We start from the raw sequence: 69465 nt of genomic DNA on the forward strand, positions 1-69465 counted from the left end.
CAATATCATTTACAGTCACTCCAAAGAAAATGAAATACTTAGGTATAAACTTTAACAGAACATGTACAGGATCTGTATGCTGAAAATTACAAAATGCTGAGAAAGAAATCAAAGATCTTAATAAATGCAGAGACATACCATGTTCACGGATTGAAAGACTCAACATAGTAAAGATGCCAATTTTCCCCAAATTGATTTATAGTTTTAATGCAATTCCTATCAAAATCCAACAAAGGATATTTGTGGACACAGACAAGTTTATTCTAAAATTTATCTGGAAGGACATGGACCCCAGAATAGTTAGAACAGTCATGAAAAAGAGTAAAGTGGGAGGAATCATCTAACCTGATATTATGGCTTGCTGTAAAGCTACCGCGGTGAAGACTGTGCTGTTGGCAGAGGGATAAGCATGGTGATCAACGGAACGGTGCAGAGATCCCAGAAACAGCCAACAAGCAGTCAACTGATTTGACAAATGTACAAAAGCAAGTTAATGGAGGAAGAATAGACTTTTCAATAAACAGTGCTGGAACAATTTGGTACCAGTAGACGAAAAAGAAAGAAAAATATCTTCATCTAAACCTCATGCCCTATGCCAACAATTTTCTTTCTAAAGATTGAAAAAAAATACATATATATATATATATATATATATACACACACACATATATAAATAAACATTGCTACGGCTCCAAGGCAGGAGTCACTTTTGCATTTGTACCTGAAAGACAAGGACTAGCGCGGTAGAAGGTTAGGTGCTCAGGGGCCAAGGCCAGGGGCCAGCGCCACCTCCGAGCCACACGGACCCAGCCCCCGCCCCGGGTGCTTACTAGCCACGCCCCCAACACAGTAGGGGCGGGGCCAGGACGCCCATACACTGACAGCTGGGGCGGGGCGGGGGCGGGGACCAGAGCTTAGGCACGCCACTTCCGCCGGAAGCTCAATTGCCCGGCTTCCTGTTGGAGTTGGTCCGGCAGGTCCGGGAGCTGCGTTTCTGACAAGGGAAAGAGCCCCAAACTCACTCTTTCAAATCGGCCTCGGGCCAATTGTGAGTGGGCTGGGTCTCGACACTGCAGCTGGAGCAGTCCCGCCCCGAGGGCGGCTGCTGGCTAGCAGAAGAGGACCTTATCTCTTCCGGAACGGAGGCTGCGCGCACTGGCTGTTTCCGGGGGGCCGGACTCCGTCGCCGCGCCGCGCTCCGCCTCGCGCGGGGCCACGTCTCCGCCTGAGCGGCCGGGCGGGGCGTTTGCAGCGGCTTCCTCAGCGCCGGGGTGAGGGTCGCGGGGTGGCTCCTGGGCAGGGCCTCCGGCCGGGGAGGGCGTGGGGAGCTAGGGAACCGCGGCGCGGTCGGAGTGGGGGCCGGGCGAAGGGCGGCGGTACCGGGGCGGACGCGGAGGGCCGGCTGCGGCTCCGCCTAGAGCGACAACGCCCCGCGCTAGTCCGGCTTCTCACCGTTGGTAGCCTCCGGGCCTGGAAGCCGGCCTGTGTAGCTGTTAGGGAACTGGCTTCATAAATATACATACATTCGAGCCCTTCCGGAGCGCTGTCTACCCGTGCCGGGGAGTGATCTGTTCAGAGGTGCCCACAACTGCTGTTGGTCTTGTTCTTTTGCAGAACTTCTGTCAGGATGACATGTGTGACATGGTGTCGGGTGGTTAGTGTGAAGCCTGGTTTAAAGAGCCCATGTGCTCTCAGCCTCTCAGTCCACCTCGATTCCATCTCGATTCTGGGTGCTTAGAGGCGTTTCACTGGTGCAGTGATACCTTCCAGAGGCAGTGGGGTCAGGCGTAGTCACTAGTCTGCAGGTGATGCAGGTGAACAGCTCGGCCTTCATTCAGCAACTGTTTGTTGAGTGTCGGTCGTGTGAGCGGCACTGTTCATTGTAGGTGCTGGGATCCAGAGCCGAAGTCGTGTCAGGGTCCCTGCCCTCACTGAGCTCACGCTGTCGTGGAGGGATGCGGAGGATAAATGAGGTCATTGCTGAGAGAGTATTGGGCGGTGCTTGGGGTGGGTCTGTAGGAGACCCCGTCGGCGGAGGTGACTTTTGAGCCAAGGCCTCTGTGACAAGAAACTAGCCATGCAAAACTGTGGGATAAGAGTGTTTCGGGCAGAATGAAGAGCAAGTGTGATGACCCTGAGGGAGGAGTACGTTTGGTGTTTTGAGGTAGAGAAGTATGGCAAGTATGTAATGAAAAAGGAAGAAAATGATAGGGAACAAGGATGCAATGTAGGGAGGGGTCAGATGGTATGCAGCATCCTAGTTCGTGGTGAGAGGCTTAGATTTGATTGTCAGTGTGATTGAAAACCACTGGGACGTTGTAAGCCATTTACAGGTGACTCGTGGATTTTTCTTTTTTTTACATTTTAAATTGTCCCTAAAATATTGCAAATACAACTTTTTATTGGAGTGATAGCCTTCAGTTCCAGTGGACCTTGAATGGCAAGAAAAGGAAATAAAAGTCATCTGACATTACTCAGATTCAAAAGTAACCTTTTTTTTCTTTTTAGCCAGTTGCCTTAAGCAGCAGTATAATTTTTAAATTTAACTAAACTTACAATATTATGTTAGTTTCAGGAGTATAACATAGTAATTTGATGGGTTGTTTTTTGGTTTTTTGGCCATGCCGTGCAGCATGCGGGATCCTAATTCCCCAACCAGGGATCGAACCCATGCCCCCTGCAGTGGGAGCACAGAGTCTTAATTACTGGACTGCCAGGGAAGGCCCTGATGTTTTTATAAATTAGACTCCATACAAAGTTATTATAAAATATTGGTTATATTCTTTGTGCTGTACATTGCATCCTTGTAACTTATTTATTTTATACCTAGTAGTTTGTACCTCTTAATCCCCTTCACCTACTTTGCCCCTCTCCCTTCCCTTCACCTCTCTGGTAACCACTAGTTTGTTCTCTGTATCTGTGAGTCTGTTTCTGTTTTGTTATATTTGTTCATTTGCTTTCTTTTTAGATTCCACAGTGATAACATACAGTATTTATCTTCCTCTGTCTGACTTATTTCACTAAGCATAATGCCTTCCAGGTCTATCCATGTTGTCGCAAGTGGCAAAATTTTGTTCTTTTTTTATGACTGAGTAATTTTCTGGCGTGTGTGTGTGTACCATATCTTCTTTATCAAAGCAGCATACTTTCTTTTTTCTTTTCTTTTTTTTTTTTTTTTTTGCAGTAAGCGGGCCTCTCACTGCTATGGCCTCTTCCGTTGCGGAGCACAGGCTCCAGACGCGCAGGCTCAGCGGCCATGGCTCGCGGGCCCAGCCGCTCCGCGGCATGTGGGATCTTCCCGGACCGGGGCACGAACCCGTGTTCCCTGCATCGACAGGTGGACTCTCAACCACTGCGCCACCAGGGAAGCCCAGTATACTTTCTTGAATGAGAATATATTCAGTTGGCTTTTACCTATTGATTTTGACAAAAAGCAATTGAAGGGAAAATAACACTAATAATAATAGCTGCTATTTATTGAGCTCATGGGACGTGTGCAGTTAATCCTGGCACAGATTTTTTATTCTTTTTCTCATCATCTTACTGATGAGATCGCCAGCTAAGAGTGGTTAAGAAATCTGCCCATGATCTCACAGGTGAGGGTCGGGGAGTCAGGACCTGCAGCCACGATGTCTGATACCTGAGTCTGTCCTTTACATTACACTGCTATATGGTGACATTAGGCTTTCCGGGTTTTCACTTTGGCCATGCTCTGTTGTTTTTCTTTTCTTTTTGGCTGCCCCACGTGGCTTGCAGGATCTTAGTTCCCCCACCAGGGGTCGAACCCATGCCATCGGCAGTGCATGTGCTGGTGGTCCAGAGTCCTAACCACTGGACCACCAGGGAATTCCCATGCTCTGTTGTTTCTGATTGCTGATAGGGACATCTTAAAGAAGATGGGGTAGATGGAGCTGTTAATGTGCATATACCAAATCCATGTAATCTTCTGTCTGGGGGAAGCTGGAAGTCACATAGGTGCCTGAGATGGTAATTTCTTGATCTGAAGTCTCTTGATGTCAGACAGTGATGAACCTAGAGTTACACGCACTTCGCAAAGTTCTAAGTGACGGTTTGCCTCATCTCTTCCCTCTGGGAAACAGCAGAATGCACGTGGTCAAAAACAGTACTGTGATTAGGCTGATCTCTGCTTTTTAATCACAAAATGGAGTGTGCATGTTACTACTAACAGCTTCCTTGTGATGTGCTCCCAGCTGTCTGACCCTCCTTGCCCTGTGTTCGTCAGCCGTCTGAGATAATGAGGCCCTGGACAACTGAATCATGCTAAGTAAAATTCACAGGAGGCTGAGGATACATGGAGAATGCCAGGGTATTATGGACAGGGAGAAGTGTCCCTTCACCAGGGGCTGCTTCTGGTGGTCTGTGAATTCCATCTCTTGTCTGGCTTCAGGAAGAGCTGCATGTGAACAGGAGCCACCTTCATAAGTTACCAGAACAAGTCACAGTCACAGGGTCTCGAACTCTCGGCGGCTGCACCATCCATCTCTGGAGGGGGTAGGGCTCCTTGGGAATCAGAAGGCTTCTTGTTTAGTAAGAAATCCAAATAAAGGGAAGCCAGTGAGCGGAGTGTGTGTTGGCACTGGGCTCAGACGGCCTGATTCATTTGTCTTTGGCCTGCCTTCCTCAGTGGACGTGAACATCTAGGCCAGTGTTCCTCTTTCCCGCACAGTGTCAGGGTCAGGTGTGGTCACCGCTTGCCTCGGTGGCGCATTCTCTGTGGCTCCTTGGCCGCCCCTGTGCCCTCCCTCCTTTGGTTGGCATGTTCCGTCTTCCGTAGGTAAGTCCAGTCCCACTGGCTGTCGCGCTCTTCCTGGTCACTGTCACTGCTTATCTGCCTGTGACCATTCACGTACAGCTCTCCCAGTTTATACCTCCCAGGGTGTTCTTTGCCCTCACTAGAACTGCGGCTCCCACCTGCGTTTAGTAGAAACAGACTTACTCTGTATTTGACAAGGCATTGTGGATGACCAAGGATGCAAATACTGTCATCGTTTTGTTTTGGAACCACTAGCTTGGTTGTTAAGGGGTGGAACTTGGTGAGGCAGAGATTTAAGTCAGTAGCCTGTGCTGAGCACTGCTCTGTGCAGGGGATGTTCCAGGGGGTAGGGGCAGACTTGGAGTCGTGATTTCTGCATCCAGGATCTTACAGCGTGATGGAAGAGATAGGCACACACACACTGCGATGTGATATGCTTGCAGGGGGTATCGTGATGGCAGAAGCGAGTGGGCCACGTGCTTTGCCTGAGGCCCAGGAGGGACTTGAGAGCAGTGCCTGATGGTAGACATGGAAGGGTCCATGGGTATTTGCCTGGAGTCAAGGAGAGAAGGGCATTGGCAACAGTTACCCATGTTTTCACACATTTCTATCCGTGGTCCTCTCAAGTACAAACCCTTAGAACTAGCTCTACACTTAATAGTAGACATAGGGAATCCCCTGCTTGTCCAGCGGTTAGGACTGCGCCTTCCCTGCCGAGGGCCCAGGAACTAAGATCCTGCAAGCCGAGAGGTGTGGCCACAAAAAAAAAAAATTGGCCATAGCCTTTTTATATTCGTAACAGCACTGTTATTGATCCATGGTATCGCTGGCCTGTCGGGCGCCGGGTTGCAGAGGGGAACGTGTGGATGATGGGAGCTGTGGGCCAAACACCACTGGGTTCCCGTCGCTGGGCCTCACCACGGGGTAGACCAGGTTGTGCCAGCCCCAGGCTGTGTGTTCGTGGGTGACAGGGTGACAGAGGACTGTGGAGAAGCAGGCGCACCTGCCTGTCCAGTGAGAGTCGGCTCCTGCTTAGGCTCTTCAGAAATGTCTATGTGGGATTTGTAAGCTGGGGAGGAAAGTCATGTAAATTTTTGTCCTGAAACCTGCGATAGTATCCTCATTACACGTCAGATGTGATAACCAGTTGCCAGACTTCGGGCAAAGTTTTGCCACCTTAAACTCAGCCTGGCAGGATGGGCTGAAAGATAGCAGATCCTGCGAGAAATGAAGGATGCATTGGTTACCTGCTGTGACATGCTGTCTCTGCCCCCATCCCGGGACGGCTACTTCCCTCTGTCCTCACCCCCTGTGCTTTCCTCCAACAGTGTCCAGTTTACCATGTCCCACGCCATCGCGTCTTCCATGTTGCCCTCTGGATCTGAGCTGTGGCCTGGGCACTGACATGCCAGGTCTCCTGGGGCAGGGGCTTGCCCTTTGAGCCCTGGGAGCTCTTGGGCCTGTGTGTCCAGTACAGAAGCCACTGGCCACATGTTGCTATTTACACACAAATTAGTTAAATTTAAATAAATACAGACTCAGCTCGTCAGTCACCCAAGGCCCACCCCCAGCTCCGTGGCCACCTCTGCCGATTCTAGCGCCGACTGTGGAGCTTCTCACCCTGGCGGGACGGTCTTTAGCCGGCGCCAGTGCAGGCGCCCTGTAGGGATGGGCCCAGGTGGAGCTGGTTCAGCATTTTATCCTCAAAATCTAGGATGTTGTAGGTGCTCAAGGATTATTTGTTGAATGAATAAATCTATATTTGTTTATTATACAGATGCAAATTGGGAACCAAATGTTAGTCTTGGAATTGTTACTTCAAGTCTGGCAAACGAAGTTTCATGATACCTTTTTTCTCTTTTTTCTCCTGTCAGGTATCATGATATTACTTGGTTTGATTTCAGGCCATTTGTGAGACTTTAAATCTTCCGAAAATGGCAGCCCTGGTGCGGCCCATCCCAGGAGCTCTCGGCCATTGCTGATGGCAGAAACCAAGCTCGCTCGCAGTTCACTTGCAGCCCCTGACTGTCAGCCCAGCCCGTGTCACCCTAGCCATGGACGGTGCAGCGGCCGTACAGGAAGGCCTGCTGGAGGACAGACCCGGCAGTGGGATCTCAGCTTGCCCCGAGGCCCCCCCAGAGCCCACTGGCTCCCTGACATCACTGGACCAGTGGGATGAAGCCCAGTGTAAGTCACCAGTTACTCTGTGTGCTGCTGACTTTCTGCCTTCAAACAGGAGAACGTGGGTCAGCGTGCATTTTGGAGGAAGCCTGTGGTGTCTAAGACCGTAATGAACTTTTTAATTCATTCAGAGTGTGTTTTTAGTAATCAGATGAGGGTTTGGTTTTGTTTTTTAGTTGATGCCAACCTTGAATCAAGCACCACGCATGTTAAATAGAACGGGAACTTTGTGGAACTTTCTGCTCCAGCAGGACAGAGCAGCATGGTTACCGTTAAGGCTTCTGTAGGTCTTCACTGACACATCATTGTGCCCTAACATTCTACCTTTTTGGTTGGTTGCCAGAATTTTACTAACTGGGATCCAGAAATGGTCCACTAGTGATCTGAGGATTATTGGATCACATTTGCATGTTAGCTGATGTGTTATTTGTGCATCGGAAGTACAGGGTGAATTACCCACTCCATTCCATGCCCCTTCCTGGTCGGTGTGTGCTTGAAAATCGTTACCATGTGTATTTACTGATTTACTAGCAGAAACTGCATTCCTGTTCTTGTAAAACAGTGCTCAAGCACCTGAAACGGCTTTGCTGGTCACTGCTCCTTATACGCCGGGTGAGGCCAGTGTGGCTCGGCCCGAGACCAAGAGCTCTACAGTGGGACGGCTCCCAGGTCTGCCACTAACAGCAAGGAGCCCTCAAGCAAGATCCTTGATTTATCTCAGTCTCACTCTCCTCTTGAGAAAACGGAAAGATGAATGGTACCTGCATCTCGGGATGGTCGTGAGGGCCCATGTGAAATGCAAGCACCTGGGAAGCACCCAGGAAGTGGTGCTGGCCGTGTGTGTGTCGTCATCGTTATTTGTTTATCCATAATTAGCCTTGTGTTTGGAAACAATCAAGTCTTATTATTTATTGGGCCTTCTTTTAGCTTTCTTTTAAAGTGCAATATGATGCTCAAAAAATGACTTTGTTTTGTAAACAGGAAGGTTTAGAGACTCTCCTAGATCCGTAAGTAAGCCTGTCAGAAAGCAGAACTGACCCGATTAACTTGGATCTGAGATGCAGGATTCCTCCCCCGACCCCGACCCTGACCCCAGCAGGAGACTGAAGGGCTGTTTGTGTAAAACAACAGATGGTTGTTTCAGGGTGGTGGTGGGTCTCCCCGCTCTGCTTTGTGTCTGGGGTGCCCCGTTTATATTCTGGTTTTCCTTTCAGAGAGGCATGACAGTAGCTATGTTAGTTGGGAGTCACATTTCAAGTGACAGAAACCCATTTTAAATTTGCCTGGGCACAGAGAGAACTTCCTGGATGCATACTGGGTACGTCATGAGAGCCAAGTGATGCTGACCCTGTGCGAGGCTGGGGCATTGCAGTGCTGGGGCCCTGGCACCTGCCTGGAAGCCCCTCCACACGTCTCCCTGGCTCTTTGGCTGCCAACTGGCCGGTCTGTCACGGGGAGAGTGCTTTCTTTCTAGTTTCCTTTTGGCACAGAAATAGGTTTCAGTTAGAGCATAAACAAGTCTACTCGTAACAGTGTTAGTGGAGGAGAGTGAGCTTGGTAGCCGTGTATAGTCACCACTGGTCAACTTGGCTTTGTATCCGTCAGGTGTTTGTCAGCCATGAGCACGGACTCTGGGTTCTGCGCTCAGCTTTGCCATAATCGTTCTCAGCAGCTGTTCTGACTGCCTTTGATTTCTCATTTGGAATCAGCCCGTTGAAAACGTTAGGCTGTGACACGGGCTAGCACTGCTGTTAACAACGCCTGTTAGAAACATCGTCAACTGGGTTTTAAGCATGTGTAAGGTTTTTTTTGCTATTTTTTAAAAAACAGACTTTCGTAAGATTTCTTGTTGGTCTTGTTTAAATGCAAAGGCAACATTACTACTTAAATTCCACAGCCGTAGCGCGGAGGGTGAGGAGGGCGTCCTGCAGGTGAGTGTGTCAGGCTCTGCGAGGTCGAGTGACTTGTCCCACCTCACCGCCCACAGGAGGGGACGATCCTGCTGTCCTCTCAGAGTGAACAGATCCATGGCATGTGGAGATTGCTCACGTATCTAGATCCCCTCTTGTCCTGCTTGAGTTGTTAAAACCGTGATGGCCCAGCACACCCTCTTTTCCAGGTGCCGGTGTCGAGGTAGACAGAGCTTCAGATGAAGGAGGAAGCCAAGGGGACACCTGTCTGAATGGGCCGGCGCCACAGTTCCCAGACCCTCCGCTGTCAGTGGGTCCTGAAGCCTCTCCAGGTGTGGCTGATTTCCATGACAACCTAAGGAAGTCTCAGGGGACTAGTGCTGAGGGCAGTGTTAGAAAAGAAGCTTTGCAGTCCCTCAGACTCAGTCTTCCTATGCAAGAAACGCAACTGTGTAAGCATCTTCCCACTGGGCTCTTCCCCCCTCTCCCCCCACCCCCGGGCCCTTGTCACCCACCATCCTTCAGAGGCACAGGCCCTGCACCCCCCTTCCATTTGCTGTTTTATCACTGTGGTGGGTCGTACATTTAACAGTTAGCTCCATTTCAGAGACAAGATACACTTCATCATGGCCTGATGGTGACTTGGGCTTGAGGCCCAAGTTTAAAGGGCCTGTGCATGCGTGTCGTTTGTCACCCTGGGTGGTGAGCAAGCAGCCAGTGGGGTTTTGATCTTGACAGTTACACTTTTTTTTTTTTTTTTTTTTTGCGGTACGCGGGCCTCTCACTGCTGTGGCCTCTCCTGTTGCGCAGCACAGGCTCCGGACGCGCAGGCTCAGCGGCCATGGCTCACGGGCCCAGCCGCTCCGCGGCCACGGCATATGGGATCTTCCCGGACCGGGGCACGAACCCGCGTCCCCTGCATCGGCAGGCGGACTCTCAACCACTGCGCCACCAGGGAAGCCCGACAGTTACACTTTGAAGGCTTTCTTTTATGAGTTACTTTAATCAGTGTACATTTTGTGCAATCCCTGGGGATTCATGGGTGAACAAGTTGCAAACTGGCAGCCTCTGAGCCCTAGAAACCTCCAGGCCTTTTTCTAACATGTGGGTTTTCATACACAGACTTGTGTGATTTTACTTAATGGGATCATTTCACACGTGCTGTTTTCAAGCCTCATCCTCCCTTTAGTACCTCCTCCCCTCCCCTCCCGTCCAGGTCAGCCACATTCTCACATAGCCCTTTACAGGCGTCTGGAAACAGCCAGGTTTGGGGGTCGTTGTTTTTTAAAATGGGGTTAATGTCCCTCACATTATTGTGTGCTTTCCTCACCTAGCTTTATCACATGGATATTGCCCCACATCAGCTGATCAGCTGATGCAACTCCGTATCTATTCTCTTAAGGCTGGTAGGAGCCCCGCGTGTGGCCGGTAAGAGCCACGTGACCAGTACTGCAGTGAGCATCTCCCCATGCATGTTTGCAGCATTGGTGCTTTCGTTTCTGTGGGCTCCACCCTAGAAGCAGAATTCATGGTCAGAAGCAACAGCTGTGTTTACCTCCATCATGTGTGGTCACATTGCCAGGGCGCTGATGCCCTGTGAGAGGACACAGAGGCTGTTTCCTCTGAGTCTACCAGTCTGATGGGTGTGCTGTGATGCTGCCTTGATAGTTTCACTTGCAGCTCCCACTTACCTGGTTACTAGAGGGTTCTTCACAGGCATTATTTTGTTAGGGCCACAGCGTACTTTAAACATCTCTGTAAACTAACTGTTAGCATGTCAGCGAAGATGTTGTGTGAAATCCTGGGTCCTGACCTGAGGGGTATGTTAGCTCTGGCCCGAGGTACCCACCCGGCTCGCCTGCCCCCAGCCCAGCCCCGAGGCCATGTCTCTGGTGCTGCGCTTGCTGATTTGGGTTCCCTGCCTGAGGCCACAGCTCCTAGGTCTCTGCTGTCTGGACCACTCAGCGTTGTGAAAAGTATGAGAGACCTCTCGAGTGATGAGTGCACAGTTAGTGACAACACTGCTGAATTCCTAGTGAAATTCAGCAGCAGCTACGTACCTCCTAGGATCCACAGTTGAAGATGCTTCCGCCCATAAAGGGGCTCAGTTACGGCGTTTCTCTGCTCCCGTCAGCCTGCTGTCTGACCCCCCTGGGGAGACCTGGGGCTCTCCTCCCTTTCACTCGCTGTTCGGCCCTTTTCTTACCCAAAGTGAAAGGTTTGGATTTTAGATATTTAAAATTTTGTTATTAGCCAGAAAGTTGTCAGAGTAGTTCCCCTCCTGTCCTTGAGCAGAGACCCTGGACTGGAGTCGCCTCAGGCAGGAAACTGAGGTGAGGGGCCCAGACATAACTGCATGAAGAAGGCGAGTTCAGCGGCCGTTGTCCAGTCAGGATTGCTTCTCACGTTCCTCTGTACTGTCAGGGAGCGGACTTGGAGCTTGGTGAGAACCTCAGAACACTCACACTGGCACCAATTTCAAGTTCAGTTCTTTTGTTACTAAAAGGCACAGGTTGCCCGTGTCCTGTTTTATTTATTTTTTTTTAAATTTCAGGCTAAATATATATTAATTAATTTTATTTATTTTTGCTGTGTTGGGTCTTCGTTTCTGTGCGAGGCAAGTGGGGGCCACTCTTCATCGTGGTGCACGGGCCTCTCACTATCGCGGCCTCTCTTGTTGCGGAGCACAGGCTCCAGACGCGCAGGCTCAGTAGTTGTGGCTCACGGGCCTAGCTGCTCCGCGGCATGTGGGATCCTCCCAGACCAGGGCTCGAACCCTTGTTCCCTGCATTAGCAGGCAGATTCTCAACCACTGCACCACCAGGAAAGCCCCGCGCGTGTCCTGTTTTACCAGCCGGGTGCCCATAGGGGGCGATGCACTCGTGGCACGAGCACGGCCCCTGTGCTTGGCCAGTGTGTCTGCCACCAGGTGGGTCCTCTCTGTGGACAGTGTCCAAGGCTCGCAGTTTTCTCTCCATCTGCAAACACTTCTTTCAAACTAGACAGCCGTGTGTCGTTCAAAGCTAAATCGTATCGGTAATAAAACACAAAACAGCCAGGCTGCCGTTCTGATTGGTCCTCTGTACCCTGGTGCATTGTGAGTTTCTAAATGGCCATTTCCCCACCTCAGGCTCAACAGAGGCTCCAGTGCCCCTGGAGAAGGAACAGCAGGTCCGACTGCAGGCTCGGAAGCAGCTGGAAGAGCAGCTCAGACAGTACAGGGCGAAGCGCCAGCAGGAAAGAGTGAGTCTCCCTCTCTCGGACGAGCTAGTGGAAAACCTCACGTGTGAAAAACAGCAATTGGTCAGACATAATTCCAGGATCTGCTGTTTATTTCTCTCTCGGGGGGGGGTGGGCTTCTGTGCTTCTCTGCAAGGATCATTTTTGTCACGTAGTTCCCACCCTTTGGTTCCCACCCCGTCTGGTCCTTCTTCCCTCTAAGGCTGCCTTTAGAAAAGCAGGGGCAACAAATACTTGGGCAGAACTGCTGTCTGTGCTTGAGCGGCCAGTCCTGGGTTTGGCTTGTTTACTGTCTAAGTGGCACAGTTTCTACTGAACTTTGCTGTGCAGTGTTAGAATATGTGCCACGCCCCACACATATGATAAGTATGTCCATATGCTTTGCTAAAATCAGTTGTGTTCAGGTATGAAACTCTCGTTAGGATACCAATGAAAGCAGTCTTTTTAATCACATCGAGTGACTCTAAGAAAGGGGGGTATGAAGGTTCATTTCACTCTTCATCCAAGTTTTCTGTGGACTTGAAAAATGTCAAATTAAAGGAATTTAAAACTAAACAAACTTAAAAAACGCTTTTGGGGATTGATTTAGTAGTGACGGGTCCTCATCAAGGTTGGCCATTTGTTTTCCCAAGAGAGAACCTTGGCTTTTCGAGCGTCGGGGCTCTGAAGCCAATGTAAACGGACTGGAAGGGACAGCACCAGGCTCTGCACTGACAGAGGCTCCCACCCGGTCAGGGGCTTCTAGGGATCTGTCCAGATGGCCTGCCAGAAAACATTACAATGATGGTCAATAGTCAGTAGTAATTACGTGTGCTAGGCACTGTGTTAAATTCCCCACGGACTTCATAGTGAGGCTCGGACAGGTAAGGAACTTGCGGTAAAGTAGCAGAGCCAAGATACAGACCAGAGAGTGTCTGTGTGCCGAGCTTGTCCACAGCTTGCCTCCCAGGGGTTTGCACCACAAGTCAAGCTCTGCCTGGGTCATCCAACGTTAGGCAATGTGTCAGGAGTTCAGTGTGAAGTTTCACATCATTTCCCATCTTTAAAAATTATATGCATGCATATATGTGTATAAAACCTTAGCCTCAGTAAGATAACTTCTGTCCAGCTGCTGGGCTCATCACACACTGGTCTGAGCAACCTGACAGGCCCACTTGCTTGGTCACTCCGCCTTCCCCGCCCCACGCCGCACTAAGGAAGGCAGGCAGCAAGATGCCGGCTACTTTGGCCCCAACCTGTCCCCAGCTCTGGAGACCCTCGGGGCAGGGCCGGCTGAGGAGAGTGCAGCCTGGCAGGTGCCGTCCTCATGCAAATCGGCATCTGGGTGGGTTCTCCCCATGACCCAGGGGAGCTCAGAGCTGAAGTGACCGCCAGTGCCCCCGGCTGAGCTGGGACTTGAACCTGCCTATCTGAGCACAGAGCTGTGCTCTCCACTGCTGTGCTTGTGACCCATCAGCATGGCCTGTCGGTTCATGGAGTAGCATAAACCGAGTGAGGTTTTCTTTAAGAGTACAGGTTAGTTCAAAATGGGAGAATCTGTTGATAGAACTCATCATAATGGTCGTTCCATGTGGCAAGACTTAATGACCATCTCAGTAGGTGCTGAAAAGGTATTTGATAAAACTCAGAATTCTCGATTCAAAAAATGCAAAACAGGCAAGCAAAAACAAACTAGGAGTAGAAAGATACTTATTTAGGAATGTAGTTCAAACCTCATGTTTAAATGGTAGACATGATGGATGAAAGTCCTCCCCTGTTTGAGAGCATCTCCACGCATGTGCCTTCACGTAGAGGTGGTGATAATTTTTATGCGGGGGAGCCCCCTCTCTGCACTGCTCTTCACACGACCTTTCTCACTCCCCTGTCCTTCGCTCCTTCTCCATCAACACAGTGGAGGCCCTCCTCATCCTTCGTGACCATGTGTATGTACCAGCATTGCATTAACCAACCCATAGTGATTGACTTTAGGTGGTTTCTAATTTTTTGAAATTGCAAACAATGTTGCAGGGAATGTTTTGTGTCTTGGTATACTTTTGTGGGTAAATCCTTAACTGTCAAATTATTGGGTAAAAGGCTTTATGTTAGTTGATATATATTGCCCTCCACGTAGGATGGACTGGTTTACATTCCGGTTAGCAGTCTGTGAGATCCTTGGTAGCATTAGAAATAATGAAAATTGAATGTTCGTCCTCTGATAGGTGAAAAAACCCAGTACTTCCTAACAGTCAGCGCCTCTTTGCGTGTTGGCTGTTTGGGTGTCTTTGTCGGTCTTTGTCTGTTTTTCTGTTGGTTGTCTTTTTGTTATGTTGGTACTGTATATGAGGAAGTTATCCCCTTCTAGTATTTTTGCAAACAATTTTTTCTTAGTTCGCCGTGACTTCTTTTCTGGCATACTTTTTGCTGCACATCAGTTTTTTTGTTTGTTTGTTTGTTTTTGGCTGTGTCGCGCAGCTTGCAGGATCTTAGTTCCCTGACCAGGGATCGAACCCGTGCCCACTGCAGTAGAAGCACAGTCTTTTTTTTTTTAAATTCAATTTAAAAAATATTTATTTATTTGGCTGTGCCAGGTCTTAGTTGCGGCACATGGGGTCTTCATTGCTGAGTGCAGGCTCTTCGTTGTGGCATGCGGGATCTTTAGTTGCCAAACGCGGGCTCTTCAGTTGTGGCATGTGGGCTCTGAGTTGCAGCATGCAGGACCTAGTTCCCTGACCAGGGATTGAACCCGGGCCCCCTCCATTGGGAGTGCGGAGTCTCAACCACTGGACCCCCAGGGAAGTCCTGGAAGTGCAGTTTTAACCACTGGACCGCCAGGGAATTCCCTGCACATCAGATTTGAATGTTTACAGTCAGAACTTTCAGTATTTGCTGTTACTTCTTTTGGGGTTCATGTCATATTTGAGAGGATCTCCCCGTTTGAAGGATATAAGTAAATTCACCTCTGTTTTCTTCTTATGCTATAAGTAAGAGATGGTATAAAAAGTATTAAAAAGTTGTGGTTTTTTTCTGTGTAAATCTAATCCACTTGCAATGTTTTGGATGGAGGTGAGAGGTGGGAGTGAGCCTCTTTGTGGACAGCTGGCCAGTTATCTCAAATTGCTTATTTTGTAGTCTCTCTTTTCCCCACTGGTTGGAATGCTACCTTATTGTGGTGCTTCTTAAATATCTATAGACCCCACCTATGCTTGGACCAGTTCCTGGGCTGTGTTCTGTGTCATCAGCCCACCTACTCTTTTCTCATTCTCAGTGGATCTAATCATGGCAGCTTTATAGTGTGTGTTACCATCTGGGAGGCCTGGCATGTCCAACGCACCACGCCCCTAACTCTTCCTTGCTGCTCTGGCTCATTTATCCTTCCTCTTGTATCCCAGCATCGTTTTGAGATGCTCCTCGCCCACCTTGTTCCTTGCCACTTTGGGATTGCACTAACTTTGTAGAGTAACATAGAATATTAATCGTAAGAGAAAGTCATGTTGATTCAGCGCCAAGGAATGGTGTCTCCCCTCATCTCCAGCCTCATTCAAGGCCACTTGGGAAGTTCTAGCTAACATGAAGATATGAGAAAAAGAAGTAAGAGATATAAATATTGAAAAAATAGGAGAAATGTTATTTGCAGGTGTTGGTAACACCTTGGAAAAATGCTGGAGAATCAACTGAAAAATTACTATCATTATAAATTTATAAAAATATAAAATTATTAAAATAATTGGGGTTTAGAAATTGTCAGTTTCAAATACAAATAAGAAAAATCAAGTTGTCCTAGTATCACCAGTTATGAAATTAGTGGGAAAAGATAATATTTATAATATCAACAAAATAACAAAATATCTAAGTATTAAATTTAAATGACAACAAAAATGGTTTAGACTCTAAAACACTACATAACTTCCTCTGCTGAGGGTCAGGCAACAGATATAAATAAATGGGGGGAAGTGGCTCATTATCCCCTCAGTAATTATAAATTTAAGGTAGTTCTAATTCAACAGGACTTTTTTCTTAACTTGAAGAAAAATTTCAAGGTTTATGTAAAAGAATTATCATGGGAGGATAGCCAGGAATATTGTGTGAAGCAGATGTGAGGAGGAAGGACGTGCTCTGGTGGGTGTTTGGAAACGCCGTCGGGTCAGAGTCAGGCGTGCGCTTGGCTCTCACCCGGGGCCCCGTGGAGGCAGCGAGTCACAGAGCACGGGACGCCCGTGCCGCGGCCGCGTGCAGGGAGCCCTCGTTGCGTAATCGGCGTGGCCTCTCTGGATGGCGATTTCTGAATGCTGCTTGTCAATTTTAAACATAATTTTTGTACTTTCTTTTCCTTCTCAGTCAAGTCAACCTGTAACTAAAACGAGACTTTTTAGCACACTTGATCCTGAACTCATGTTGAACCCAGAAACCTTACCGAGGGCCAGTGCCGTGGCTATGACCAAAGAATATTCCTTCCTGCGCACCAGCGTCCCTCGGGGGCCGAAGGTGGGCAGCTTAGGGCTCCTGGCACATCCTAAGGAGAAAAAAAGTTTCAAATCAAGCAAAATTCGGTCTCTGGCTGATTACAGAACTGAAGATTCAGACGCTCGGAATTCTGGTGGAAATGTTCCGGCTCCGGACTCTGCCAGGGCCTCCCTGGAGCAGAACCGAGGCAGTGGGACGTCAGTGGTGTCTGAGCTCAGCCTGTGTCCCGAGGCCGATGACCGCCTGGAGGATGTGTCCCTGACGGGGGACAATGTGTCCGAGGCTGACGGGACCGAGAGTGACAGCTCCTCCTATAGCAGCGTCTCTGCCCGAGGGACGGCCGGCCTTCCAGTGAACACGGGGGGCGTGCGCCAGGCCCCCTGTGGGGTCAGCAGCCAGGAGATCGCCGCCAGCGCCCTGGGCCAGCTGCCCTCCATCTCGGATGTCCTCCAGGCCGCAGCCGCCGAGCGCCAAGAGCAGAGGCAGAAGGTCAATGGGGAGACGCGGCGCCGGGCTGACAGCATCTGCAGCAGGTGGGTGACGCCGGGCCTGCGAGGCACTGCCTTCCTCTCCGAGTCCCCCCTTGGTCTTTAATGCTTCATTTATATGCACTCTGTCTCTTTGTAAGAAGTGGAATTGGGTCGAATGAGTAATCACCTGCAGTGTTAAGATATTCTGCCTTCCAGGATCTGTGTAGACCTGTCTCTAAAACTGCACAGATGTGATGGGGGCTCATGTCTCCATGAGGACATTCTGGCCATGTGGTGGCTGAAAAGGCCATGCTGTGGGCAGGGGTGTATCGGTAGCATTCCTAAGAGCTTTGGCTCGCTACCTAAATCTTTTTTTTTTTTTTTTTTTGGCGGTACGCGGGCCTCTCACTGCTGTGGCCTCTCCCGTTGCGGAGCACAGGCTCCGGACGCACAGGCTCAGCGGCCATGGCCCACGGGCCCAGCCGCTCCGCGGCATGTGGGATCTTCCCGGACCGGGGCGCGAACCCGTGTCCCCTGCATCGACAGGCGGACTCTCAACCACTGCGCCACCAGGGAAGCCGCTAAATCTTTTTTACTTACTTATTTTTTTTTGAATTGGGGGAGAGGAGCAGAGGGGTGTGGAATTTGGAGAGTATGGATGGTGTAAAGGAAAGACAATGATCGGTCATCTTCCCACTGCCTGATCCTTTGTGCCTTTATCCTCCAGCGTGTCCATGGAAAGCTCTGTTGCTGAAACTCATGATGAAATGTTGCAGGTTCTTAAAGAAAAAATGAGACTCGAAGGACAGCTGGAAGCTTTATCATTAGAGGCTAGTCAGGTAATGGAGATTTGATGGATGTATCAATGTGCCATGTCTTTGAGAAGAATGTGCAGCTCCTGTTCGTGCGTACAGCTTTACACGTGTCTTTAGGAATAAGCTTCAGCAGCAGCAGCAGCAGCAGCGCAGCAGCTTCGTCTTCTGTAGCTGTACATTTTTGTCCACTTGATTTGTCAGCCACAGAAAGAGGTGTGCTGGTTTTCCGCTCTGTGTGGTTTCTCCTTGTATCTCCGTCAGGATCTGCCTGGGAGGCTTCCTAGCTCTGCTGTCAGAGACCTAACAGTCCATGGCAATGAAATCTTTGGGGTGGATTTCACCTTTTTCTGGCCTGGTGAAATTGTCATCTTTGCCCCTTTAGTACTTCTTTACTTTTTCTGATACGAATTTTGCTTTGTCTGGTTAGCATATGCCTAAAGAATCATTTTCCATCCCTTAATTTTCAGCTTTCCGATCAACAATTAGAGTAACTCAGTTCAGCTGCCTTTGATCCTCTGCACTTGGCACGGAGACGGGGGAGAGCACAAAGCACTGGGGGGTGTGAGATCGAGGCAGGGGGCTCTCCCTTCCCCTCAGGAGCCTGCGCTGTGCGGGCGGGGGAGCCGTGCACACGAGAGTGCTTGCTCTGCTGAATGTGCTTCTCACGTCTGATGACTTTTTTGTTCACACGGTCCTGGGACACAGACTCTGTACATAAAACTCTAAACTGAAGAGGTGATTACCGAGATGTCGGGGTTAATTTTAGTTGCACACGATTTTCACTTTGTCCTCCTGTAGAACGTGACCTCAGCAAGTGCATGTCCACCTCCCCTGAGTTTGACGCCCTGAACAATCGAAGCACCTTAGCTGGCTTTTACTTTACCTCCTTATCCTCCTGGGATTTGATTTGCTCTTCAGTTGTGTCCAAGCCAAGATCTTTGTGGATTGTTACGGGTGCAAAACTTTTTGGTATTTCTGTGAATATGCTGATTATACTTATTACAAAATCTTACTGCGTTTGCTCAGTTAAGTCACTTTTTTGGGTATTCTTCCGTTTGTTGAATTTATTGTCTTCACGACATCGGTCTTCTGCTATTGCGTGTTGACGTGCAGCTGTCTGCTCTTCTTTGCATTTTGAAATCGCTGTATACACCCTGATAGGCTGACTTCAGGGTGGGTGGGAGGTGCTGATGAGTGGGTAGGGGTCGTGCCCTTTGCTCAGTGTCTGTTCTCAGCTGCCCCTGGGGCCTAGGGCTTCTCGAGACCCCACCTCTCCTCTCCCTGCTGGGTGCCGCGGACAGTGGTCCCCGCGGCCCTGCCACGTAGCACAGACTGTGCCTCAGGCTGCTCCGTGGCCGGCAGGCCTGGCCGCAGCCCCTCCGAGCCTCTCCTGGGTAATGGCACCCTTTCCCCACAGACGTGTTCTGTGGATTTTGTTTTCCCCAGCTCTGAATCTGGCTGCTCTGCATCTTTTAGAGACCCCTCAGCACTCCGGGTATTCTTACACTGTGTGTTTGTGCATGCTTGTGCGCTTTTTTGTTTTTTGGACAAATATGTTTTCCAGCGTCCTTGTGGGTGAGTGGATGCTTGCAGAGCTTTTCCCACGTGCTGTCCTGCCCAGGTGCCACCGTGCGGAAAGCAGGCAGACTCTGTATTCACCCCTCCTACCTCTTGCGCCTGTTTGGAGAAACCCCTTCTTTTTGGATAACTGTAATGCTAGAGGTGACTGAATGTTTTGGAAAACATGGTGCTTTCCTGTAAAGTTCACCTGTTGGACACGTTCCTCTGTCTCATTGGCTGTGTTTTGGCAGCCCTCTTAATACGCAGGGTGGAAGCGACTTATTTTCCTGAATGTCAGCGTGGCTGTGTGTGGGTCTTTCCAGGCACTTAAAGAAAAGGCCGAGCTGCAAGCGCAGCTGGCCGCCCTGCACACGAAGCTGCGGGCACAGCTGGAGCACAGCCACAGCAGCCAGCAGAGGCAGGACTCGCTCAGTTCGGAGGTGGACACCTTAAAGCAGTCTTGCTGGGACCTCGAGCAGGCAATGAGCGCTCTGCAGAACATGCTGGAAGCCAAGAATGCTAGCCTGGCCTCCTCCAACAGCGACCTGCGGTTGGCAGAGGGGCAGTACCAGAGACTCATGGCCAAAGTGGAGGAGATGCAGAGGAGCATCCTCAGCAAGGACAACACAGGTGAGCATCCCGCGTCTGCATGTCTGTCCCTCAGTCGCGCGCAGGCTCCCAGGGGCTGTGCCCCTGGTAGGGGTTGTCTCGTCTGCTCTGAGGACTGACCTTTGTCACATCAGTGTGCTGGGGGTTATCCTCCCTTCTGATTTATACAGGAAGTGTCCACTTGCCTAAAGTAGTGTTGTTTTTGGTTCAGCTTGAGGAATTCTGCACGTTTTTGCATGCGCATCAGGGGGGCGGCTTAGGTCTTAGAAATGGACTGTGGACCCCTGACTGTCAGAAGTAATCGTTTCCACTCTTCTGCCGTCTCAGTCCATTGGTGTTTGGGGGCTAGATCTGCCTGCTTATTCCAGAATTGCAGGCGCCATTTAAAATATTTGAAAGCATCACTTGAGTAGTAGATCTTTATTTTCCCTTCCATAAGTTCAGGTTTTGGGTCTAGCTGGATCCCCGTGGGAACCCCCTCTGGAACCATAGACAGATGGAACAGTGGAGTCAGGGAACATTGCTGGTGGGCCAGGCACAGCGGACCTGTGTGTCCTTCCCTCGTGCTTTCTGCTCATCCTGGGGGCGCGCACTCCATTCCCAGAGCCCACGCTCCACACACGGCCGGCGCCAAGAAGTGTGGTCTGTGGGCTCACGACATCTCACTGTGCTGACGGGAGGAGGGGGAGAGGGGGTGGGAGAATGGCGCTCAGAGCCCAGGACGTGTCAGCCCAGACCCGGTCCTCCAGTGCAGGCTGCAGAGATGACGTTCTTGTCCCCAAGGTCTGGGCGTCTGAGCGACGTGAGTGGGGTGCGGCGGGGCTTCTGTGAAGGACCACGGTGTCTGCCGACGTGGAGTCTTGGCCGTAAGACTTGTGAGATGAGGTTTCAGGTCTGATGAAATAAAGGAAAAGTGACAAACCTCTGTGGCAAAAACTTTATCCAGATCCTGGGCGGGGAAAGCACCAGCTGAGAAATAAAACAGCCAACTGACTTTAGTCTCTGAGCATTTTATGGTACCCAATCCCTTAAGAAAATTATAAAATCCAAGAAGTTCTGTATTGCTCTGGGTTGCAAGGCATGGCCAGACCAGAGCTCGGCAGGCATCAGACTGACCTGCACCCAGCGCAGTGCCAGCCTCCCCACGCCTTGCTGTCGGTGTGTCTGCTGGCTGGGGGATTTGGGGATGCGGGGGAGATGCTCCTGTTGCCATCCTAAAGCCCCACTGCTCTGAGGCACATCTATCCCCAAGGATTTCACATCAGGGGTCATGGATCCTATCGTGTTTTTTTGTTCTATTTTAAAATTTTGGAAACTATCATTAGAATCATAAGTGTCTTCTTAAATACCTGGTGTAATTTATTTTTTAAATAATTGACTGGTTTTGTTTGTACTATGATTTGGGTTTCTGCTATGATTTCCTGTCTGCTCCCCTTCCTGCCCTGCCCTCAACAGTGTTGACCATATCAGCAGACCAGCAGGGTTTAGTGTGTATACCATTCCTGAGCTTGTTGATGACTCACAGACGTCATCATGCCGAAGTCTTGAGCCAGAAAGCTCCCATGGCAACGTTGTGGACACACAGTCGATCTCATTGTTTGTAGATTTGCTAATTGTGAATTCTCCGATTCACTAAATGTATTTGTACCCCCACCAGTACTCACAGCTTTTTCTGGTCATTTGCAGATAGGTGCAGAGCAGAGAAGGGTTGCGGTCACCTGATGTGCAAAAAGGCTCAGCCTTCCTGGTTCAGCTCTTGTACCACAAGTGTCCTTTAATGGTCGATTTAGTGCCACGTTTTTTACATTTTTGTGCTTTTTGGGGTGGCTTTGCTCTTTACGATTAACCCCAAACACTGTGTGGTGTTCCTAAGTGCAGGAAGGCCGTGATGTGCTTTGTGGAGAAAGCATGGGTGATAGACAAGCTTTGCACAGGCACGAGGCACAGCGCTGTCGACTGTCAGTTCAGCGTTAATGAATCAAAAGCAAGTGGAGCAAGGTGTCTTTCAGCAGAAGCACACGCAAAACAAGGCTGTGTGTTGATCAGTTGATGAGCAGTGACCAGACCCTAACCGGGATGCCCGGGACCTGTGGCTCGGCGCTTGAGGTTGCATGTAAGGCGTCGTGCCGAGGAGGAGGGGACCCAGCGTGCGCCGCTGTCTGCGGAGCCGGCTTGATGGGACCTTTGGCGCGGCCGGGCTCCCCTGAGCGTCTCTGCTTGCTTGTTTCAGTGCATGACCTGCGGCAGCAGATGACAGCCTTGCAGAGCCAACTGCAGCAGGTGCAGCTGGAGCGCACTACGCTGACCAGCAAGCTGAAGGCGTCCCAGGCCGAGATTGCGTCCCTGCAGAGTGTCCGGCAGTGGTACCAGCAGCAGCTTGCTCTGGCCCAGGAGGCCCGGGTCCGGCTGCAGGGCGAGATGGCCCACATCCAGGTACAGCCCCTGCCGTGGCCAGCGGCTCATGCTGCACATCTGGTGTGAACACTTGCTTTTTCCCTAAATTGAAGCGACTTTTCTGAGTTTAGACTTCACCCATAGGTTGTTTGAAAATCTGCTGAGCACCCGTCTAGCCCACACCCCACCACGTGGGCAGGGAGGCCCTGCGGGGAGGGGTCACCGCCTTCTATGACCTTCTGACACAGGGAGTTTCACAGCTTCTGCTTGAGCATTTTAAGTACTAAAATCCCCCTCTCTGGGACGTCCTGTGTTCCTCGCTCCGAGTCGTACATCCCGTCCCCTCTCTGGGGTCGCCTTTTGTCGTTGGAACCCAGCTGTCAAATCCACACCTGCGGGGGTCTCGGGCCGCTTGCTCCCCGGCTCTCCTGCGCCATCACCGCCTCCTGTGGTGCGTTTCTTACGTGCACAGAGCGCGGCACACGCCACCTCCTGGCAGAGCTCTCCAGCTGCCTGGTCACCAGATCCTCCCAGAGAACACTCATTTCCCATATCCTCGCTTTCTTCCTGCGTTGTTAGGGTACCAGAGTGTCAGCCTCTAATTCTGCGTGAGTGGGAACAGGTGTGAGTCCAGGTCTGCAGGGTGACCGGGGCCGAGGCATGCTCTCGGGAGCAGTAGGCAAGATGCTGAAATGCACTTTGCTCCAAATCTCAGTGTTTGGACTACTTGGACCGATTGTGAGGGTGCTGATGGTGCCTTGGTCAGCCTGTCTTCTTTTTGAATTTTGCTGTGGGTTTTATTTTATCTCCCCACTTTTTTTTTATCCAAGTAAAATATCGTACCTTTTTTGTTACAATATTCAAAACATTGAAACTTTACTTCTCAAGTAGAGGATGGATGTAAAGTACTAACTCCACCAAATCCCCTTTTTAAAAAAATCTAAAGTCTACAAATATACAAAATAGAATTTTAGGGCTTCCCTGGTGGCGCAGTGGTTGAGAGTCCACCTGCCGATGCAGGGGACACGGGTTCGTGCCCCGGTCCGGGAAGATCCCACATGCCGCGGAGCGGCTAGGCCCATAAGCCATGGCCGCTGAGCCAGCACGTCCGGAGCCTGTGCTCCGCAACGAGAGAGGCCACGACAGTGAGAGGCCCGCATAACGCAAAAAAAAAAAAAAAAAAATAGAATTTAAAAAAATTTGTTGTATCTATTTTTAAAATAAATTTATTTATTTTTGGCTACGTTGGGTCTTCGTTGCTGCATGCAGGCTTTCTCTAGTTGCGGTGATCTGGGGCTACTCTTCGTTGCGGTGCATGGGCTTCTCATTGCGGTGGCTTCTCTTGTTGCGGAGCACGAGCTCTAGGCACGCAGGCTTCAGTAGTTGTGGCTCACGGGCTCCCGAGCGCAGGCTCAGTAGTTGTGGCGCACGGACTTAGTTGCCCCACGGCGTGTGGGATCTTCCCGGACCAGGGCTCTAACCCATGTCCCCTGCATTGGCAGGCGGATTCTTAAGCACTGCGCCACCAGGGAAGTCCTTATGTTGTGTATTTTTTAAGCTAGAGGACCTGGCTTAAATACGTCCTTAGCATAAATAAGCGTTTGTTCTACTTACCATGTGCTTGGAAATAATGGCAAGTCAATGCAATTTTGAAGCTGTCGTGCATTTATTTGAGGCATGAAATATTTAAAGAATCCAGATTTATATCCTGCGCTAAGTCAGAAATGGCATTTGGAAGACAGAAGTGGAGAAAGAGGCCAAGGGAATGGCAGTTTGAGAACCATAACTGCTTTTTTCAAATTCCTTTGACACCCAGGTCAGCGTTCCTTAATTACCGTGTGTGATACATTTTCACCCTCTTTCTCCAGTAACATGGAAGCGTCCCAGGAATGTTCAGGTTGGAGAAGAACGCAGGGTAGTCTTTATTCTTTTGTTGCCTTGAGATGAAGTCCCGGCGAATGACGCCTTTCCTTGCTCTGGGCAGCTTCCATCTTAGACCCTGAAGCTCACAGCTTCTGGTCGCATTGGGCACCTGTAGGTCTAGGAGCGTTCGCGTCGGCTCTGGAAGGGACGTGCTCGCAGGTCTGCATGGCCTGGGTCAGACCGGGGCGGATGCCAGTGCCACTTCCTGGGAGTGGCCAGGGTCAGCCTGGTGCGTGACCAGGACAGTCGGGGACTGAGAGGGCAGGGCCTAAGGTGTGTCTGGCCGTGGGTCAGTTTATCTGATGGGCAGATTCCTGGCTGTCCCTGCCGCCCAGTTGAGGCCCCTAACCTCCGGACTCAGGGATGCCCCTTCAGTGGGAACTGTCACGTAGGTCTTACAACAGACCGCACCATCGTGGGGGTGATGAGCGCTGACTTCTGGGCTGCTGGCTGGCTCCTCTTAAGTACACAGAACACAGATGGCCTGTGTCACTCTGTGTCACAGAGTGTCATGGTGGCTGCCAGGAGGGTGGGCAGGGAGGCCCTGCGGGGGCGGTGGTCCTGGGGAGCGGCCCTCCCAGGGGCCAGCGCTGTACAGAGACACCCTGGTGGCCTCAGGGACTGGCTGGGCTGTGCTTGTGCTTGGAGTCTAGCAACCTTCGACTTGTGGTGTTTTTCTTTGAAGATTGGACAGATGAGCCAGGCGGGCCTCCTGGAGCACCTGAAGCTTGAGAATGTGTCCCTGTCCCACCAGCTGACGGAGACCCAGCAGAGGTCGATCAAGGAGAAGGAGCGCATTGCCGCCCAGCTCCAGGGCATCGAGGTGGGGCCGTGCTTCTGGGGCTGTGGGGTGTCAGTGTTGTCTTGGGGTTTGGGGGTTTGGGGTTTTTTTTTATACGTAAACATTAGTACTACATACGTGCGTACGTATGCATATCTTTAAAAGTACTCCTTTGAGCCATGTGCAGTGACTTAAGGTTTCGGGATTCTGTTCCTCGTGTTCCCTGTATGCTCATCCCCCCTCCCTCATCTCTGCACGCTCAGAGGTAACCTGGGCCTTCCTCTGAACTGCCTAGTTCCGGCTTCAGCCTGCGTTACCATTTCACGCTCCAACAGCCACGTGGACTGGTTAGGACCGTGTCCAGCCTCCTCTGTGGATTATCCCAGGGTAGGGAGATGCAGTGGCTTTGACCTGTGGTCTTTGTCAGCTGTGAGACCCTGGACTTAATATCTTAACTCTCTGGGCTTTGTTCCCTTTTCATTAAATATGGATAATAATACCTACTTAATAGGCTTGTTGGGAAAAGTAAAGAAGAAAAGGGGGGTACACGGCATCCTGGCATTGTGTACCGAGAACCTCACGGTCACACAGAAGGTTGGTGTTCTGTGACTGTGGTCTCCCATATCCCCACTTATCTGCACGTGCTCCTTTGTCCTCACGGATGACGTGGATGATGAAAGACAGTTGTGTTGTGTCAAACACATGCTTCAAGGGCTCAGTGTCAAAGAACTAAAAAAATTCTAAGTTATAAGCTAATGTTTTTTCCCTAAGAAAACTCCTAGATGTTGCGTCTTATCTACATAGTCAGGACGTAAGGAATGCCATATTTACCCCACGGCCCCTGGTCTCTAGTCTTACCAAGTGGCATCCGGAAGTAATCTTGTGGGACTTCCCTGGTGGTCCAGTGGTAAAGAATCCGCCTTCCAGTGCAGAGGACCCAGGTTCTATCCCTGGTGACGGAACTAAGATTCCACGTGCCGTGGGGCAACTAAGCCTGCGCCCCACAGCTACTGAGCTCGCACGCCTCAACTAGAGAGCCTGCGTGTCGCAACGAAAGATCCTGCATGCCACGACTAAGACCCGATGCAGCCAAAAATAAATAAATAATCTTTAAAAAAAAAAAAAAAAAAGGAAGTAATCTTGTGAAAGAGAATGTGCCGTGCATCACCCCGAACAGCCTGTCTTCACGCAGGTGGCGGCGGTGGCGGCTGTGGAGTTTCATTCACCACTTTATCCCAGTTCTTAAAACTGGGCTGTCTGCTTGCTTCTCTCTTCAGCCAGGCCCGAGGGTCAGCAGGGGAGCCACGGGTGGAGGAATCGGCTGGTGGCCTGTCTTGGCAGTGGGAGGGCACCAGCTTTCTGCCCCCGTCCCCTCGGGCCCTCTCTCTGTGGGTCATGGACAGGATGGTGACGGGGACGATGGCCTCTCTCCAGGGTGGTGGGCTTGCCCGCCGAGGCTGTAGCTACAGGTTATCCTGCTTTTTAAAAAATGCTCTGTCTTCTGGGCCCAGGCTGACATGTTGGACCAGGAAGCTGCCTTTGTGCAGATTCAGGAGGCGAAGACGATGGTGGAGGAGGACCTGCAGAGGAGGCTGGAGGAGTTCGAAGAGGAGAAACAGCAGCTGCAGACGACGGCGGCCTCGGCGGCGGCCCTGGAGCAGCAGCTGGAGCAGGCAAGCCCCTCGGGCGCTCTTGTCGCCGCCCTGGGGCCGCGGCCAGCCTCACGGGGCTCGTTGGCGCTGGTCTGTCCGTCACGTCGTCAGACCCGGCGGGGGTTCACTTCAGCTCGTGGTCTTCTGTGCCGCAGCTTTACGCAGAAGGCTGCCTCCAGAGCATCGTCCAGACTGTTTAAAACCCAAGCACGGAAGAAGTACAAACTCTTGGGACACGCGGTGTTTTCGTTCAAGCGCGGTTACATTGACTACAGTTCCTTTTTTCCTAGGTGAAGCTGACTTTGCATCAGCGAGACCAGCAGCTTGAGGCTTTGCAGCAGGAGCACCTGGACCTGTTGAAGCAGTTCACCTCGACGCAGGAGACTTTGCAGAGCAGGGAGCAGGCCCTCGGGGACCTGCAGCTACACCACGACGAGCTGCAGGCCAGGCTGGATGAGCTGCGGGGGGAGGCCGCCGCAAGGGACGACGCCATCCGTTTCCTGCAGAACGAGAAGATCGTCCTGGAGGTGGCTGTGCAGGCAGCCCAGAGCAGCAGGGAGGAGTTTGATAGAGAGGCAAAATGCCCGGAAGAGGGTGCCCAGGACACGCCAGCAACTTTAGAGCAGTTGACACAGGAATTAGCCATCAAGTCCAGCCAGGTAATGCAGTTTGCTGTCACTTTTTTACGCGTGAAAATCACATATACAAGAAGTAACGCTGATTGTTTGGTCCTTTGTTTTGTTCTTTTTTTGAAACATGGAAGAACGCTTCCGGGGGGGGGCCCACAGCAGCTGATGGGGTACTTCCGGTCCTAGGTTAGTGGCTGGGTGTGTAGATACCTGGCTGGGAACTGGGAACCGAGTTGTTTGGGGCTTTGAAAGTAATCTGCCAAGAAACACCAGCTCCAGTGCACCTGTGAGGAGGAGCTCAGACCTGGGAGAAGCAGCGTGGGGCTTTGGTTCTTTCCTTCCTGACTGCCTGACCCAGTGCAACGCCCTGGACGTGTCGGCATGCCGGTGGGTGAGGGTGGGAGACGGCCGAGGGTCCGGGTGTGTGCGCACGTGACCTAGCACGCCACACCCGGGAGCTGCCATGCTATGATGTGGGTGAACAGTAAACAAATACAGACGGAACGAGAAAGCTGCAGGGTGTGGAGGAAGTAGAGTTAGTGTCGGGAGTGGTTTTGTCTTCGAATCCAGCTCCATGAGCGTCGAGGACAAGAGGAAGTCGGCACGTTTTCCCTCCAGGAAGTAGGTGCGATTTCTCTTCAGGTGCTGACCCGTCTGTACCCTTCTAGGACAGGAGGCACAGAGGCAGGTCTGTGCACCCGTGTCCCCCTGAGGCACAGGGCCCTCCCGGAGCCATCCGTGTAATGTCTGCACACGTGTCCCTCACAGGTGGAGCACCTGCAACAAGAAGCTGCCTCCCTGAAAAAGCAGGCACAGAAGACAAAGGAGCAGTTTCTTCAACAGAAGGTGAGAACGTGGGGTTAGCTTGCTTTCTGTGAAACAAGTGCATGAAGAAAATCCTGTACGTTTAATCTCTTCACTGGAAGGAAACAATTCAAGAGGAAGGTAACAGCTAGACTCCAGCTTTTTTAAGAGACCTCACTGATTCTGAGACACACTCCTCACCCCTCCCGTTTTTATGCTTCTGAAGTCAGGTGCATTTTCAGGGTGGGGTTGGCATCCGGCTCATGCGGACATGCCCTGCTGGGACATCAGAGTGAGTGCGTGCTGCTTCCACAGCGGCCGGGACTCCCGCGTAACGTTGCTTTGAAAAATGTCGCCCCACGACCCAGCACTGAAATAAGGCTCTTCACATTAGTGAAGCTGGTTCTGCTGTCTGAGGAATGAGTGCAGAGCACCACCAAGGGTCTGAGGAAGGGGCAGCCGAGGGCGTTGTAAGCGGTGGTGGGTTTTATCACTTGAGATGCGAGCGGAGTGCCTGTCAGAAGCCAGGCAGGGCAAGTGGAGTGGGAAGGAGTGGCCGCATTCCCCCGAGGAAGTGAAGCAGTCAGGCCCCCAGCGGCTGGCATGGCTCCCCTGTCCATTACCCAGTCCTGTTTAGGTGTGTGTCTCAGTGAGTGGTATCACGGATTTGGTGAAATACATATCTTCAGCCCCAGAAAGTTATATAGATAAGTGGTGAGCATTTTTGTTTAAACGGCTTGACCCCTTGGAAGACCCGCCCCGCGGGCTGCAGCTTCCGGCCTGTTGGGCAGGTGATGGTGGAGGCCTACCGCCGGGACGCCACCTCCAAAGACCAGCTCATCGGCGAGCTGAAGGCCGCAAAGAGGAGGCTGGACTCGGAGGTGAAGGAGCAGCGGCAGGAGGCCGTCAGACTTCAGGGGGAGAAGAGGGCCGCGGAGGTGCAGCGCTTGCACCTGCAGAGGGAGGCGTCGCAGGCCCGTCAGCAGGTGGTGGATCTTGAAGGGCATCTCCAGTCCACGCAGAGGGAGCGCGACGAGATGGAGACGCACTTACAGGTCTGGGGACGCCTTTGACTTGTGAAGGTTCAGCCGAACGGGCCTGGGGCTGTACGGTGGGTGGGGCGGGGCCTGTGGAGCTCAGATCCAGGCGGAGGAGAGCTGTGGGGGGGGGGTTCCTGAGATGGTCCGAGCGGGCGTTTGAGTGGGCGCTGGAGAGAGGCAGCAGGGGGCACGGGGACGTGGGCTGGGCCGCCTGCAGCAGCTGCTTTGGGCTCCGGGCTTTAAGGGCGGTGGGGCCAGACTTGCTGTGCACGCACCAGGGCCCCCATGGCCGGCGGAGTCTGTGAGAGACAGTGGTGGCTGTGCCGCTGAGGGTGTCTGGCACGGGGCCAGGGAGAGGGAGCCCTCAGGCCGGATGCCTGCAGCTGAGGAGTGTTTCTGAGGCAGGCGGCAGACCTGGGGAGAGCTATGGCAGGGTGTCAGACTGAGGGCTGCATCTTAACGTGTGACGTGTCAGAAGTCCCACGGAGGGCCGGGCAGGGTCCAGGGAGGCAGGTAGGCTGGAGGCCGCAGCTGAGAGCCATGAGAGTGCAGGCAGGACAAGAGGGCCCGGAGGCTGTGGGGAGCCAGGGGCTGGTGGGACCCCTGCAGCTGTGGGACGCAGGGCTCGCGGCTGCGAGGGCCGAGCCGGTCCTGGGGGGACGGTGCTCATTGCACAGGGGGAGACGGGGCAGCGGGCAAGTCCAGGAGGGGGGCGTGAGGCTACCCCGAGGTGCTGGGAGAAGCTGGGGAGGGGACCGGGCGGGAGCCGTCGCCTGAGGCGTTCTCGTTGGCAGCTCTTCCCGCCTGTCCCACCAGCGGCCTTGACACGGGTGGTGCAGGACCCTCGGCCTCCGTGCAATGACCGCTTATCGCGGGGTCCTTGGCCAGGGTCTTCCTCAAAGCCCGTGCCCTGCAAGGCGGCCTTGAGAGGAAGCCAGTCCCACATTTGGGCTTCAGGTGGAAGGCTTGGCACTCCTCATTTTGTCTCGTCCTCCCTTTATTTGAAGTCTTTGCAGTTCGATAAAGAGCAGATGGCTGCTCTTACGGAGGCCAACGAGGTGCTCAAGAAACAAATAGAAGAGCTGCAGCAAGAAGCCGCAAGGTACGCGGGCGCGGGGTGCGTGCTGGCGGGACGCCGGGCGGTGGCTGTGAGCCGTGCGGGCCCCCCAGCACTGTCTGTCCGGCCCTTGCCGGTCTACAACAGGTGGCCTAGGAAGTCAGAGTCCACGTTTAAAGCTGGAAAAGTGATTCCGTCGTGATCTGACGGTTACACGTGGCTGTGCTAACACATCCTTTCACAAACACTCCCCATTTGTTTTTGTTTTCATTTGACTTTTCGTGTCAAGCGCCTGTGGCAGCGCCCTTCGCACCCCCAGTGCACTGCCCAGGGTGGACACCTGTGCCCGTCCTCACCCGGCCCGCGCCAGGCCTTTCACTCCCATTGCGTGTCCCACACCACTCTGCTCTGTCAGCCGCTGATGCACTGAGAGCCTGAGTGTTGGGTTCCTCGCTGCTGGTCAGGAAGAGCGCTGGAAGCTTCCATTTGGTAGGAGAGGAGTCTTCTCTGTCTCCACAAGGTGGTTTAAGCAGCTCCGAGAGGGGAGCAGGACAGACGAAAGCACGGTGATGGGCTCTGTAGGGGATACCCACCGACCGCATCCTGGGGAGCTGGGTTCTGGGCAGCGCAGTGCTGGAGAGGGTGGCGCTGGGGGCAGATGAGGGTGGAGCTTGGATGGAAACGCACTTGGCCTTTGCTTGGTGTGGCAAGTGGGTCGGAGGTGAGCTGAGACTTCCTTCTGTCTCTGCCACGCCCCAGGGCCATCACCGAACAGAAGCAGAAGATGAAGCAGCTGGGCTCAGACCTGAGCAGCGCACAGAAGGAGATGAAGACCAAGCACAAGGCCTACGAGAACGCCGTGGGCATCCTCAGCCGCCGCCTGCAGGAGGCCCTCGCGGCCAAGGAGGCGGCCGAGGCCGAGCTGAGCCAGCTGAGAGCCCGGGTGGCCGGTGGCGGCAGTGACCACACCCTGCACGTGGGTAACCTGCTTACTCCGCTGGTTGCGGAGAATCGGTGCAGGGGGCTGCAGGGGCATGACGTGTACAGGCACCTCCCCTCCGAAACCCTTCTAGGAGGGTCTAGAAAGGAGGTGTGTGGGCAGCGTTTCTTCAGAATACCTCGCGGTAGCAATGTGACCGGGGGCTCTGACGCTGCGTTTGACCCCTGCGAACGCGTGCGGGGCGCTCGCCCTGCTGGCCCCGGCCCTCCTCATGTCTGAGGAGGAGGTTCTGTGAGCGCCACGCGTGGGGTGTGAGAGGGCTTGGGGTGAGGGTCGAGGGGTCCAGGACAGCCTTCTGGACAGGTGGCGTCTGAAATGGTCTTGCGCGACGGCGGGCATCTCAGCAGAGCGCTGCTCCTGTGTGCTGGGTCTGGGGGCACGGGGCCAAGTAGGGGTCTGGCTGGAGGGGCTGGGAGCCAGGGTCGGGGGGTTTGGAGTGGAGCTTCCATGTGACAGAGAGCGAGCCGAGACCTGGCCACCATCCTGTCGGGACGACCTAAGGCCAGGAGAGGCTGCGACGGTAGCTGAGGTGATGGGAGCCAAGTGCAGGAGGCGGTGGGAGGCGTCTCGGAGGCCAGCACCAAGGCGGGGCGGGTTGCTGATGGCTCTGCGACAGACGGCCCTTGAGGTGGACAGCACGTGCGACGTAGTGGAGGGAAGTGCCTGTGAAACGCTCGGGTCCAGGAGGAAGAGGGACCTGCACGCGGTGAGGGCTGAGAGCCGCGGGAACTGCTCTTCCCCCCATGGCGTCCTGAGGCGAGAGAGAGCCTTTTGCTTTGGGTTATTGTTTAGGGTGGGGGACCGGCAGCAGGGTGGGCACGCTTGTGTGTGTGTGTGTGTGTGTGTGTGTGTGTGTGTGTGTGTGTGTGTGTGTGGGTGGAGGGGGTGTATGCACGTGGTGGAGGCTCTCAGGTCTCCTCTGGGCGTCACACTGTCACTCTGTCAGTCACGAGTGTCCTGGTCCCCAGATCCCTGCAGTCTGGATCTGACCACCTCCTTTTACTTTGGCTAGTGGGTATAAAATTCTGTGTTTTGTTTATCACCCACCGATTTGAGTCATTTCCCTTATGCTTAGTAATCGTATTTTTTTCTCATCTTTGTTCCTCTCTCCTCTCAGTTTAAGAATTCGTAAGTTGGAGGACACTGTAGCATAGCGTGGTCTCTTGTAAAATACATAAATTCAGTATTCCCTGTCACATGCTTACTTTTTACATTGGGAGCGGGAGAACTTACTCAATTGCAATTTCCTTTTTACTTTAAAATCTCTCACTGTTTAATTCTTTGACTTACATGGTACCAGCAGCGGGTGTCACTGCCGTGCAGTCTGTCACCCCCTTGCTGCACAGCCGGTGCCAGCTGGGCAGAAGCACAGCCTGGGAGCCAAAATCCTGGTTCAGCCTGTGCTTCGGCCCTGGTGTGGTGGGGTCTCAGGCAGCTCACTCACCTTGCTGATCCTCAGTAAAACGGAGGCCGAGGAGAACCAACAAGGACCTCCTGTGCAGCACAGGGAACTCTGCTCAATATTCTGTAACAACCTAAATGCGAAAAGAATTTGAAAAAGGATAGATACAGGTATATGTAACTGAATCACTTTGCTGTACACCCGAAACTAACACAACATTGTTGATCAACTCTACTCCAGTATAAACTAAAAAGCAAAAAAAAAAAAAAAAAAAAAAGAGGCCGATGGGGCTTCCTTGGTGGCGCAGTGGTTGAGAATCCACCTGCCAGTGCAGGGGACACGGGTTCGAGCCCTGGTCCGGGAAGATCCCACATGCCGCAGAGCAACTAACCCCATGCGCCACAACTACTGAGCCTGCGCTCTAGAGTCCATGAGCCACAACTGCTGAGCCCACATGCCACAACTACTGAAGCCCGCGTGCCTAGAGCCCGTGCTCCTCAACAAGGAAAGCCAACGCAATGAGAAGCCCGCTCGCCGCAACTAGAGAAAGCCCGTGCGCAGCAACGAAGACCCAACTCGGCCAAAAATAAATAAATTTATTAAAAAAAAAAAATGAGGCCGAAATGAGGTAAATGGTAGAGCCTCCCTCATTAGGACGGCTCTGTGGAGAGACACCTGTGAGGTGCTTAGATCAGCGCCTGCCCCACAGCAGCAGCAGGAAGAGTGTGCGTGCGTGTGCATTTGTGTGTGTGTGTGTGTGTGTGTGTGAGCGCGTGTGTGTGCACACGCGTGTGGCATTGGTTACATCGTGCCTGGTGCAGCTTAGTTGCCACAGACGGTAATTGGTAGTTCTTATCTTTCTGTGTTTTCAAAGCATTAAGTGAAAAAGTGAGTTTGTGAGTCATTACTCTGTGGCTACCCGGTAGCTGACTGCGTCCTGTGAGGGAGAGGGAAGACTGCAGAGAGCCGATCACCTTGGTTGCAGCCTTGCGCGGTCAGTCCGAGCCGGGCTACGTGCTGGGACCCGTGACCAAACCCACCTTCCGTCCCGGCCCTCAGGAGCGGGTCCAGGCCCTGGAGGCGGAGCTGCAGGCTGTGGGCCACAGCAAGAGGATGCTGGAGGGGGAGCTGCAGGAGGTCATCGCGCTGACCAGCCAGCAGCTGGAGGAGCAGCGGGAGAGGGTGCTGGAGCTGGAGGACGAGGTAGGCGGGCGCCGCGCGGCCCCATGTGCAGGGCGGTACTGCTGGCCGGGGCGCTCGGCCTCCGCCCTGCGTTTCCGGGGCCGTCGGCCGCTTGTCCGGGTCTCTGAGCACCCGCCCTGCTGGAGCCGCGCATGCACGCGCTGCAGCGGGGCCCGCTGTGCCCGCTGCCTCTCTGGTGTGGCAGACGAGACACCCGGCTCAAAGGGGCTCGACCCTTTAGAGGAACTCCACGTAACTCTCAGTCCCAGACGGTCATGGCTTTGGGTGGTGCCACACGAGCAGCGTGGTGGTGTCACCTAGGGCTCTGCACAGGGTCCCAAGGTGGCTGTCGGGAGCTGCGGGGCTGCGTGCACCGTTGACAGTTGTCTCTCACTCTCAGTCCGGGCCCGCCTGGGCTCCGACCCTGGGTGTGCTTCTCTGCAAACCCACGGTCCCCGGGGGAGGGCTGGGCTGTCAGCTGTGGGTCCACGAGAGAAGGGGCGTGGCCGCGGCAACCTTCCCAGCTGTGAGACGAGGGCCCTCGTGTCCGGGGCAGTGCTCGCCTGTGCGTTCTTGCTGGTGGTGTTAGCTGTTCAGTTCCTGTGAACAGGAACTGTGAACACATCCTGCAGATGTGCGAGCGCTCCATGAGCCAGAATGGGCAACTCCCTGATGTCACGGTGACTTTGGTTTGTTTCAGCTGCAAGAGTCCAGAGGCTTCAGGAGGAAGATAAAGTGCCTTGAGGAGTCGAATAAGAAGTTGGCTCTGGACTTAGAGCATGAGAGAGGGAAGCTTATGGGCCTTGGACAGTCCAGCGCGGCCCTGAGGGAACACAACGGCATCTTAGAGACAGCTTTAGCCAAGAGGGAAGCAGACCTGGTCCAGCTGAACCTGCAGGTATGGAAACTCCTTTGCAGCAGGAAACTTGCTGCAGGCGGGGCAGCCCTCCGAGGGCTTCGGCTGTGTGGTCTGCACTTGGTCATCACAGCCTACTGCAGGGTAAAGGCCAGAGAATCTGCTGGAGTCGCAGCCCCTCTGCCAGCCCTGAGGCGGGGGTGGATCCGGGGAGCCTGTGTCTCCCCGCAGCTGAGCTGTGGAGGGACTAGGCTCAGCCCATGAGGTTCCTTGTGGGTGGGTGACTCCCGGAGGGTAGAGGGGACCTTTCCCAGCTCAAGGCAGTCATGCTGTGCGTAAGGGACTCTGACCCGAGGGCCTCCTGTGATTCAGCACCGGGGTTCAAATCCCAGCGGGGCTCTCCCTGCAGACCCCGTTGTTAGCTCCTCCTCTCTGCAGCCCCTCTGGGCGTTCCAGGGAAGTCTTCAAATGGTGTTCAACAGCCCATCCCAGCCCATGCCTTGAATTCACCAGATTTTAGAGCGCTTCCTTAGTTCCTACCACTCCTGCCCCTGGCAGCCTTGCTACGGAGGCGATTGCGTTGATAACCCTGGGTTTATATGCATCTTTTGGGTTCCTAACGAGATGCTTGAATATGATCATATGATTGATGATACTCCTGTGACCTGAGATTTCGGTTTTGCACACGGCGTTCTCCAGAGATGGGACTCTCACTCCTTTCCTGGCTTGTACCCTTGTTGGCAACATGTCATGATGTCTTGAGCCCCCGTGACACTAGACTCCCCGGGCGCCACCACCCCCTCCATCTCCATTGGCACTGATCAGAGTGGCCCCTGCTTGTTCCCAGGGCTCTTCAGGCTTTGGAAATCTGACGTCCTTCCTTCCTTACCACTCTTGGAACGTGCTGTAGGTGCAGGCAGTTTTGCAGCGCAAAGAGGAGGAGGACCGCCAGATGAAGCAGCTCGTCCAGGCCTTGCAGGCCGCGCTACAGAAGGAAAGGGTGACGGTGCACAGCCTCAAGGAGCAGGTGTGTGTCTTCCAACCGGCTCCAGATTGCAGCCTCATAGAGCCTCTGGAATGTAACTTTTAAATGTCTGAAAACTGAGTATTAGTACCCTTGACATGAGTTCCCTTCCAGGAACTTAGCGTGTGAATACCTTTACTGACGTGTCCAAGGACAGGGTATCGTCATGGGGTTGACGACAGCGAGGCTGGAGAGGGCCCCCTCCCTGTGCTCATCAGTGAAAGAGTGTGTGCCGTCGTGCAGCTCTAAGATATGTGCACAGAGCTCCGTAGCTACGTATTTTGCTGGGGAAAGATGCCCTGCACGTAGTGTGAAGTTAAAAAGCAAACTGCAGAGTAGGATATGTTTATTTGTGTTAAAAATGCAACCCAGATAGGTGGTTCTGGAGACCCGTGGCCATGTTCTGCATTTGGAGCAGTCTTCCTGGCTCATGTGTTCACCAGTGCATCAGGTGGCTCATCCCGCAGAGGGCCCTGCCCTGGCCACCCTGCGAGCTAGAGTGGGCCTCAGGCCGTGCACTTGAAACTTTTTACTGTCATGATGCCTCGTCTGTGGTTTCTGTAAAGCTCTTTCCTTGTTAGACTGTCAGCTTCCTGGGACGAGGTCTGCGGCTTGCTTACCCTCATGTCCCCAGTGCCTGCACAGAGCAGATGCTCAGAACATGTTTGTCATTGGCGCATTCAGGCGTGTGTAGGTGCATGTGACCTGGGCTTTGCCACATTCTTTAAAAATTTCTCCACGAAAGTACACTAGAGATAGAAGGAGATAGTTCTTTATTTCCTGGGTGAGACAGTAAGACATTCTTTTAAAGTAGGACTAGTTTTAAGATACGTTAAGAATATTCTAACGTGAACAATTACTGGCTTGTTCTTGACCCACGGTTGCCTCGCCTGCAGCTGACATTTTATCCTTGCGTGGAGTTGCTGCACGTCTTGTGGTTCCGAACTGAGTCAGCAACACTCCCTACTTTTCTATCCCCACCTTCCTATCTTTTGCTCTGTACTCAGGTATCACTTAACAGTTTTATTCTCACCTTAAAGACGTAACTAGGAGATTTTTAACTAAAGGTGCTGGAGGGGTAATGTATATTTCACTTTGATTTCTTTTTTTAAGGGCAGTAATTGTAAATGATGCTTATTTATTCCTCTGAGTGCGTTTGGTCTGATTGTCTTGATTGTAAAAATAGTACACGTAGTAAAAATTTTTAGTGTGCACGGAGATTAAAGTACAGATCATCTTGAATCTCTACCTAGTGACAACCACGGCTAATGTCTTCTATTGGAGTTTTTTTTTCCATTCACGTATGAGTTCTTTCTATATTCATCTGTAATATACTATAAATATTTTTACTAAACTTCTTTGAAATGAAGTGCTTGCTAGTGCAATTAGACAAGAAAACTAAACTGTTGGAAAGGAAAATGGAAAATTTCGTTACATTCTGAGAATTTGTTTGTTCTCTCAGAAACCTTGAGATAAACTGTCGTTAACTATGCAGAAAGCTAGTTGCGTCCTAATGGCTGACGAGCAATAGCTTTCTTACAGTTACTAGATGGTATGTGATGGAGAGGCGGGTTCCTCCCAGATACGTGAACTGTGGATGCATGTAATGCGAAGCATGCAGATACACTTGAGGAAGACTGACCACTGCTCAGACCAAGGAAGCTGGGCACCTCTGTTCGCTCAGCAGGCGCTGCTACCGCGTTGCATGCTTGAGGGCCCAGCGTGTGTCCAGTACTTTCATCCTTGATGGGGACCTTGGAAGGCTTTGGAAGGAAGGCCTGCAAGAGCAGCTAGGATGCAAGGGGTTGGGCGGCGGCCTCCACGAACCCGGGCACGTCCTGTGAGGCTGCGCCTCTGTCCTCGATGACGCCGTGTTCTTCTTCCCAGGTTGCTGCCGCGCAGGGGGAAGCGGGGCACAACCGCCGCCATTTTAAGGCCGCCACCTTAGAGCTGAGCGAGGTGAAGAAGGAGCTGCAGGCCAAGGAGCGGGAGGTGCAGAGGCTGCAGGCGGAGGCAGATGGGCTCCAGTGAGTGCGAGAGGGCGGGGCCGGGCGCCACCACCCCCTCCATCTCCAGTTAGTGCCTTCAGCGCACCAGGGCCCCGGTGTCCTGGCAGATCGCTGAGTACTCTGCAGGCAGATCTGAGAGGAGAGAGAGATCCGATTGCTGTCTCAGGATGCCGCAGCTTCCGTCTGAAGCTTTGGCCTTGATGCCGTGTGCTCCCACTCTGTGCCCTGCTGGTTCTTCTCTGAGAAGAGATCTTGAGCCCTCTTCTCAGAGAAGACCCAGCGCAGACAAAAATAAATTAAAAAAAATAAACAATGAATAAATTTATTAAAAAAAGGCACACAGCTCTCCCACTCAGAGGCTAACGCCCCCGCCCCTTCCCCGAGGGTCCCCACCGTCACACGTGGTCTTCGAGGCGCCTCCCCGGCTCCCCTCGGGCTTCCCTTCGTTGTGGTGCGCGGCTCCCGTTGGAGTGGCCTTGGCTCGCACCCGTGCAGGCACATGTGTTGGGCACTGCACGTGCATCGGTCCCTGCCACCATAATCCGTGAACTGGGCTCACAAAGCGCCCCTCCCCGGGGGCTGTGAGGATTCGCTGAGCTAGTGCATTGCAGAGCCCCTAGGACAGTCCCTGCCCAGGGGGAGCAGCATGGGAGTTCTTGTCATGATGCGTGTCCACCCGGGACATGTAACGTTCAACTAACAACATTTTTGAGTGGGAAGGTAATTGGAAGAACGCTGTAATTTCACTCTTCCTTGTTTTTTATGCTAGGATTCAGGAGGGGAAACATTCCCAGGAAATAGCACAGTTCCAGGCAGAGCTGGCAGAGGCCCGGACCCAGCTCCAGCTCCTGCAGAAGCAGCTGGAGGAGCAGCTGAGCAAAGAGCCTGTAGGAAACCAAGAGGTGACCCGCCGGGGCGGCTTTACATCTCCAGTTAACAGGACTTACAGAGCTAGACTCTGCTGGTTGACACTTTCACTTCATTCTCTGCCTTCTTGGAAAGGGATATTTATTTTTTCTAAGTATGATATTAAATGATACGCAGAGATATAGTTAGAGCAATGTTATAATGCAGGAAAGCCATTTTAAAATTCTTTTGGTTGTGTGACTTTTTCCCTTCTCTAGATGGAAAATCTCAAGTGGGAGGTGGATCAGAAAGAGAGAGAAATCCAGTCCTTGAAGCAGCAGCTGGACGTGACTGAGCGGCAGAGTAAACAGGAGTTGGATGGGATACAGCAGTCAATGCAGGTACGCGGTGTGTACAGGGCGTGCACGGGGTGTGTGTGGAGCGTGTGCGAGCCCCTGGCGGCACTGCAGCAGCTCCTCCCTGGGCTGTGCCAGGCAGCGTGCTAGGTGCGCGGCAGCAGCTCTCAATGGCGTGAACGCTCCCACCAAGCCGTTCTGCAGACGTTATCCCATTTCAGAGAGAAGCCCAGGCCAGGCAGCTGAGGGACGCTGAGCAGAGGCCAGAGCCCCAGGGCCCCACCCTGGGCTGAGCTGTGCGGTGTGTCCCGGAAACGGGATCTCATTAAGTCCAAAGAATGAGACGGTTCCATTCGCCAATCTGTGATAAGCTTCTCTGTGAAGAAATCTAGGCACAGTCTTGACTGCTCGAGGAAAGGGTCGGAAACGTGACTCTGACTGGGATTCCTGCTTGTAGGTGGACAGCTTGAGATAACCAGAACTGACTTGTATTCTGTCTTAGGAACAGTTAGGCTTATTCTAGTAGCTGATCTTGGAGTTTAAACAAGGGTTGGGTTCACTGTCAGATGTGGACATGGGAATGTTACCGGCCCTTCGGTAGAGGCTCTGAAGTGTGGATGGGAACGTTGAGGACAGGACTGTAACCAGATTCTCCGCAGTGTAGACCCTTGGAGAGGAGTGGCAGGGGGAGGGGAGCGACTCATGAAGGCTGAGAGTTCCAGCCCCTTGGAATTGTGATGTACGAACTAAGATTTGTGCAGTGTGTTTAAGACCTTTCAGGTTTTTTTTTTAAACTAATGTGAGTTATACATTTACCACTTTTTTTAAAAAAATTATTGAGTTTATTTATTTTTGGCTGCATTGGGTCTTTGTTGCTGTGCGCGGGCTTTCTCTAGTTGTGGTGAGGTGGGGCTACTCTTTTTTTTTTTTTTTTTTCTTTTTTGCGGTACACGGGCCTCTCACTGTTGTGGCCTCTCCCGTTGCGGGGTACAGGCTCCGGACGCACAGGCTCAGCGGCCATGGCTCACGGGCGCAGCCGCTCCGCGGCATGTGGGATCTTCCCGGACCAGGGCACGAACCCGTGTCCCCTGCATCGGCAGGCGGACTCTCAACCACTGCGCCACCAGGGAAGCCCGGGGCTACTCTTCATTGCGGTGCGCGGGCTTCTCACTGTGGTGGGTTGCAGAACACAGGCTCTAGACTCGCGGGCTTCAGTAGTTGTGGCTCGCAGGCTCAGTAGTTGTGGTGCACGGGCTTAGTTGCTCTGCAGCATGTGGGATCTTCCCGGACCAGGGCTCGAACCACGTGTCCCCTGCATTGGCAGGCAGATTCTTAACCACTGCACCACCAGGGAAGCCCAAGACCTTTCAGTTTTAAAAATCTATGACTTTTTTACTTTCTTTAGAATATTAAATCTGAGCTGGAGATGGTACGGGAAGATCTGTCCCTGACCCAGAAAGATAAATTCATGCTTCAAGCTAAAGTGTCGGAACTGAAGAGCAACATGAAGACACTGCTCCAGCAAAACCAGCAGCTCAAGCTGGACCTGCGACGGGGAGCAGCCAAGACGGTACTGGGCCACCGGGCGGCTGGTGGGGCTCCAGGGATGTGCTGGCGGGAGGCTGGCAGGCTTTCCAGTCGGTCAGCCAGTCACAGAGTTACATTAACCAACACTGAGTGACGGTTGTGTGAAGATAGATGACGATGGGATATTCTCCTTGGACCACAGGCCAAATCTTTTTAATTTAGAGCTTTTTCCAACAGAGTGTTTGCCTCTTTCTATGAATTTAGATGCCATTTTATTGTACTATGCTTTATAAAGCAAATGAGGGCGTGGTTTGCTTGTGTTAACAAGAGCCCCTGGGCCTCTAGGCGAGACCAGCTGGGACACAACAGCTGCCAGAACAGGCTCAGGGGCCCGGGGAGCCCGAAGCAGCCGTCGTGAGCTCTGTTCAGGTTATCTGTTTACCCACCGTCTGTTTTTCTACCAGTCTGTGTAAATATTTTGCAGGTGCAAAGAAGTCGCTTAGATTCAGAGGTTTATTTAGCACGGTTTGTTTATCTGTGGAAAAAGTTTGAAGTCCTAGGAAGGGGAGTCTTATGACTTGGAAAATTGACTTAATTTCTTAGGGAAACTCAGAGGCAAGGCCATGGTCTCTCTGGAAAGCTCCCACCATGAGCTCTCATTTAGGGGGCTCTCGGCAGCTCCGGCCTCCTGAGGAGCCAGGATTGTAGTGTTGCTTCATGCCTTAGGAAGAAGGTTTTCTATTCAGCCAACATTTCTTGAACCCCCGTGGCTGCCAGCTCTGCCGATTTAGAACGAGTGGAAAGTGCTTCCCCAGAGGCCCAAGGGGAGCTGGGGAGGCACCTCGAAGACCACGTGTGATGGCGGAGACCCTCGGGGAAGGGGCAGGGGCGTCAGCCTCCGAGTGGGAGAGCTAACTGTGTGTCTTTTTTCTTTTTTAATAAATCTATTCATTTTTTATTTTATTTATTTATTTTGGCCATGTTGGGTCTTCGTTGCTGCGCGGGCTTCCTCTAGTTTCCGGTGAGCGGGGGCTACTCTTCGTTGCAGCGCGCGGGCTTCTTATTGCGGTGGTTTCTCTTGTTGCGGAGCACGGGCTCTAGGTGTGCTGGCTTCAGTAGTTGTGGCACGCGGGCTCAGTAGTTGTGGCTCGCAGACTCTAGAGTGCAGGCTCAATAGTTGTGGCATGCAGGCTCAGTAGATGTGGCTCATGGGCTTCAGTAGTTGTGGTACATGGGCTCGGTAGTTGTGGCTTGTGGGCTCTAGAGCGCAGGCTCAGTAGTTGCGGTGCACAGGCTTAGTTGCTCCGTGGCATGTGGGATCTTCCCGGACCAGGGCTCGAACCCGTGTCCCCTGCATTGGCAGGCGGATTCTTAATCACTGTGCCACTGGGGAAGCACCTAACCGTGTGCTTTTAAAAACAGAGAAAGGAGCCGAAGGGAGAAGCCAGCTCTTCCAGCCCCGTGACGCCGGTGAAGATCCCTGACTGCCCCGTGCCAGCCTCGCTTTTGGAGGAGCTGCTGCGGCCCCCGCCTGCCGTGAGCAAGGAGCCCCTCAAGAACCTCAACAGCTGCCTGCAGCAACTCAAGTATGACTCTGCTCTGGGTTCCGTCTCGTAGTCTTTACAAATAAGCTGCAGGTCTCAGTTGGAAGAATCTTCCCTGTTGCCAGCACCGCACCGTGGTGCGCTCGCTTGGCGAGCGGCTCCGTAGTGTCTCTTGGCGGTGGGCTGGTCCCACCGCCAAGGGAGGTGCCTCTCCCTCCATCTCCAAGGTGGGAGCTGACCGGGGCTAAATGACCCTGCACACCAGGCAGTGGGAGGCCCGTGTCTGAGGCAAGGGCAGGTGTGGCTCTGGCCCTGTGAGCGGATGCCCTGCAGGACAGACCCTCGGCTCTGTGTTTCCCACGTTCTCCCCAATCGGCCTGTCGGCTTCTGTGTGGTGCACAGGAAAATGGCCAGAGTCTCTTCCGTGCTGTTCCAGGAGAGAGGCTCGACGGGCCCCCGAGGGTGTGCGTGAGCGACCTGCCGTCAGGGCCGGGTCCGAGGTGGCCAGCTGTCTCTGGGGGGGACAGCGCCCCCGGCTGTCGTCTGACCGCGCACCTCCCCTGTCTCCCCAGGCAGGAGATGGACAGCCTGCAGCGCCAGATGGAGGCTCATGCGGTCACTGTGCACCAGTCGTTGTCCTCGTGGACGCAGGGGGACCCCGCCAGCCCCTCCCGCCTGGGCGATCACGCCAACCCCAGAGGAGACACGGAGCAACACGGGCAGAGCGGGGCCACGAGAGAGCACTTTGGAGCGGTGACCGCCGAGCATCCCCACCCCGAGTGTTTGTAGCTGACTGCAGGAATGCTCTCTCCTCCGTGTTATTTATTTGACTGTGTGCTCTATTGTCTTTCTAAGAGATGGAAGTTAAGTTTTGCATTGGCCGTTACAAGGAGTAAAATAACAAAGCGAGAGTCGAGAATTGATGACAGTCATTTGCAGGTCGCAGCCAGCTTTTCCCACGAAGTGACCAAATCTTAAAAACCTAATCTAGGGCTCAGCGAGACATTTTGCATGTGTCTGAAGGGTTATCTGCGGAAGGAGGCATCTTAGGCCTGACCGTAGACGCTGCTCTTGGACGGCCGCTGGCGGAGGCGTTGCGTGGCTGCGTCCGGCTTCTCACTTTCCTGTCTGATTCAGAAAGAGCTTTCCTCCCTGCAGGAGTGAGACCTCGTTTGCACCTTTGGTTTTTATTTTATTTTGTTTTGTTTTCAATAGCCATCTCTCCGTAGAACGTATATATAAATACCGGAAATCATCATCTAATCTTTAAAAAGTATATGCTCGTATTATTTAAGAATGACCCGAATTGTCTTTTTATTGATTGCCTTTTGAAAATCTGCAGTTAGGAAGTAACGTATGTGTAGGATTTAGGAACGTCAGAAAATTATGTTTTAAGAAATGTAATTATTTTATTTACCTTCTAAAGCCAAATATTCTTAGGCAGAGGTTCTTTGTTATTTTAGTTTCACTTAATTTTGAGGGTCTTTCCTTGCCATGAGTGCACAATGCCCACCTGTTTGACCCCTGGCCCTGCATGGCCTCGCTCACCTTGGCCAACCCCCGGGCAGGCCTGACGGCCACCAGGACGCCCACATAGACACCACGGTCAGCACACGCTGACCTGATGCATGAGGCATGGGGAGAGGCCTCAAGAGGTGGGGGGGGGGGAGCAAGGAGGAGGGGCAGGGCCAGGGCTTCCGTGGGCTCCAGACCAGGGAGCACTTTGCCCTGTGTGGCAACGTCCACCAGCGCCTGTGTGGTCGTCAAGAGATATGCTGGCCTCTGTGTGGTGACACCCTTCAGAAGGGGGAGAAGGCCCTTGACCCTCTCATCTGGAAAGCAGCGAAAGGGGCAGGTCAGCATGAGAGGGTCTCCCGAGGTTTACCTGAAATCAGACACCCCAAGTGTGCGAGGTCCCGCCTAGAGTGACTGTGAGACTCGAGGTCTGTAAGCTTGCCCCTAGTTTGCTAAGATGATCTAAAATAACGTTTATTGTTCCAAGTTAGAGAAGAGAGAGAACGGGTCTGTGTGGCCCCCTGTGCAGGTCGGCTGGTCTGAAGATGAAGTGTGCGGTGTTACTGATCAGGCCAGACATGCTCGTATCACCGCATCACCTGGGTCTCTCTTGTGGAGAAGACAGCGTGGTGTTTTTAACCTGCTTGTGTTCTCTCACAATATGCTGTTAGAAGGTTAATTGATAATATTAAAGTAACATTAATCACAAAGATGTTTAGTGTTTAAAAAAATTCCCCAGCAAGTATTGGAACGTCTAAAATATGTATATCATTTGTACAGGGTTAATCTTGGAAATTATACTTGAAAACTTTATTCTGCTCTTCATTTTAAGTTGGAAATCGTTTTTGACAAAATTGTTTTTGTACCATTGGAAAAGAAAAATGGTAATTTATGTTCTTATTTATTTTGGCTGCGATATCTTTTGTTTTAATTTTTAGAGCCGCTTTCTCTCTCCTTGCTGAGGTCTTCCAGAAAATCAGTGTATCTTCCTTAGGAAAGGATAAAGGAATCCTGAGTATATCCATCAAGAGAAAGCAATCTCTGTTCCCCACCCCTTTTTCCTTTGTCGAGTCACCTCTGCGTGTGTACGTGCGTCTGTGCGTGTGTGCGTGTGCACGTGTACGTGCGCGTGTACGTGCGCGCGCGCGCGCCTTTAGCAGCAGTGCCTCGTCTGGGCTCCTGCTGTCATCCTGTGCCAGCTTCATCCTCTAGTTCTGTGCGTGCCCGGCCTGCCTCTGGCCTGAGCGCTCAGGCTGCCCCCCTCCCATGTCCTGTGTGTGCCCCTCGTGCTGTCACGTCTGGCCTGTAGTTCCCGACCAGGGGCCCTTGTGTCCGGGCTTCCTTAACAAATCACCCCGAAGGGGGACGTTGGACTGAATCGCCTGCTCTTCGTTTGCTGCGGGTTTTTTCTCTGAGGGGCTTTACTGGCGCTCCTGTCTCCCAGAGCTTGATTCTTTAGGGAGCAGCATTGGAAATATTCTTCCACTGTGGGCAGAAGTGGGAATTAGGAACTTCCTCATGGAAAACAGCAGTCCACTCTGGAGCACGTGTAGAAACACGTTTGCTGTTGCGCTGTATTTGTGTATGTTGTTCATCCTCGTGTCCTCACTGGAGAGCATGTCAGCTTGGACACTTCGTGATGTTATGACTTGATTTTCTTATGCTCCTAAAATAACTTACTGTGAGTGGTTGTTGTTGATTTTTCCACGGTACACGTCAGATACATGCCACGGATCTTTTAGACTTACATGCCTTTGTTCTACTATTTGGAAGCTGTAACAGGCAGTGTCTTTGATGAGATGTGAAACTGGCTCACACTCTGGCCTGGGGTCCAGGTGCCAGGGTGGGCCTCGAGGAAGACAGCCTGTGGAATGCTGCATTAGGAAAATTCTCATTCAACTGCTCCTCGGTTTAAATACTTTTCTTGGTATAGGGATACTGCAAAAGCCATGGGCCTGCAAGGGCACTGTGACATATATTCCTACTTTTCTGAGTATTTTTTTAACGAAAATTAAATGTCGCGTGTAAAGATTGCCAGTAGTGAAAGGGACCAGCGGATCTGAAAGAGAACTGTCCTGGAGCATCCCCAAGGGCCGTGATGTGCACAGGGCGGGGCTTGTGAGAGTCTTCTCAGAGCCTCACTCAAGTTCACTCACTCCCCGCAGGGCGCCTCTCAGTGTATGGTGGTCTCAGGTTACAATAGGATCCTTGACAGGAATGCTTCAGAGGATCTAGAAAACTCGGTGGTTTTAAGTTATTCATGTTTAATAAAAATTTCCTCGTTAAAAGGGAGTCCTCAGGTTGGGGCTATTCAGGGGAAAAGTGTCACCATGCACAATGAATTGTAACTTAAAAAGCATGTTGATTTTTTATAAATTTAAGTGTGCTTGGGAATTCCTTGAATTTTGTGCAATAAACTATTTTTTGTTAAAGATTTTTATATTTCCTTGGGGTGCTTTCATTTTCATATATATATTTTTTCATAACTGGGAGTAACTTTTATCTCATGTTGTTACCAACTCTGTTCAGATAACTGAAGAAAATTTTATTGTTCTGCCAGAGTTTCAGATGGTCGTGAAGTCTAACTCCTTGTGGCTGCTGTTGACCACAGCAGGAGCAGGAGCGTAGCGTCTCGCCGTGTTGCTTCCTTCTTCACCCGCACTTCACTTGTTACCACACGCCAGTAAGTACGGAGGTGGGAAGCGTTCACAGGAGTAACGCTCCTTCACGGGGGACCGCTCCTGAGGGTGCGGACGCACTGCACGCGTGCTTCCGGTGTCGTCCAGCCCCCAGCCTCCACTGACTGTCCCTCGCCTGCAGCAGTGGGACCGTGACTCCGAGTTGCAATCTTGTGGCTCCCCAGTCTCACCCGCCTTCTTCATCCGTACTTCATTTTTGATCAGCGAGAGTAGACCGGATGTAGATTCTTCAGTTAAATGTTATCACTTAACCAGCATGGTAAAAAACGTACAGAAAAGGAGCAGTAAACCAGTGGTCACAGAATTCGATTTTGTGGTGGGTTGGACACATGTTTTCTTGTTTCCCCACCTCGTGAGCTTCTGTAACCAAGGGTCAGGTATTACGTGTACCACCCAGACCTAAATGAAGATGCTCTGACCGCCGCCTTTCGTGGCCTTAACTTCCTGAAGTACTGAGGATGCAAATTTCCTTTCCTACAGTAATCATGAAGAGGGTGATTATATGTATCGGAACTTTTTCCTTTTCCTGTAAAGCTGCTAAACACTTGCAGGCGCTAAACTAACGAGTTGATGGGTTTATTTTTAAGTTGTCTCTCCGTCGGATAGCTGTTCCGTGCTGCACCCTCTTAACGGTAGTGCAGTGGGTGCTACCGGAGTGGTCCAGGTGCAGACTCCCGGGCAGCTGCTCCCCGGCTCAGAGGGGGTGCGAGTATGGGCAGCAGTGTGCACTGAGTGTGGCCCGAGGACTTCCGGTCACGCGGTCTCATCCGTCCTGCAGCCGGCTAGGTGGGGACAGAAGTAGGATTCTTTATGCCACCGACGTCCAGTGTGGTAGACAAGCGTGCTAGCTGTTGGGAGAGTCTCCGAGCCTTTCCCTAAATGAGGAGGAGTTCTTAGCAATCAGTAACTGCCCGCCCCAGAAGCAGCATTTATTGGAATCCTTCTGCTTGCCTTCACGCTAGCTTTCACGTCACGAAGAGTGTTGCGGGTTCTCGTAAGAAGCATTCTTTGGCAATGACTTTTTCCTGGAAACACGGGAGATGTGACACTGGGCTGCTGACCCCTTTGTCTGCCTGTTCGGTGGGGTGCGGAGGGCGGCGCTCCTGCGCGCCAGCCCATCTCCAGGCGGAGTGGGCACCCCCTCCCGAACAGCGTGCTTCTGGCTCGGGCCGGAAGCACCTCGAGGTTTGCGCGCTCGGCCCTCCTTCGCCTGGTCTGGCACTTGCTGGAGAGGCAGCACTCGGGGGTAATTCTCGGCTCCTGGGGCCTCAGGGCCTTTGTTTCGTCTGTGAGCTTTCCCTGTGCATTTCTAAAGACCTGATGGACATTGCGGAGCGATTTTCCCGGTGCTTAAGCCTTGGTGTGTTGAAAGCTGGAACGCCTCATTTCCATCCAGAAAAGAGTCCCTTCCTTTGACCGACTCTGATCGTGATACAGTCCCCTGGTCTCTAAACCTCAGGGTTTCCCACCCTCGGCACCGTTCTCGCCGGCCCAGCCTGGCCCACGGCTTCTTCCCTGTCTCTGTTCCGTGCCCCGCCTTTCTCCGCATCAGCCGGAGCCTGGCTTAGCTGTGGAGGCAGCCCCTTAACGCTGTCCAGCCTTCAGGGTCGTCGTCCTCCCGCTGCTGCCCAAGCCTTCCAGTGGCCCGAGTGCCGCGCACATGGCCCAGCCTCCCAGCCCGCTACCATCTGGCCAGGAGCAGCCTCTCTGGCTTCCCTTCTTAGCTGGTCCGCGTGCACTGGGTGGGCTCTGCAGGCCCCGCCAGCACTCGCCCGGGACGTAGATGTGCGCCATGGGGCAGCAGGCACAGCTCCTCAAGCCGGTGAGATGGTGCACGGCATTGACCGGCTGCTGCGAAGCCCTCCCGCATGGCGACAGCCTTGTCCTCGGCCGGCGCTCTGGTCAGCGTGAGCACCTACCTGAGGAACAGTGCCAGCAGCTGACCCACAAGGGCCGGCAGATGGGGGCAAGCGATGAACCTGTCCGCTCAAGCCTCTGGAGACTGGGGTGACCTGTTCCTGTGATGTGACTCGGCCTCTCCTGGCCAGTCCGCGTGCCCACGACAGGCCAGGAGTGCCCTGGCCTTGCCCGGACGTCTTGCCCGCTTCGCTTGCCCTGAGCTGCCCCTGCCTTGTCTCTGCTCGCTGAGCACGTGTCTGAGTCGGGCTGGCGCTCACTGTTCCTAGAGCTATCTAAGAGCAGCTCCGCAGGAGGAAGAAGCCTGATTCGCAGCGTTGGGTGATTCCCAGGTGTAAATACCCCACTGGGGCACATGGGACGCTCCCACTGTGCAGTCATTGCAGCTGGGAAGGGGTGTGGGCTGTCGCAGGTAGGGGACTCTGGCCCAGCAGACTGTCCCCTAGGGATGCGACAAGTGAGCAGAAAACAAGACCTGGGTCAGCTTCGTAAAACCTTCCCTGATCCCAACCCCGAATGATCCTTGAACCTGTGTGCACTTACAGATAGGTGTAAGTTTATACAGATAGGTATAAGTTTATACCACTTTACATCATGTTTCTTTTCAGCAATGTTATTTCTGGAGAGTCCCTGTTTCTCCTATTAGATTACAGGGCATCAGGGGCATGGGGAACACTCAGCAGGTGGATTTCATTGACAATGAGCCTCAGTTAGCCTAGTTCAGTAACTGAAAGACATGTAAACAAACACCAACTGGGTTTCCTTCCGCGCTAATTTGGTGTAGAAATGGTGGCTACATATAGTACCACAACAAAACACTGCTCACAGAGCACTCATGAATTAGGAATAAATACCCTTCAAGATCTCTTAAAATTCTGCAAGATCCTGACAGCTTTGTGTAAAATAATCCCTTTGCTAATCTGCAAAGGAAATGTCCAGGCTCCCGTGCCACTGCAGCTTCCTCAGTGGCTGCATCTTTGCCATCTCAGGGCTCCGAGGATCTCGGTGGCTTCCTGCTGTGGCCGTCCCTCGCCGCTCGTAGGGCTGCACTTCCCCTCTCGAATCACCTGGGATGGGCTGCTTTCCTGACCAGACCCCCACCATGTGCAACAGCATGCACATTTTTCCTCCTCTCATTGAAGGCTATTCACAATACATGTGAAAGTAGGCCTCCCCCCTCGGTCTCCGGGGCTGGCTCGGACCCTGGCCCTCTCGTGATCTGGGATCAGGAGTGAAGTTAGGAGACCGACTGCAATCAGCAATTAGGTTAAACCTGCTCCTTTCCCAAAAGACCATCAGTTCCCCTAAACTTAATTCCTCTTCATTCGTGGAAATCCACTTCTACCTGCAGGGGTTTACATCTCAAATTCTCTCATTTCTACCTCACAGGTGAATAGTGGCCAGTATAGGGTTGGCTGCTTTTTTTATTATTATTTTTATTGGAGTAGAGTTGCTTTACAATGTTGTGTTAGTTTCTGCTGTACAGCAAAGTGAATCAGCTATATATGCACATATATCCCCTCTTCTTTGGATTTCCTTCCCATTTAGGTCACCACAGAGCACTGAGTCAGGTTCCCTGTGCTATACAGTAGGTTCTCATTAGTTATCTATTTTATACATAGTATCAATAGTGTATATGTGTCAATCCCAATCTCCCAGTTCATCACATACCCCTGCTTGCCCCTTGTTCTCTACGTCTGTGTCTCTATTTCTGCTTTGCAAATACATCTATACCATTTTTCTAGATTCCACATATATACTTTAATATACAATATTTTTCTCTTTCTGACTTACTTCACTCTGTATGACAGTCTCTAGGTCCATCCACGTCTCTGCAAATGACCCAATTTCGTTCCTTTTTATGGCTGAGTAATACTCCATTGCATATATGTGCCACATCTTCTTTATGCATTTCTCTGTTGATGGGCATTTATGTTGCTTCCATGACCTGGCTATTGTAAATAGAGCTGCAATGAACATTGGGGTGCATGTGTCTTTTTCAATTGTGGTTTTCTCTGGGTATATGCCCAGTAGTGGGATTGGTGGTTCATAGGGTAATTCTGTTTTTACTTTTTTAAGGAACCTCCATACTGTTCTCCATAGTGGCTGCGCCAATTTATATTCCCACCAACAGTGCAAGAGGGTTCCCTTTTCTCCACACCCTCTCCGGCATTTGTGTTTGTAGGTTTTCTGATGATGCCCATTCTAACTGGTGTGAGGTGACACCTCATTGTAGTTTTGATTTGCATTTCTCTAATGATTAGTGATGTTGAGCATCCTTTCATGTGCTTCTTGGCCACCTGTAGGGTTGGCTTCTTAATAGTGGAATTGTGTTTCCCCCCACCCCTGCTTTTATCCCAGTCTCGTTTAATGGAGTGTAGACTGCATTAGATGGCGGTGAGGAGAATCCAGCCATAATAGCATACCTATTGTTAGCTGGATTCCACAGAAAATCGTGGTACTAAGATACTGGTTAGGCTGGTAAAGGCTATGAGACCCCGAAATTCAATGGCTTAAATGAGAGAGGTTTCTCTTTCGTGTAACAGCCGAAGCAGAAAAACAGGCCTGATGAGGGCAGCTTCTGGTGCCGAGGACACAAGTGCCTTCTAACCTCCAGTCCCATCTGTGGCCTCGGACAGCTGCTCCAGGTTCCACTTGTTACTGTCTGCATTTTCCCAGGTGGAAGGCACGTCGCACACCCTCGTTCAAGGGTGTCACTCACTAGCTGTGTACACCGTCTGTTGCCTCCACTAAGTCACCAGGCCACAGGATGTGTGTTTGTAGCAGTGTGTCCAGCTCCAGCTGGGACTTTCTGTTATCAAGAGGATGGATGCTACTGGCAACGGCCTCTATCGCAATACACAATCTCTCAAATCAGTCCCCTGTGCTCTGAATTCCTGGGATTTATGATTACTATAACAAAATCCCTCATGATGGGGGCTGACCCTGCTACCCTTGAAAGGCATGTATATATATACAACTTTTATGTTTTTTGAAGTATGAAAGAAGTGGTAATAACAGCTAACGTTTATGAAGTCCTCACCTTGCTCTGTAGCAAGAGCCTGGCACATATTAATCCTCATCTCTGAGACAGGGGCAGTTATCCCATGTTACCCCTGAGAAAACTGCAGCACAGGGAGGTGAAAGAATCCACCTACAGTTACCCAGCAGGCAGGGAAGGTCTGCCCAGGGCCTGGCACTCATCACTGCACAGTGGCACAGATTCACAGAAAGGTCAAGACTGGGGAGCAGCTGGGGACTGAGGTCTGTTCTCAGGTACTTAGAAGTTAAAAACAACAAATGGTAAGATGTCATTCTAACATGGTGCTTGCTCTTCCTTTTTATTTATTTAGGTTGCGCTGGATCTCACTTGTGGCACACGGGATCTTTTTTTAGTTGCCGCATGCGGGCTCTTAGTTGCGGCATGCATGCGGGATCTAGTTCCCTGACCAGGGATTGAACCCGGGCCCCCTGCACTGGGAGCGCGGAGTCCCACCCACTGGACCACCAGGGAAGCCCCTCTTCCTTTTTTTTTTTTTTTTTTTTTGCGGTACGCGGGCCTCTCACTGTTGTGGCCTCTCCCGTTGTGAAGCACAGGCTCCGGAAGCGCAGGCTCAGCAGCCATGGCTCACGGGGCCAGCCGCTCCGCGGCATGTGGGATCCCCCCGGACCGGGGCATGAACCCGTGTCCCCTGCATCGGCAGGCGGACTCTCAACCACTGCGCCACCAGAGAAGCCCCCCTCTTCCTTTTTAAATGTAGACAGAATTTACACTAAAATAGGCACCGATTTTAAGTGTCTATTTTGGTGAGTTTTGACAAATGTCAACCAATGTGTACCTGTATTACTATCAACACAATAAGATGCAGAGCGTCTCTTTCACAGTGAATGTCCCCTCATGTCCCTCCCAGCTCACCACCCCACTCAGGCAACCCCTGTTCTGATTTCTATCACCATAAGCTCTGCCTTACCACTTTCGTGTGGGGTTCTTTTGCTTAGCGTGGTTTTCAGATTCGGCCACCTTGTCGCTAATAATAAACCTCCATAGGATTATCATATGAAGATTCCAAATTTGTTTATCCATTCTTATGGGGTTTATCCAAACATCTGGGTGTTTCTCGTTTGGCTATTATGAATAAAGCTGCTATGAACATTCTGTGAACTTTCTTTTTCACACCTAGGGCTGCACTGCTGAACCATAGGGAGGCCTACGTTTAACTTTACAAGAAACTGCCTCATAGTTTTCAAAGTGGTTGGCTCATTATACACTCCTACCAGCAGTGTATGAGAATTATAAAACTGCTCCACATTCTCACCAAAATTTGATACTGTCTTCTAATTTTAACCATCCTGGTGGGTGTAAAGTAGTATCGTTCTGGGTTTAATTTGCATTTCACCCATCCTCAAATTCACTGATTCTTCTGTTGTGCTCGATTGACTGTTAGTACCATCCAATTTTTTTTAACCAAGGATGTCAATTTTATTTCTTTAGGTTTTTTTCTATTTAAAAAGTTAATGTATAAATTACACAGTAAAATTAACCCTTTTTATTGTACATGCCTGAGAGTTTTGACAAGCATATGTAGTTGTGTGACACTACCACAATTAAGACAAAAGCTTCCAGCAGTCTTTAAAATTCCCTAAGCCACTTTATAGTCAGCCCCTCCCCCGCCCGCGGCGACCACTCCCCTGCCTGTCCCTTTGCGTGAACGTCCAGTGAATGGGGTCACACAGCGTGGAGCCTGACACCTTAGGTACAGCTGTGCATCCGTTTCTGGGAAGCCGTGGGTGCCCACAGGGCTAGGGTGGTGAGAAAGTAACCTACTCCGGCTAAGAGAGTAATCCGAGCCCGATAAGCCAGACGCAGAGACGAGTCTGCTGCAAAGTTAACAGGAGTCACGCTGCGGCTGGAAAGTCGGCTTGCTTCGGCGGAGAAACTCGTTCTCTAGAATCCCAAGCTGTCAGAACCTCTGCTGTTTGAAAGTGTGTCCGTGAGAGTAACATACCCGACGTTCGCCTGTAGGACCTTGGTCGCTTTTACCTGCCGAAGCAGCCAAGTTTCCACCCAGCGCAACACAAAGCTGGTTGTTTCCAGGGAAACCGGAGCGGTTCATTTGTGGTCCCGCCGAGACCGTAACCTGGGCCCGGCCAGCCTGCGGGCTGAAGCCCCAGCGCGGAATCCTCGCGGACCGCATGGCCGCGCGCCGAAGCCCGCCCAGGACGACCCCTCCCCCGGACACCCCGCCCCGGGCCTCTGGGACCGCTGGACCCGCCCCGGGGGGCCGTCCGCCCGCCCGAGGACCCCGCGTGCCGGCTGCCCGCGCCACTGCCTGACAGCGTCCTCACCGGCCCCGCGCCTGCAGGGGCTGCGGTCGCGCTCCTCCGTCGGGCCGCCGGGCGCGGAGGCGAGCGCCCTGTCTCGCGCGTGCAGACCCGGCCCCGCGCCGGCCGTCCCCGTGCGCGGCGCCGTCAGGCAGTGGCGCAGGCAGCCCGGCACGCGGGGTCCTCGGGCGGGCGGACCTGGGCGGCGGCGGCGGCTGCGGCGACGGCAACGGCGACAGGACGAACGGCGGCGATGCTGTGGCCGCGGCTGGCGGCGGCCGAGTGGGCGGCGCTGGCCTGGGAGCTGCTGGGCGCCTCGGTGCTGCTGATCGCGGTGCGCTGGCTGGTGCGGCGGCTGGATAGGCGGCCGCGGGGCCTGGGCCGGAGCGGGCCCCCCGACCCGCCCTGCGCGGCCGCGGGCCCAGTCCCTGATCCAGGTAAGGCCGGTCCGCCGGTGGGCCCGCGCCCCTCCCCGGCCTGGATCCTCAGCCCCCTCTTCCCCAGGCCGGGACCCCCTCCCCTCCCCTCCCGCCTCCCGGGGCTCTCCTCCCCGGCCTGAGTCGGGGGTTCTGGGAAAAGACCTGGAGTAAAAGTCACGAGTCCTCCGCGCACAGACGGTGGGAGAGAGTAGAGGGTGGGAGCCTGGGTGCCGCGTCTGTGCGCAGTTTTGCTGGTTTGACCCCCTGATTTGACTGAGAAGACCGTGTGCGCCCTGCGCGCTTCCGGAACGCGCCTTCGTTCAGTTTTCATTCACCCTCTTACCCGCAAGTCTGGTTTCTTCCTGGAGGATAAGCAAGAGCTCCTCAAGTACCCTGATAAGATGAAATTTTATTAGCAGAAAGCATAGTTGATGACCTACCTTGAACTCTGAGGGCTAAAGCCGTCCTTATGGGTGACTTAGTTTTTACAGCTGAGGAAACAGGCTCCAGGAAGGTCCTGCTCGGCAGAGATGACACAGGTCCAAGGCAGAAGCCAGGTGGGGACGTAGGCCTGTTGACACGAGGTCCAGCTTGCCTTCCACCCTGTTGAGATGCTGATTGTCCTACCTTCTCTCATCCCCTTAAGAAAGTTTCAGGTGGTACTTTTAGGAAACAGCATGCTCAGTTGTCCAGTTACACTGTCAACACCGTGCCAGAGAACCCAGCGCAGGACGCCAGAGTCGAAAGGCTTGCAGACCCTAAAGCTAAAGGACGTGTGAGGCCAGTGGGGTCTGGGGCTACGAGATTAGAGTTTCGAGTGACTTATTCATTAAATTCTTTTTTAATTTTTAGCTTTCATTTCTAAGTCATTAATACAGAGCAAATAAACACATGTGAAAAGATGTTCGACATCACCAGCCAGTAGTGAAATACAAATCGAACTTACAGTGAGATACCACCACACACCTATGAGAATGGCTAAGATAAAAAATACCGACGACATTTGGTAATGCTGGTGGAAATGCTGAGAAACTGGGTCTCATTTACTGCTGGTAGAAATTTTAAAGGTGCAGCCATTCTGAGGTCAGACTGCCAGTTGCTCAAATAGTCGAACCTGTACTGCACTCCTGCGCATTATCCTAGAAGGACGAAAACTTATTTTCACACAAAAACCCATATGCGATTGTTTATAGCTTTATTTGTAATTGCCAAAAACTGGAAACAGCCCAGTTGTGTCTCGAGGGGTGAATGGTAAAACTGGCACCTCCGAGCTGTGGAATGCTGCTCAGCAGTGAGGCAGAACTGTTGATCCATCAGCAGCTTGGGTGGAGCTCAAGGGCATCGCGCTGAGTGAAAAAAGCCGGTCTCAGAAAGTCTGTAGTGTACAATTCCATTTATGTAACATTCTTGAAACGGAAGTATTATAACGACAGAGGACAAGTCAGTGGTTGCCGAGGGTAGGGGACAGTGGCGGAGGTTGGATATGACAGTAAAAGGTCAGCAGGAGGGAGATCTTTGTGGTGATGGAACAGTTCAGGAACCAGTCATGTCCATGTGAAGCTATACGTGTGATAAACGATCATGGAATTACATACAGAGAGCCACAAGAGGAGACTGGCTGCAGAACCTGGTGAGGCCACGGTCTAGTTCGCTATGCTGCGCCAGGGTCAGCTGCCTGGTTTGGATGACGCACTGCAGTGTTTACGGTGTGCCACTGAGGGAAGCCACGTGATGGGTCCACAGGACCTCTCTGTACTGTTTTTCAACTTCTTGTGTTTATTATTATTACAAAATAAGCAGTTAATGAAATCCACTTAGGTTCCCCAATGTTAGTATCTTACATAATCACTACAAGTAGGAAAGCCAGGAGGTATTATCCAGTCTGCAGACCTACCTCAGTTTCCTATACCTGTACCTTTACATCTCTGTCTATCTATCAGTCAGTGGATGGAGGTCTGGCAGACACTTCTAATTCCAGCCCAGGGTCAGCAAACTGTGGCCCACGGGCCAGATCCTGCCCGCACCTGTTTTTGGAACACAGCCATATTCTTCCTTCTGTGGCTCTTGAGTGTTTGGGGGGACTTAGGCTCACAAAGACTCAAAATTTACTCCCCAGCCCTTTACAGAAGTTTGCTGAGGGCTTCTCCCTTCTCAGTGAGGAGACTGGCTCTCATTAGCCACAGTGTATCCAATTATTTGCTGGTTCCTAGAGCACACATAAGATAGCTTCGGAATTGCTCACCTATACCACTGTGAAAACCCACCTGCCAGCTAGAGTATAGTGTTTGTCTGTCCTTCCTCTGTCTTTACCCTTAGAGGACGTGGTCACGTGCTGTTATCTTTCAGTTAGTACGTTCCTTCTCTCCCACTCATTATGATACGAACTTGTAACACCCTTGAGCGAATTTGTTTTGGTTTGCGTTCCACTTGGGGGTCTCCCCCTGTCTATTTGTTTATCCACGTATTTTTTGTGTATGTGAATTAAACATGCTTCTAAAGGTCAGAACATGTAAAGGCGTATTCAGAAGTGCTGCTCCCCCTGCCCTCTGTCCTTACTGTCTGGTTCACACCCTCCCCTGAAGCTAAGCAGTCTCATTATTTTCTGCTTTATCCTTTGTTTCTTTTCCACACGTGAGCAGATACTTGTTTATTGTATTAAGAATATTAGTAACAGGGTGTCCCTGGTGGCGCAGCGGTTAAGAATCCACCTGCCAATGCCGGGGACGCGGGTTCGAGCCCTGGTCCGGGAAGATCCCACGTGCCGCGGAGCAACTAATAAGCCCGTGCTCCACAACTACTGAGCCTGCAAGCCACAACTACTAAGCCCATGTGCCACAATTACTGAAGTCCGCGTGTCTAGAGCCCACGCACCGCAAGGAAGAGCAGCCCCCACTAGCCGCAATTAGAGAAAGCCCCGCACGCAGCAACGAAGACCCAACGCAGCCAAAAATTAAAAAAAAGAAAAGAATATTAGAAACAGAGTGTACATGTTTGTCTTTATTCAAGTTGACTTTCTAGCATGCTATGTATTCTCCAAGGCTGATAAGTCTGTATTACTTGATAACTTCATAGCCCTAACTGACATTAATGGATAATTTGTCAGTGTCAAACACATCCATTATTTTATCTAATTCTCATTACAAGCTAAGAAGTAGAGCTGTTGTTATGTCTTTTTTATAGATGAGGAAACTGTGGCTTAGAGTTACATAACTTGCCCAAGCTCACCCAGTTAGTGATATAATGTAATGTAATTGTTCCATTTGGGGCTTGCTTGATTACAAGGACAGAACCCCCTCAGACTAGCCTGTCTTAAAAAGGTAGCTTTTAGGACTTCCCTGGTGGTGCAGTGGTTAAGAATCCGCCTGCCAATGTAGGGGACATGGGTTCGAGCTCTGGTTTGGAAGGATATCCCAGGTGCCACACAGTAACTAAGCCCGTGCGCCACAACTACTGAGCCTGTGTTCTAGAGCCCGCGAGCCACAACTACTGAAGCCCGCGTGCCTAGAGCCCATGCTCCACAACAAGAGAAGCCACCACAATGAGAAGCCCGCGCACCGCAACGAAGAGTGGCCCCTGCTCGCTTCAACTAGAGAAAAGCCCACTTGCAGCAATGAAGACCCAACACAGCCATAAATAAATAAATAAATAAATAAATTTACTGGAAAAAAAGGTAGCTTTTGAGTAAACACACAGGGAGGGTATGCAGAAGAGAATATTACCAGGATTGGGTGGATTCCTCTCTGTTTATTCCTGGCATCTGCCCTAGTCGCCCCTACCCCTCAGACTTTGCCTTGCATGTGGCTTCAGCCTGTCCTATACCTTTCATATCAGTTCCTTATCACTTCTGTTGCCCTTATACCCAGTATTCAAAGACTGCCCTTAGGGGTGCTCCCTGAGTGGAATCCTGTGGTCAGTTGGCCTCCCCCTTCATGTTCTTTGGCAGCTCTAGAGGGGGCTGTGCAATACATTCACTGTTTAAAATAAGTAATAGCCATTTTTGAAATCTTGGAGGGGGGAGGGTGGTATCATAAAAAGTTATTAAAAAAGAAATATGCAGGGCTTCCCTGGTGGCGCAGTGGTTGAGAGTCCACCTGCCGATGCAGGGGACATGGGTTCGTGCCCTGGTCCAGGAAGATCCCACATGCCGCAGAGCGGCTAGGCCCATAAGCCATGGCCGCTGAGCCAGCATGTCCGGAGCCTGTGCTCCGCAACGAGAGAGGCCACGACAGTGAGAGGCCCACATAACGCAAAAAAAAAAAAAAAAAAGAAATATGCAGAAATTTCCATCATCCAGCTGCAAGTATTAGGTATTAGTATTTTGAGTCTTGTTTTATCTGTCACTGCCCCCTCTGCTTTGCTCTCCTGGAGTAATTTAAAGCCAATCCTGGGATATCCTATAATTTCATCTGTAAACACCTCCTAAAAGCCTCTACTCTAGCTTCACTGATAAACAGTATTAACACGTCCGGTTCTTTCTTGATCGCCTCTTCAAGTCTGTCTTCTTTCTCACCTGTCTTTCAATCTCTGTTGTTACTCAGATCCCATTCTTGTCTTACTGGCCATGTGTGTTCCTTGTTATCCCTGGGTTATAGCCACCGCCTATGGGCTCATGACTCCCGGAGCTGTTTTTCTCACTCTGAGCTTATCTTCTGAATCTCAGACTTGAAAATCAGAATGCCCACTTGATGTGCAGTGGGTGTTTCTAATGCTCAACGCCTAAATCCCCATTTGTTCTTTCATATTCTCTGCCTTGGGCAGAATCTCTTTCTAAGCGTCCAGGCTGGAAACCTAGGTATTATCTATCGTAGGCTGACTGCAATCCCTCAGACACCCCCCCACCCACCGACCCCAGCATCTAATCTGTGGTCGAGACATCCTTTTTCTCTAGTCTGAGCACTCATCTCCAGCCCCATTAACTGCAGCAGTGGCCTGTACCCTGTCATTTCTTACCTTCTCCCCAATTCTGGCTGACCATGCTTAAACCTCTACCCCATAGATTTAACTGCTCTTTCTGTAAATATACTGATTAAAGCTCCAGCTGCAGTTCACATCCGCTTGCTTGGTGGCTGAATAACTTGAACAAGTTCACTTAGCTTCTCTGATTTAGGATCTCCATCTGTACAGCAGAGTGAGCAGTGGTGAAAAATCTGCATGTGGAGTTATCGTGAATTTTAAATAATTTCGTGCAGGCAGGGTGCTTAGGACAGAGCCAGGCATGTGGGAAGCCCCCCAGACGTTAAACAGTAGCTGTTTGTTTTCAGTATTAGCAAAATGACTGTGGAGCTATCTGTACGCTCTTCTGTGTAAATCTTTGCATAATTTCTCATGACTTATGAGATAAAGTGCAAATGTATCCGTAGGATAACTTTCTGCAGTTGGAGTTTTGACGCATATTATCCAGTTGCTTTCCTGGGAATTTGTTCCTAATCACACTGCAGGTGACAGCTGATGGGTGTGCCTGTTTTCCCCAGCATGGTGACCTCCCTAGAATGTTGGTGTGATCAGATCATGTCATGACACTGGGCTGTAAGATTCTTGTCCGAATGAACCAGACACTGCCTATCTTAATCTTGTTTAGATTGTTATAAATCCGGAAACAAAAACCTAATGAAAATTCTCATAGAAAGTTCATAGACTCCAGAGAATATGGGGAAATAGTGGATTGAAATGAAAATTTGAAGCCAGCTTTTTTTTTTTTTTGGCTGTGCCACGAGGCTTGCAGGATCTTAGTTCCACGACTAGGGATTGAACCCCCTGCAATGGAAGCATGGAGTCCTAACCACTACCGCCAGGGAATTCCCTGAAGCGAGCGTTTTTGCCACTTTTTAAAAAATTGAAGTATAGTTGATTTACAATATCATATTAGGTTCAGGTTACAGCATAGTGATTCAGTATTTTTAGATTGTACTCCATTAAAAGTTAAAGTTATTACAAGATAATGGCTATAATTTCCTGTGCTGTACAATCTATCCTCGTTCCTTGTCTAGTTTATACATAGACATCTCTTAATCCCATACCCCTATCTTGCCCCTCCCCTCTCTTTTCTCCCCACTAGTAACCACTAGGTCCCTAAATCTGTGAGTCTGTTTCTTTTTTGTTGTATTCACTAGTTCGTTTTATTTTTTAGATTCCACACATTCGTGATTACACGCAGTATTTGTCTTTCTCTGCCTGACTTACTTCACTCAGCATAATACCCTCCTTGTCCATCCATGTTGCCGCCAATGGCAGGATTTCATTCTTTTTTATAGCTGAGTAGTATTCCATTGTGTGTACATGCCACATCTTTATCCATTGATCTGTTGATGGACACTTAGGTTGCTTCCATATCTTGGCTATTGTAAATAATGCTGCTATGAACATCGGGGTGCACATAGTTTTTCAAATTAATGTTTTTGTTTTCTTTCTAAGAGTGGAATTGCTGGATCATATGGTAGTTCTATCTATTTATTTATTTAATTTGGCTGCATCGGTCTTAGTTGCAGCCCTTGGGATCTTTATTGCAGCATGCGGGACCTTTCGTTGCGGTGCATAGGCTTCTCTCTAGTTGTGGCGTGAGGGCTCAAGAGTGCATGGGCTTAGTTGCCTGGCGGCATGTGGGATCTTAGTTCCCTGACCAGGGATTGAACCCACATCCCCTGCATTGGAAGGCGGACCACCAGGGAAGTCCCTATTTTTAGTTTTTTGAGGAACCTCCATACTGTTCTCCACAGTGGCTGCACCAATTCACATTCCCACCAACAGTGCAAGAGGGTTCCCTTTTCTCCACACCCTCTCCAGCATTTATCATTTGTAGGCTTTTTAATGATGGCCGTTCTGACCAGTGTGAGGTGATATCTCATTGTGGTTTTGACTTGAATTTCTCTAATAATTAGTGATGTTGAGCACCTTTGCATGTGCCTGTTGGCCATCTGTATGTCTTCTTTGGAGAACTGTCTATTCAGGTCTTCACCTCCTTGGTTAAGTTTATTCCTAGGCATTTTATTCTTTTTGATGTGATTTTAAACGGGATTTATTTTTTACTTTCTCTTTCTGGTAGTTCATTATCAGTGTATAAAAAAGTAACAGATTTCTGTGCATTAATCTTGCATCCTGCAACTTTGCTGAATTCGTTTAAGAGAAGATGTACTTTACAGCCATCAGACTGATTTTTGTTGTCTTGGGCCTAGGTGAAATGACAATGGATACCATCTTGGCTCGATTGAAACTCCTGAATCCAGATGACCTTAGAGAAGAAGTTATCAAAGCTGGATTGAAATGTGGACCCATTACATCAACCACAAGGTTTATTTTTGAGAAAAAGTTGGCTCGGGCTTTATTAGAGCACAGTACACTGCCTTCGCACCCTCCAGACCACGCCACTGCAGGTGCCCCAGCCCTGGGCCAGGACACACAAAGGGTTGTGAAGTCTGCGGTAGGGAGCCCGGCTGAGCGGGTCAGCTTTTCTGAAGACAGAGATTTTGGTTATAGTGTGGGCTTGAATCCTCCGGAGGAAGATGCCGTGACGTCTGAGACCTGCTCAGTGCCTTTCAGTGCCTTGGCCGGGGTCGGCAGCCACGAAGCCATGCTGCGGGCCTCTGCAGAGCCGCCTCTATACTATGGGGTGTGCCCAGCGTACGAGGACGCCCCGGCGAGAAATGGTAATGTGACCAGCGCCGTGGTTCTTACACAGGTGGTGCGTGGACAGCAGGGGGAGAGGGGTTTTGAAAATCACAGACTACAGAGGAGAAGAAAGAAGACTTTAAACACCATAATCTTATCACTCCAAATTAACCATTGTTAGCATTTTTATATAGTATGTTCCTGAATTTTTTGTAAATCTATATAGAAAGTTTTAGAAATTAAGAAAATTGGATTCTGTGGAGATATACTTCACTTACAGATATTTATGGGCTGGTTCCATTTTTTGATTAACCATCTCCCTCCCTTTTTTTAAAAATAAATTTATTTATTTTTGGCTGCATTGGGTCTTTGTTGCTGCACGCGGGCTTTCTCTAGTTGCGGCGAGCGGGGGCTACTCTTCATTGCAGTGCGCGGGCTTCTCATTGCGGTGGCTTCTCTTGTTGTGGAGCACGGGCTGTAGGTGCATGGGCTTCAGTAGTTGTGGCTCGCGGGCTCTAGAGCACAGGCTCAGTAGTTGTGGCACGTGGGCTTAGTTGCTCCGTGGCATGTGGCATCTTCCTGGACCAGGGCTGAAACCCACGTCCCCTGCATTGGCAGGCAGATTCTTAACCACTGCGCCACCAGGGAAGTTCCTCTCCTCCTTTCTCCTTTTTCCTTTTTTTTCAAATTCACTGTAACCTGACCACCTCTTATATTAATGAATGCAAATGGCCAATGAAGGTATAAATAATTTTCAACATTAAAGAGTTGTAATTTTAAACAAGACTAAAATAGATAGGATTGGAAAGAAGTAATGAAAGCTTGATGTTGATCAGAATGAAGTTGCATTTTGTAAAACAAAGTATATATGATGTATACATTTTATAGTCTGTAAAGTAAAAGTGAAATTTCTTCCTCCCCACCAGAATCTTACTCTGTAGAAGTAACCACTTAATAAGTACTTTTGTGTATCATTCCTCACCCTACTTACTCTGTTTTATTCGTATATATAAATTTACATTATTTTTATTTTTAATATATTTAAATTTAAGAAAAAATATATCTGTATGTATGTACATTGTTTTTATTTTTATAAAATTGGTAACTATAAGTGTCCGGTCAAAAGGTATGCATTTTTAAAACTTTGAGGGCTACTGCCCTCCAAACGGTGTTACCATTCACTGTGGATGAGAGAGTAACTTTTCCAGTCTCTCTGCTATACAATATGGAATGTACATTCTTATCTATCTAAAAACAGAAAACGGGCGTCTTGTTTCTATTCCATCAACCATACTGCATGTTATTAAACTTCCCTTTTTGTCTTTCAAATAAGGGAAATCTCTATCTTGATTTAGGTCTATTACCTTTTTTTTTCTTTTTTTCCTTGTGTATTTCATTCCTGTGACTCATGTATTTTGTAACTGGAAGTTTGTGCTTCTTAATTTCCCTCAACTTTTCCGTTAATCCACCCACCCACCTCTGGCAACCACTTGTTTTCTGTATCTGTTACTCAGTTTCTGTTTTGTTTGTTTTGTTTTTTAGATTCCACATAAGTGAAATCATATGGTATTTGTCTTTCTCTGTCTGACTTATTTCACTCAGCATAATACCCTCCTTGTCCATCCATATTGCCGCAAATGGCAAGACTTCATTCTTTCTTTCTTTCTTTATTTGTGGCATGCGGGCCTCTCACTGCCGTGGCCTCTCCCGTTGCGGAGCACAGGCTCTGGACGCGCAGGCCCAGCGGCCATGGCTCACGGGTCCAGCCGCCCCGCGGCATGTGGGATCTTCCCGGACCGGGGCAGGAACCCGTGCCCCCTGCATTGGCAGGTGGACTCCCAACCACTGCGCCACCAGGGAAGCCCCTATTGACCTTTTTTTTTTTTTAAATAAGTAAATAAATTTATTTATTTATTTATTTTTGGCTGCATTGGGTCTTCGTTGCTGCGCGCGGGCTTTCTCTAGTTGGGGCGAGCAGGGGGCTGCTCTTTGTTGCGGTGCACGGGCTTCTCATTGTGGTAGCTTCTCTTGTTGCGGAGCACGGGCTCTAGGCACATGGGCTCAGTAGTTGTGGCTCGCGGGCTCAGTAGTTGTGGCTCATGGGCTCAGTAGTTGTGGCTCGCGGGCTCTAGAGCACAGGTTCAGTAGTTGTGGCGCACGGGCTTAGTTGCCCCACGGCCTGTGGGATCTTACTTCCCTGACCAGGGATCAAACCCACATCCCCTGCATTGGAAGGCAGATTCTTAACCACTGGACCACCCGGGAAGTCCCTAGTCGTAGTTTTTCACTTACTTTTTAAAATTATTTTTATTTAGATCGTTAGTCCAAAAATTCTACTTTTTGGTATGGAATAGTATACTTGGATATAAAAACTACATATACAGGTACAAGATATGTATCATTTATATCCGTGTACATACATATGATCAAAGTTATTGTGTTCTTTTCACTAAGTAAACCCTTTTTTCTTGAAGATTAAAACTCTGAAATATTAATAAGAGAAAAACCAGACCACTGGCTAACAGTCGTTAGTTACCAAACCCAGGGCTTCAAGTGTGAACTAAGTGACGGTGGCTGCAGTTCCTTGTCTCTGCTTTTCCCACACAGAAAGGATTCACGTTTATGAAGACAAGAAGGAAGCCTTGCAAGCTGTCAAAATGATCAAAGGATCCCGATTTAAGGCTTTTACAAGCAGAGAAGATGCAGAGAAATTTGCTAGAGGAACTTGTGATTATTTCCCTTCTCCAAGCAAAACCTCTTCACCACTTTCTCCTGTGAAAACAGTGCCGCTCTTTAGCAGTGGTGGGTTAAGAGGTAAATTGTCTGGCATTACTGTCAGATTTACTCCTGGGTATTTTGTTCCCTCTTTCCTGGTAACTAGTTCTCTCCACCTTTGAGAGCAGCCTGGTTTGCTGGGAACAGAGAGCTGAGGCCCAGGCCATGGAGCAGCTGGAGGAGGGTGGGTCAGTAGGCTGGTCTGGGTGGAAGTGGCAGGGGCCAAGTGGGTCAGGCAGCTGCTGAGGGGACCGTGGGAGAAGCCGCAAAAGGGCCTCCATCGCCTTCTGTCCTGTCCCCTTTGTCACACTCTTGTCCCTGTGGCCTGTTGGGTTCAGGGCCTTTTTAGGTGCTGAGACCTTTCTACTTCCCCCCGTGAAGCTACACTTCCTTCTAAGACTGTGGCACCTGCTTGGCTGCAGACGATTCTGCGGTGGCTGAACCGTCCAGCCAGAAAGCTGGCCAGCGCCACTCCTAGCTCAGGACCAGGGTCTTGTGAGGGGCCTTTGCTGTCAGCATCGTACAGAACCCCGGCATCCCAGCCTCGTCTGGTCCCCTCCACTCCATGGGCTCACGGCTGCTCTGCTCCCCAGGCTGGCTGGGGCTCCCGAGGATGCGCCTTTCCTTGCAGACGGTTGGCCTTGGATCGAGAGTCCGTGTGCCACCTCACGGAGGCCAGAGTGATTTGGGGCGCTTAGAGGCCCCTCACACTTGGTGAAGGTTCCTCAAGATAGCCTTCCTACCTCCGCAGGTGTCGTGATTCGGCAGAAGTCCCTCCTGGCTCCCTGCCTTTCTGGGGGGCGCTCCTGGCTCTTGGAAGGCCCCTCGCGAGTGTGGGTGGCGTCCTGGCCGCGTGCCCTCGCACTCCTCCCCCGCCTTCTCCGCAGAGCCCTCCCCTCGCTGCCGCGGGCTGGGACACACGTCCGTCTGCTGTGGATCAGCTTGTTTCTTACTTTTCACTACAAGGAGATCGTCAGCCTCTGTGGGAAAGATTTTCTTGCCCTCAGTGAAGCGCATAGTGGATGATGAGAAAATGTGAACTTAAATGTTCTTAAATTCTGTCTCTTAACAGATGGGTTGTACTTGTCTGATTCAGAAACAGCAAGCAAAGAGCGAGCAAACAGTTACAAAAGTCCTCGTACACAAGATCTCACGGCCAAACTTCGGAAAGCTGTGGAGAAGGGAGAGGAAGACACCTTTTCCGACCTTATCTGGAGTAATCCCCGGTATCTGATTGGTTCGGGGGACAACCCGACCATCGTACAGGTAAGCCTGCTTCCAGCATCATAGCATCAAGACTGCGGTGATGAAAGTGAAGCCCAAAATCTGTGGTTCTGTTCCAGGAAGGATGTCGGTACAACGTCATGCATGTTGCTGCCAAAGAGAACCAGGCTGCCCTGTGCCAGCTGACCCTGGAGACGCTGGAGAACCCCGAGTTTATGCGGCTCATGTACCCGGACGACGAGCCGCATATGCTGGAGAAACGCATCTGCTACGTGGTGGACCTGTACCTCAACACCCCTGACAGAGTGGTGCGCCTCGTAGCCGGGCTCAGGGTGGAAACAGTGTTTGGGTGTTTATTTACCATGTCTCTGCACTGCGTCAGCTCAGAGGAGATGTGCGTTTGTTGAGGTCAGAGAACTCAGAAAGATACGGTTGGACCCAGACCCGCTCACACGTGAGAAGTGCACCCCGCTGGCTGGCGCGCCGGGGTCCCAGCTGGGGTGGAGCCGTCCCCAGGACACGTCCCTCCTGGCCTTTGTTCAGAGAGTCCCAAGCTGATAGGAGGGTGGGCGAGTGCCACAAAGCTAAAGGGAGAAGGACGTAGGAAGGTTTTGGTGCCTTGTAGTCTAGTGTCCTAGATACGTCTTTCTTTAAATTTTTATTTCATTTATTTATTTATTTTGGCCGCGTCAGGTCTTAGTTGCGGCATGCGGGATCTTTCGTTGCGGCGCCCGAGCTTCTCTCTAGTTGTGGCATGGGGTTTTTCTCTCTCTAAGACGTGTGGGCTCAGTAGCTGCAGCATGCGGGATTAGTTGCCCCGTGGCACGTGGCATCTTAGCTCCCCGACCAGGGATCGAACCCATGTGCCCTGCATTGGAAGGCGAATTCTTTACCCCTGGATAACCAGGGAAGTTCCAGTGGGGAGATGGTGCACAAAGCTTAAGTAAGGATTCTTGAAACAGAAGAGTTTTTACATATTTATATGAGGGAAAACCCAGAGATGGCTGAGAACCAAGGATTGTTTCTGAGAGAAACCTAGGGGTGTGAGAAGTCGTGGTGGGCAGGAGAGGGAATTTTAAAAAGCCTATTGTATTATTTCGTAACATACTGAATATGATACATTGAACCCCAGAACTGCAAGCAAGAATAACTTCTCAATTAGCAAGAAAGAAAAGGGGGAATGGAGATAAATTTGGCCATGCTAGCAAAATTAAAGAAGGGCATAAAAGAGAAAACGGTAGCTACATGAAAGGAATAGTAAGTGTGAAATAGGGCAGAAGGAACCAAATCCAAGTGTATGAGACTAAGTGTGAACACAGTAAGGCTGTGCGACACTTCAGTCGGGAAGTGTAGCTCCTACACGCGATGCAGGACATGTGCCCGGCGGGAAATACAGTCTTCTCTTAACGCCGGCAGCGCTTGTTGAAAATACGCATCTGTGGATCCACAGAGACCGCTGAATAAATTCTGGAAACTAGATGTTACAGGTCACGTCCCCTGACCATAGGCGCTAAGAGTAGGAATCGCCTCAAGCGCCTGGACTGTGTAGCAAGGCCGGGGGCTCCCCAGAGGGTGTGGTGTGGAGGAAAAGCGGGGTCACCAGGGCGTGGCGGGAGGGCCCACAGCCCGCCGGCTGCGCGGGAATGGGGCAGAGGCTGGGGTCAAGTTGGCGGGGGCTCGGAGCAGGTTAGAGAAGGACGTTGTGTGGGTGAGGGAGAGGGGTGGCCAGGAGGAAAGGGGTGTGGGGGGCATGTTGCGGTCTGATGCCCTGAACGCCGAGTGGACGCGGCCGCCCCGATGTGCAGCGGCCCCGGCCCCGTGGGGCTGGCCGGGAGCTGTGCCGATGCTGGAGCCTGGGCCGCAGGGCTGGAGGCGACTCAGGTAGACCATGGACCAGGAAGCGCCTGACTGGAGCATAGCTCTGCTCGTTCTTCCTGTGCCGTCTGCAGCTGTGGAAGGCCGGCCGGAGGTGCTGACAGGGCCTGGGTGGCCCACGGAGCCCCGGCGGCTGACTGTGTGGGAGAGGGAGTGGTGGTGCCGACAGGATGTTGAGGTAGCGAGATGCCCCTAGAAGGTGTGGAGCAGGGATCGGAGCCGGCCTGAGGGTATTTGCTTGCACAAGGCCCCGGGGTCGCCTAGTGGAGTGGGGGCTGGAGCTGGGGGAGAAGCTCTGGGCGAATGCAGCATGGCGTCCGGAGGGAGGGACCTGAGGGCTGGAACGTGCGGTGGCCGCAGGTGGACTTGAGCGAGTTCTGTTTGGGATGAGCTGCTTCTGAGCCTGAGGCTGTCCAGGTGAAGGTGCCGGAGGTGGTGGTTCCACAGCTCTGCTGGCCTGCGGGCAGCCCGGGGAAGGATGCCACCAGGGACAGGTCCGCACTGGAAAACCTCGTGAAGTCAGGAGGGGAGAGTTTCGTTTGCTGCAACACTAGCGACTAGAGAAAGTTCTCAGCACAGACCGGATCGTGGTCTTTGCTTCATTCTGGAGGTTGTCTTCATCTGTTTATTTTGCTTTTGTTTGTTTGTTTGTTTTTGTTTGTTTTTGTTTTTGCGGTACGCGGGCCTCTCACTGCTGTGGCCTCTCCCGTTGCGGAGCACAGGCTCCAGACGTGCAAGCTCAGCGGCCATGGCTCACGGGCCCAGCCGCTCCGCGGCATGTGGGATCTTCCCGGACCGGGCACGAACCCCTGTCCCCTGCATCGGCAGGCAGACACTCAACCACTGCGCCACCAGGGAAGCCCTATTTTGCTTTTTGAACATTGATTTTAAGACATTGTACAGGGCCCTGAGTTGTTAAAGCTGCCGTTTGCTGAGCAGGTGTTACACCCTAGCTCTGTTGTAAGCTTCCCACAGGCACTAGACACGCAGGAACTGGGACGTTGTGCCGGGCTCACGCCCTGGCATGAAGTGGGTGTGTGCCAGCATGCCAGTTATAAAAGCACTGTCTTCTTATAGTCTTTTATTTTTGAGTGTTTTTGTTTGATTGTTTGTTTTACTAAATACCTATTTTTACCTTAAAGCAACCTTAGGAAGCAAAAAAGTATGTATAAGAAGTAAGTGTTCTTCCTTTTCATCTCTCTCAGGGCTACGACACACCATTACATTTTGCTTGTAAGTTTGGAAACGCAGATGTGGTCAATGTGCTCTCTTCACACCCTTTGATTGTAAAAAACCCAAGAAATAAATATGATAAAACACCTGAAGATGTAAGTACCTATTAAAATGCTATTACTACATAGTGTTAGAAATGAAAATACATAAAATTACAGTCTGCGATCACAGCTGTTGTGACCACGCAGGTAACTCTGTGTGACTGTGTGTGCCTTGTGGCACACCTTAGAGCCCTAATTGTTGAGTAAGATGCACTCTGTGAAGACGCTGCCTCTGTAAAGCCCGGAGGGAGTGAACTGCCTGTTTGCTGATTTTATTTTCCTGAAACTGGTGGTCAGGTTGTTCTCAGCAGCTCACTGTCTTTTGTCAAGTTCCCTCTGTGAGTCCTTCAGCTGACCAGGGTCAGAGAGAGCAGAGGAGGTGGCACTCACGCTGCTGCTGCTGCTAGTGAGGATGGTGGTGATGAGGATGGTGCTGGTGAGGATGGTGGTGACTGACTGATGGATGGTGGAGATGGTGATGATGGTGGGGTAACGTGCTGGTGAGGATGCTGCTGCTGCAAGTAGCTGACATGTGTTGAGCTCAGTGTGCACCAGGCGCTGTCCTGAGCCCCTCCCCGGTGTTCTCACCTGGCCCATACAAGCCTTAGGAAACAGGCCTTGTCATGATCTGTCAGCAGTTGGGCACATGTGCCTTAGAGAGGGCAGAGGTGCCTCTGTGCAGTGAGGTGGAGAGGAGAGTGGGCCTGAAAAGAACTGGAAGATGGTTAATTTGTACCAGGCATTGGAGTTGTGAGCTGGCCTGGACCTGCCAGCCCTTTGGAAGTAGAATCTGTAAGGTCCGATTCTGGCAGTGCCAC

The 69465-nt window shown here is 51.4% G+C and overlaps 2 protein-coding genes across 6 annotated transcripts in view; both read left to right on the forward strand.

Annotated features, from left to right (window-relative positions):
- The first annotated feature begins 990 nt into the window (after positions 1–990).
- Positions 991–45976, forward strand: GOLGA3 (golgin A3). Of its 4 annotated transcripts, none has more exons than XM_033836652.2 (24): positions 991–1271; positions 6649–6961; positions 9075–9317; positions 11996–12108; positions 16420–17078; positions 17743–17854; positions 19714–20020; positions 22230–22432; positions 25002–25139; positions 26609–26770; positions 27040–27408; positions 28147–28224; positions 28935–29237; positions 30230–30324; positions 31039–31255; positions 33741–33884; positions 34564–34761; positions 35630–35746; positions 37631–37770; positions 38522–38654; positions 38877–38999; positions 40360–40524; positions 41904–42067; positions 42598–45976. In XM_033836652.2, exons 2-24 carry the CDS (start codon positions 6829–6831, stop codon positions 42812–42814), a joined length of 4533 nt encoding a protein of 1510 aa, XP_033692543.1. In that variant the 5' UTR covers positions 991–1271; positions 6649–6828; the 3' UTR covers positions 42815–45976. The 4 variants fall into 4 exon arrangements, with proteins under 4 accessions (XP_033692543.1, XP_033692544.1, XP_033692545.1 ...); XM_033836653.2 differs by having other exon boundaries at positions 992–1271; positions 28974–29237; XM_033836654.2 differs by having other exon boundaries at positions 992–1271; positions 9075–9197.
- A 7701-nt stretch (positions 45977–53677) lies between these two features.
- Positions 53678–69465, forward strand: part of ANKLE2 (ankyrin repeat and LEM domain containing 2) — a 24387-nt gene continuing 8599 nt past the window's right edge. The window contains exons 1-6 of one of the 2 annotated variants that reach the window (XM_019942495.3): positions 53678–53915; positions 61067–61537; positions 64107–64313; positions 65347–65540; positions 65618–65806; positions 68579–68701. In XM_019942495.3, the coding sequence (XP_019798054.1) occupies positions 53732–53915; positions 61067–61537; positions 64107–64313; positions 65347–65540; positions 65618–65806; positions 68579–68701 (1368 nt within the window). In that variant the 5' untranslated portion in view covers positions 53678–53731. The remainder of the gene's footprint in view (positions 53916–61066; positions 61538–64106; positions 64314–65346; positions 65541–65617; positions 65807–68578; positions 68702–69465) is intronic. The other variant, XM_019942509.3, reaches the window with a different exon arrangement.

The sequence above is a fragment of the Tursiops truncatus genome, chromosome 13, assembly GCF_011762595.2.
Source record: "Tursiops truncatus isolate mTurTru1 chromosome 13, mTurTru1.mat.Y, whole genome shotgun sequence".
Lineage (NCBI taxonomy): Eukaryota > Metazoa > Chordata > Mammalia > Artiodactyla > Delphinidae > Tursiops > Tursiops truncatus.

Excerpts from the sequence above, each read along its gene's own strand:
- GOLGA3 (XM_033836652.2), top strand. The coding sequence starts at position 6,829 with ATGGACGGTGCAGCGGCCGTACAGGAAGGCCTGCTGGAGGACAGACCC. Across the intron at positions 27,409-28,146 it reads TAGCCATCAAGTCCAGCCAG|GTGGAGCACCTGCAACAAGA; the intron begins GTAATGCAGTTT and ends TGTCCCTCACAG. Across the intron at positions 40,525-41,903 it reads GACGGGGAGCAGCCAAGACG|AGAAAGGAGCCGAAGGGAGA; the intron begins GTACTGGGCCAC and ends TTTTAAAAACAG.